General features: G+C 39.4%; 1 protein-coding gene across 15 annotated transcripts; it reads left to right on the forward strand.

The window, feature by feature from the left end:
- The first annotated feature begins 7,156 nt into the window (after positions 1–7,156).
- LOC18432740 (phosphoesterase) lies at positions 7,157–54,062 on the forward strand. Of its 15 annotated transcripts, none has more exons than XR_016045886.1 (12): positions 7,157–7,491; positions 7,867–7,893; positions 8,838–8,912; positions 9,023–9,106; positions 26,457–26,510; positions 26,632–26,688; positions 34,313–34,389; positions 34,710–34,791; positions 35,038–35,110; positions 35,450–35,565; positions 51,954–52,023; positions 53,389–54,062. XR_016045886.1 is itself a non-coding variant. In XM_088853793.1 (12 exons), the coding sequence occupies exons 1-12, from the start codon at positions 7,252–7,254 to the stop codon at positions 53,443–53,445; spliced, it is 1,056 nt and encodes a 351-aa protein (XP_088709919.1). In that variant the 5' UTR covers positions 7,157–7,251; the 3' UTR covers positions 53,446–54,062. The 15 variants fall into 15 exon arrangements, 8 of the variants coding, with proteins under 8 accessions (XP_088709919.1, XP_088709940.1, XP_011622823.1 ...); XR_016045893.1 differs by having other exon boundaries at positions 7,157–7,464; positions 7,867–7,987; XR_016045889.1 differs by having other exon boundaries at positions 7,157–7,464.
- Positions 54,063–72,089: the final 18,027 nt, after the last annotated feature.

A 72,089-nucleotide genomic window follows, 5' to 3' on the forward strand; every position in this document is an offset into this window, starting at 1 on the left:
CTATGTGGCTTTACAAGATCAACATCTCCAGCAGGCTTGTTCATTTCACTAACATTAGACGATATTTGAAAGGAATTATTCCTCTATTCGACCACATTTTTCTTGTAAATAAGTTGTGTTCTACCTTTAACAACTCGTCAACCTTCTTTTCCTAAGGGAAAAATTATTGCAGCAGTAATATTCTTAACATTGCTAGGCTGAGCCCTTTTAACATTTGATGATAAGCTACATAATTCTAAGGTGTTGCCCCCATTCTTTTGCAATTTAGACACATAGTTGGAATAAATTCATATAAAATACCCTATTTGTATTCTCATCCTTCGATTTTAAACCATATCTCCTACAAACATGACTAATCTAGTTCCATTACAACACAAATTTTGAGTTCAGAATGTGTTCTCAATTTTGTCGATTTGTCCATGAAAATTGGCTTTTGCACACTAGACACATTGTGAAATAGTAACTCTGGCTCCCAAAAGACCATGGGAAGGTTTGGTAATTTGATCCAAACTAATACTATATGTCTCAATTCTTTTGATGGTAGCGTAGTGGGGTCCTTATCCGAAAGAACTAAACAATTTTTATTAACAAACCAATGACCGCGAGTTCTAGCCACCTCCATTTCTTCATTTGTTTGAAATAATAATAAAAAAACAAAAAACCATCCTATAAGGAAAAATTTCAAACTCTTGTTCTAGTTGCCACATTCTCTATAAAATAACCATCCTATAAGGAAAAATTTCAAACGCCTGTTTTGGTTGCCACATTCTCTGTAAAATAGTTTTCATCTAATTCCACTTAGGTCTACGTCCTAGGAAATACCTCGGTAGGCAGTTCTCCAATCTTCCCATGCATTTTTTAGCTAGTTCTTCTTCAATCGAAACAAAATATTTTCTATCAATCACCTTAGTAGGAAGAACATCTAGATCATCAAAATAAAACTCCATTTTGAATGCCTTTCTCACCAAATAACAAAATCGATGTTCTACCTACATTCCAACAACTTTCGAAGGGCATATTATTTTGATCTTTATTTTGAATCTCTAGTTTCAATGGTGGAAATTGCTCCATACCGAGCACACTTATATTCACATATTTAGTTGCATGCCCAATTGTGCACACATGGTAGAGGAACACCGCCTGCTACATCATTGACAACATGCTTTTGCCTGATATTCGAAGAGGCACCAACATCTGTTGTAACAAGTTATTAGGAACCGGAACATCAGAACTTTGTTAGGCCTTCGAAGAGAAAACTCTATCATCGCCATTGCATGAAGTAATCACATCAGCAGTCGCAACATGTGAGATCTCAATATCATCGCGCACATCATTGACACACTCTCTTCCAATATCAGATTTCATATCAAAACACTTGCCAAATTTTAGATCCCACATCCTATTAATATGAACACCATCCCCTCTAGATCCTTCACAGATAGGACATCCAACAGTACGCGACCATCAACACGAACATCAAGAACTTTAACATCACGAACGTCAACACTCTCATTGTCAGAAACATAAGCTACATCATGAAAAAAAATAGGTCATGAACACCTCCCACATTAGGAACAATAACACCAAAAAGATCATGAGCGTCAATAGCCTTACGATCATGACCATCAGCAATCAGAACATCAGCAACATTAACACAAGATGCAAAGAGAACTCAAGCATCAGCAACATTAACATCACACAAATCTTCATTAGATCCTGGAGATCTAAGATCTTTCGGATCTAGCAACATCATCACAATTTTCCATAGCAGTTAGGTCATGGACAACATTGTAACAATTTTCTATAACAAATCCAGCAATATCATTCACTATGAAAACAGATTTGAGATCCTTGTAAGGACCCACCGTGCGTGACGAAGGAAGCCGCCATGTGTGATGAAGGAAGCCGCCATGCTTGAAGAGGATGCTACCGTGCGCGTCACCGACGTGCGTGATGTCGCTGTGCGCATCACCGCCATGTATGTTGCCGCCATGCGCGTTACTGTCGTGAGCGTTGCTGCCAAGGAGGAAGCCGTTGCGCATGTTGCCGCCATGTGCGTTGTTGCCGTGAGAATTGCTTCCAAGGAGGAAGTTGTCGTACGTGTTGCCACCATGCGCATTACTGTCGTGAGCGTTGCTGCCGATGAGGAAGCCGCTGTGTGCGTTGCCGCCGAGCACGATGCCACCGTGAGCATTGCTGGCGATAGTGAATGTATAGGGCGATAGTGAATGTATAGGGCCGTTCAGAAACTTCTATGAGTGTCATGTGGCACATGTATGCCACTGAATACGACTTGTATGCCACTATATGACACTTGTGTGCCCCTTGTATGCCACGTGCCTGTTGCCTCCCCCTCTTGGCTTATAAGTACCTCCCTTCACACCCCTCTCAAGAGTTTTGCTCTCTCTCTCTCTCTCTCTCCCATGACCTCCCTTTCAAAATACTTAGAACCTCAAGCTTGAAACCATTTTGGAAGCTTAGCCTGTGTGGGGAAAAACTTGGAATCTTTGGTGCATGTAAGTGGATTTAAGATCCCATGTTTTATGCCTTGTTTGATGCATGTTAAACTTAATTGTTAAAGCATGAAAATTGAGTAAGGATATGGATGTGATTGTGGAAAGATGCTTCTAAATTTTGTTAAGTATGCACTCTGTTTTTCCAGGATTGTGACTCTCCTTTGAGTAATTGTTTAAGCACTAAAATTGCCTTTATTGATTATTAAATTTTGTGGGGAAGTACCCTTTGACTCTATTTTAAAAGGGAAAAGACCCCACATCAATATCTTTTTTTATTGGAAAGTAATAAGTCATTTGCCAGAACATGTCAGAATTGTGAAAGAAATTCCAGAAACTCTTCATGTTTTTGTATTAAATTTTTTATTAACCAAAACATATCAGAATGAACTCAAACTACTTTTGAATGAAATATGATGAGTCTACTTTAAACATGGTCTTGGAATCAAAACGAAATTCCCCGTGGTTTATAAATTATACCCCTGTCTCTACAAAGATATCGTTGTAGTGATAACAAGAAATTTTCCAGAAACTTTACATGTTTTTGTATTGAACGGTTTATTGACCAAATTATGTCATAATGAGTTAAAACTACTTCTAAAAGAAATATGTATGAATCTATTTTGAAAATGGTATTGGAAGCATGATCAAATTCTTTGTGATTTGAAAATTATGTGCGTTTTTCTACAAGGATACCACACTGGAATTTCATCTATGTTTTCCATAACTATCACATGTTTTGTGTAGCATTGTTTACTAACCAAAATGTCTTAGAATGAGACCAAACCACTTCTAAAGGAAAGATGAATGAGTCTATTTTCAAAATAGTTTTGGAACCATGATGAAATTTCCTATAGATTGGAAGTCATGCCCATTTTTTGGTAAGACTGTCACACTAGAATTTTTGCTCTGCTATGAAATAGTGAATGCCTATGAATTATTGAATATGTATGGTTAAAATAAGACATGCTTTGAAATATTGAATATGCATGGTTGTAATAAGATATGACCATGAATTATTGAATGTGCATGGTTGTAATAAGACATGCTTTGAAATATTGAAAGTGCATGGTTGTAATAAGACTTGCATATGAATTATTGAATGTGCATGGTTGTAATGAAACATGCTTTAAAATGTTGAATGCGCATGGTTGTAATGAGACATGCTTTGAAATATTGAATGTGCATGGTTGTAATAAGACATGCTTTGAAATATTGAATGTGCATGATTATAATAAGACATGCCTATGAATTATTGAATGTGCATGATTGTAATAAGACATGTCACAAATGTAATATGAGGCACTATGCAACGGGTCATTCGTTGATAGTATAATGTGATATGATATGATACGAAAGTTATGCCGGCAGTTGAAATATTTGTTTGACTCTCGATGAAATAAAGGGAGTTAGGGTGCGAGTCATATGGGTGGATCGTGCCCCCCAATATATGTATAAGTGGCACTACACAATGGGTCATCCATTAATGGTGTAACACCTTGCAGTTAGAGAGTAAATGATGGTCGTGTCTTGCAAGGCCACCACATATCAAAAGCCTCAAAGCGCGTTGGGAATTGTGTGTGTGTGTGAAGGTATTACGAAACAAGTCATCCATATGTCATTGTCTTCCCTCCTGAGTAATGGTAGAAGTTCTAAACAATGGGATTGTCTTGACCAGATTGATAAGGCTTCTACTTCGGGAATAGGTGATATTAGGATTGCCTGCAGTTATTATATGTTTCCTTGAATTATTGATCTATTATTTCAATATAACGGTTTGATAGACTGTTAGCTCATGTGATATCTGATTTGTGCTTGCTCCATCATGAAAGAAATTACTCACGATACATTGCTAATAAAAAGAATTGTGATGCATGACCCCCATGTTGTAAAACCTGCATAAATCTTGGGGACGGTTATGAATAACTGTGTATAGGCAGGAATGCATGACACTTTGATCTACTTACTGAGCTTCATAGCTCATTCCTTTGACTTTCTCTATTGTAGAGTGATAACTCGCGATTTGAGGATGGATGGGTGGGTGATCGCGGTGATAGTTGGAGCTCCGAACTTGACAAGGAAGCTTCTGTTTGATTGTAGGTTTTAGATGGCAATTTGGCCATATAGTTGTTTTGTTTTAGTGTTATGTAATTTTGTTGGGCGTCTAGTGTCTTAAACATATTTGTAATAATTTGGAGCTCTTGTATATATTTTGATTTTAGTTTGGCCAGCTTTTGATGGTTGTGTTTGGAGTTTTGTTTTCTTTCATGGTTTGCTTTGATTCATTGTTTTCAAAAGCATTGAGCACACTCCCACCTGAGTGGCATTCGCTACCTTTGGTTGCGGTCTCGCACCCTGTTCCCTCCGACATGTACGTCAAGGGGGCAGGAACCGAGGCTGTGACAATTTATGGTATCAGAGCAGTCAGGATATGATTCTTGGTCTAGAGAATCTTAGAAGTATCCTTAGGGTGGTTTTGGATATGCTAGTAATTGGGTGTTCCTGTTATAGGTTGAGATGACGATGACTCATGTCAATAACTTGACCTCGAGTAATGGGAACACAGAGGCCTTTGAGGCATTCTTCGAGACGCTTGGGGCTAGGACTCAAATGATGGACAATATGCCGGGCCCAGCTGCTTCTTCCCCACACCAGTCAAATAGTGGTTTAATTGAGAGGTTTATAAGACTTGCACCTCCAGCATTCTTGGGATACGGAGGAGTGGAAAAGGCTGAAAAATGGAGGAGGCAAGTAGAAAAGACTTTCGAAGTGTTGCATTGTTATGATGAGCAGAAAGTGAGACTGGGGACCTTTATGTTAGAAGGGGATGCTGAGCATTGGTGGAGTTCGGTGAGGCAATCCTGGGAGGAGACAAGAACTACGACAACTTGGAAAAGTTTTCTAGTGCCCTTCGGAACTGTGGCACCTTTGGGCTTACCATCTTTTGACTAAAAGATGTGTTGGATACTTAACCTATGTGGTAGAGAATCGGGATGTCCAATCCAAGTTAGAAGAGATACCAGTGGTAAGAGAATACCAAGAGGTCTTTCCCGAGGAATTGTCTCCTTGCCTCTAGTAAGAGATATAGAGTTTGAGATCGATGTGGTTCTTGACATGTCTCCCATCTCTAAAGCCCCTTATAGGATGACTCCAGCATAATTCAAGGAGCTGAAGGAGCAATTGCAGGAATTGTTGAGAAAGGGATTCATCCGACCCAGTGTGCACCTTGGGGTGCACCGATTCTGTTTGTGAAGAAGAAGGATGGATCCATGAGGCTTTGCATAGACTATAGACAGTTGAATCAAGTAATAATGAAGAACAAATACCCCCTGCCTAAGATTAATGACCTATTTGACCAGCTTCTATTCTCTAAAATTGATCTCCGATTGGGTTATCATCAACTGTGGGTCAAGGAGGGGAATATTCCCAAGACCTCATTTAGAACCCGATATGGCCACTATGAGTTTTTAGTAATGCCGTTCGGATTAACTAATGCCCCAACTGTTTTCATGGATCTGATGAATAGAATTTTCAGACCCTTTTTAGATGATTTTGTTGTGGTCTTTATTGATGATATTCTGGTGTATTTGAAAAGCTTTGAAGAGCATGACCAGCACCTGAGAGTGATCTTTCAGGCTTTAAGATTAGAAATGTTATATACCAAGTTGAGCAAGAGTGAGTTCGGGCTTCCTAGTGTGGCATTCCTTGGGCACGTTATTTCTAAAGATGGGGTCGCGATTGACCTTTTTATGATTGAAGCCGTGCTCAAGTGGGGAAGACCAACAAATGTGTCAGAGGTTCATAGTTTTCTGGGGTTAGCAGGTTATTATAGACGCTTTGTAGAAGGATTTTAGAAAAATAATGCTCCCTCTTACTCGTCTAACCCAGAAGAATGTGCTTTTTGTATGGTCAAATGACCGATAGAAAAGTTTTCAAGAGCTAAAGAAGAGACTGACTACGGCTCCGATGCTGACCTTACCAAAAGGAAATGGGGACTTTGCATTTTACACTGATGCCTCTTATAAAGGGTTCGGATGTGTGCTTATACAGCGAGGGAAGGTCATTGCATATGCCTCCAGACAATTAAAGCCGTAGAACAGAATTACCTAACCCATGATTTAGAGCTTGTGGCTATTGTATTTGCCCTGAAAATCTGGAGACACTAGTATTTGACCTGAAAATCTGGAGACACTATCTCTATGGAGTCCAATTTAAGGTATTTACAGACCATAAAAACCTTAAGTACCTGTTTTCCTAAAAGGAGTTGAAAAACCATCCCTTAAACAGTTAAAGGAGGACGCACCTCCAAATTTTATTATAAAATATTTGGTGTCAAAATTTATTAGGATGTTGGATAATCTTTTCTATTTCTAATTATAAAAATTTAAACTCTAAATATAGTTCAAGTAAATTTATAAACAGATATACAAATCTTGAAAATAAACAACCCAAATAATACGAATACACTAGTTTTGGGACTTCGAAATCTTGATTTTCTATATCCATACATCGATGTTGAGATAATCAATTAAGGCTGCAGTTTTATGCAAACATCCTTCTAAGATGGTTTTGCAAGTTATTTCTCCTTGGAAGGAGCGGGAAAATAATTGGCGCACGGAATATAATAGTTCAGTCTCATTTCAAGGATTTGGGAATAGAACTGGCTTTCTTAATCGCTCCATGCGTTCACCTCAAATTAGGGTGCCCTTCTTGGACTGGTGCTTTGAATTTGACATCCATGGCTTCGAAGATAGTTGCAGAGTATGCAAAGTCCGCAAGGTCTTCCTGCAAAAAGTGTGGAGCTACCATATCTAAGGATTGCTTGAGGCTCGGAATCGTAAGTAAAGGACCTGGTAATTTCGATGTCACGAAATGGCATCATATCGACTGTTTCCCTTCTGAATCGCACGAGGTTATTGGAGAGAAGATTAGTGGTTTCTCTTTACTGAAGGTAGCGTCAATTAGCCCGGCGTTTCTTGTATGTTATACTTCTTATCAAACTATTTTGAATGCTTTCTTTGGTTATGAATACGAAGCTCAATCATCCTTTTTTTCTCTTATTTCCAACTCCTTGTATCTCTCCTGAAATTTTGTATTCCAGTTTTATTTATTTATTTTTAATGTTTTCTTGGAGATTTTTGTTACTTGCCAGAAATTTCTTGGCCAAGTTCCTACACTTGAATTTTTAGCATTTGGGCGAGTATGGAAGTGCTTGGAGAAATATTGCTTGTCTTTTCATTTTCTATTCTCAATTTATTTGGTTATTCGATCCTTTCATCACGATGTTGTGGCGAAAATTTGTTACCAATGCCCTCTGTTTGTTTATTTATTTTTGTTCTTTTTGTTGTTTCAGCACATTGATCAGGAAGCATTGCGAAAGGTACATGCTGCATTCGGGCATTCAAGACTGTCGGTGAACAAACCATAATGATGGAAGGATCATAAGCAATAATACAATGATTATTTTCCCACTGGTCTGCAATAGATGCGTATTTTTCACTCATAAAGTAGGGACCTATACTTTATTTAAGTGCATAATGTGGTACTCTATGTTAAGACTAAAAGCATGCAATACCCCATTAATGATGTATTTTAAGGCAATAGGATTAAGAAATAGAGCACAATACAATGGAACTTGACTCTTCTATTTCAATACAAAGCTGAATACAACTGTTTTTGATAAGAAGGGAAGAAATAAGGAGGTAATTCACTCAACCTCATGTGGGAATCACTCACCACTTAGAGAGAAGTCACTCACTCTCAAAGGAGGCTCAAGACATCTCTCAATTTTAAGTTGCTGGAATGGATGGGTATTTATAGGCGAGCCATTGATTTTGGAAGATATTTTTAAAAAATTTATAAAGAAATTTTTATAGAAGGTTCCTAGATACTTCATTAAAAAATAGTTTATTGCTAGATATTTCTGGAGAAGTTTCTTAGAAATTTCTTAGGATAATTTAATTTTGTTATAGGTTTCTTTAGAACCTTCAAGAATCCTTCTTCTAGATTTAGGGATGCATCAATTAACAATTTCATAGAAGAAGAGGATAATTAGTTTTTTTAAAAAAGAGGGTACTAAAACCATGCGAAAGTAAAAGAGGGTTTCACTGGAATGCGAATGGACATAATAGTGAACATTTTACAGTTGTCTCACATATAACTAATGTAATATTACGTCTATATCCAAACACGAACTTTTGAAGGGACCACTAATGCATATTTGTATGGGTTGTTTAAGTGTTAAATAGATGAATGAAATGCTTGAATATTCACAAGATGGAGGCATTCACCTCATAGTTACTGCAGTCTCTTGAATATGCTCAGGTTGCTCATAATCGTAAAGCATTTAACTCTTTAGATGCTGAGGAAAAGGATAAGGGAAGTTCAAAGAAATTGAAGGTGAGACTGTCTTCTAGGCAATTATGTATGAATTATGGCTTTAACCATTTTTCACAATTTCCATTTATTAGAGTCATGTTTGTGACCTTGCTTGTATTTAATTTTGCTAGACATATGGAATATATAAAGAAGTGGCAGGATCTAGTGTTGACAAAATGCAAGGTGAAGGTGATGGTAATGTGGAGGAAAATAAGGTGCGTTTTGTGCCGTAATAGTTTGTTAGGGCCCTTGAAAAGGCTCCTGTGGAAGTAAATGATCATGCCTTTGATTATCAGTAAAATAAATTATCATGCCTTTGATGGTTCCAACTGTTGGTGGGACATATTTTTTGTGTTGTGGTTTTCAGTAGGAGTTTTATGTTGGTGAGTGTGTTCTGCCCTGTCATCAAGGGCCAAATTTGGTCCGTATTGTGAAATATTATATATTATACATGCACAAATTCATGTATTCACTGGATATTATTTAGAATATGAACCATATGCTGTGAAGTAATATATATTCTATTCATATATGCATGTCATTCTCAAATATAGATGGGGGATGCAACTCTATAAGTTGGTCCACAGTTGCCATTTCCTAGCAATAAGCTATAATTCTGTTTTGTGGATATCACTGGATGATATACCCATTTTTGATATGGGGGCCATGCATTTATTTGTTTATGTTACGATGACATGGAGCATCGGTTGGGTTCCCTACACAATGTGAGTATTGGACACCACAACATCAAGAATTTCTTTTTAGACATGGGACATCTGGGAACTTATCCATAAAGTATGGATGTGTACAATAAACATATTTGTGAACCTTTTCAAATGAAAATAGAATTGAAGTGTGTTAAACAAGAGAGAGAGAGAGAGAGAGAGAGAGAGAGAGAGAGAGAGAGAGAGAGAGAGAGAGAAGAAAACAGGGAAAGAAGAGCTGATGTAATAGTTTTTTTTGTCTCATGCACCTCTCATGTCTCTTTTATATTGATGAGATTTAAAAAAGACAATATTTCCCATACAAACTGGAAATAAGACATTAGGTCCTAATAACTTAAATGAAAGAGAAATAAAGATAAAAGGGGATTTTTAACACCCTCCCTTAACCTAGAAAATGAATATCACCCATGCCTAGATGGAGAACCTGCCCAATTAGCATCTGAGTAACTCTCAATGGTCAAATGATTATTTGATTGGTAAACCAGACCTCTACCTGGAGCTCCCTTTAGATACCTCAAAATTCTACAAATAGCATCCGAGGGAGGAATATTGGGAGAATGCATAAAGTGACTCACTACACTTACTACAAAAGCAATATCATACCAAGTGATGGGCAGACAAATCAGCTTGCTTACTAGTGATTTGTACCTTCTTGAAACCTCAGACAACTCCTCCTTATCTGCTAACAGTTTTGTATTTGAATCCATTGGAGTATTGACGTATTGATTGGTTTAGTGCCTAACATTGCAATATCTGTCAACAAATCTGTCATATATTTTCTTTGAGACAAGCTAATGCCATGCTTTGATCTGCACAAAGAAGTTGGACTAGCTAAGGTATTTTCTAGGAATCAAAGTAATAAACGCCAAAGGTTTGGGTGTATCCTTTGGCAACCAATCTGGCTTTTAATCTCTTGATGATGCCATCAGGCTGATATTTTATTGCATAAACCTAGTGGCAACCCTTTTCTAGATGGTAACTCAATGAGCTCCCACATATCATTTAGGTTAAGTGCATCCATTTCCTCTTCTATGGTTTTCTTCTTCCCAATATGAGAAAGTGCTTCCTAATAAGACTTAAGGATAGAAAGAGATGAAATAGCTAAAGCAAAACTTTGATAGGATGGAGACAAATTAGCGAAGTAACCAAATGAGCAATGCGATGTTGAGTACGATACCTTTTACGGATGGCGATAGGATCATCACTAGACATGGAACATGAGTTAGAAACATGAAATGGATCTGTAGGTGAAGATGATGATTGGGTAGTCCGGTGAGTCAGTGTGTCCTATCCATCCTACACTTTCCTTCTCGTGTAGACGTTTATGGGCTGCTCCAAGGGGACATCATGATGTGTAGAAGTAATAGGTTCAGCAAGTTCGGGTAACTGAGGTGAAGAAGTATCAGTAGGGATAGGAAGAGGAACTATAGAAGATAGGGCCTGTGAGGCTTCTTCCACAGCTGGATAAAAGAAATTTTCATCAAGCATACAACCCTCTTCTGAAAAATAAGAAGTATTTTTTTAAAAAGGTAATATTAGCACAAACAAATCTCTTTCGTAAACCAAGATGATAACAAGGATACCCTTTTTGGAAGCGTGGATACCGTAGAAAAACACATTTGAAAGCTAGAGGATCTAACTTATCATTACCATTACCTAACACATGAACAAAGCAAACACCCGAACACTTGAGGAACAACAAACAATGGAGTATTCAGAGAGAGAATAGAGTGGTGCTTTTTCTTTCAAAACTGAAGAGGGCATATGAGTAATTACATAACATGAGCTGAGCAAGGAATCACCCCAATAAACTTTCGGATCATGCATATTAATTAGTAGTGTGGGTTACTTCAAAGTAAACGTTGATTTTTCCTTCTAACAACCCTATTCTGCTAAGGAATATGCACACAAGAAATTTGATATATAATTTCATTTTGAGCAAAATAATTTTGAAGTCTGGAAAGATACTCTTTAGCATTATCAAAATGTAAAAACACACATTATTATTGAATTGAATTTGGTTCTCCTTGTGAAACAATTTAAAAATGAAGATCGCAGATCTATCTTATTAAATATCATCATGTCAGTCATGAATAATCATCCATGAAAGTTACAAAATATCTAATTGCCAAACAAACTTTGTAATCTAGCAGGAGCTTAGATTTAGAAAGAACAATTGTAAATAGAGCAGGTTTCCATTTATCAATTATAGGATGAAATAACACCCTATGATACTTGCCGAGCTGACAAGCCTCACGATATAAAAGTAGACACGGGCTTTAAAGAAGGGACTAACAGCTTCAAGTTATTGAGCAAAGGATGGCCTAGCTCACAATGCTATAAGAAGGGAGACACGGCAGAGTGAAGGGCAATATCAAATCAGGTTATGGTCCAAATAGTATGGGCCACCTAACTCTTACTTGCCACCAATTGTCCTCCTCGTCCTTAGATCCTGATAGACACAAAAAGAAGGATAAATTTACGGTGCAGTGAAGAGATTTGGTTGGTTTACTTGCAGACAACGAACTAAAATGAAACTTTGGAACATAATTGTAGAGGACAGAAAAAAGGAAGAAGTAGGTATAAGCCGCATAACTGTATCTTGTCTAGACACACTAAATTGTTATCCATCTGCCAAAGTAATAAAGGAATTAGTTAATATACTTATCTACAAAAACAGAGGACACACCAATCATGTGGTCAGAAGCTCTTGATTCAATAATCAAAGGAGTAGGTTTTTGAGATGCAAGAACAACACAAGTGCCTAAGTTAGCAAGGGTGGCAGTGGAAGTGGAATGGTGCACAGTAGGCTGCTATAGTTGTTTAACAACTTATTATATTCTTCGCTCGAAAGAATACAGAGTCACCAACAAAATTTGACTATTGTTGATGATCACTAGGTCTAGATAAACATCATCACCCTCAGATGTGTAATAATCTGATTTGCCCAAGCAGGATTACCATCTTATCTCAACACTTATCGACCATATTTGTATGCCCACACGGCGCACACTTTTGAGTTCCATGACCCCTGCCTCCATCAACATCTACCACAGCCTCTTCCCAAGTCATGACCAAGTTCGAAACCTCTGCCTCCTTCACCTCTCCCCATAAATGTATTCAATGTTGATCCATCACTAACACTAGAGTTAGAAGAAGCTGAGGAGACACAAATATATTGACAAATTGAATTCGCGCATGCACATTATTAAGGGGTGTAGCTCACTGCTTGCGAAAATATTTCCACAAATAGAATGGTACTCAGGATTAAGATTCCACATAGTTCGAAAATTTGGCCATGGTGGCTGGGGTGGGCCACCTGGGTGCCATGCGTCTAGGCACCTTGTGAAGGACACCAAGGAAGGAAAACTACCCTCGATTGAGGGAATTTTTGAGATTTTTTCTGCCCTGAAATGGGGGGAAAGGGGTTTGCGGGGACATTCTAGTCCCCCAAAACCCCTCTTGTGCATGGTAGAGAGAAATTCTCAAAAATTTGGGATTTGAGATTTTATGCAAGATCGAAATGTTTTGAACTTTTTCACTTTCTTCCGAAAACAAAAGGAATACTTCGAGATAGTTTTTGGAGCTTGGAGTGGTCTCATATGAGGACTTTTGGCGGCCACATATCGCTGGTTTGTGCCAATATGAGTTTCATTTTGAAAAGTCTAGTGCATTACAATATTTTAGTTGAGTTTTATATTTTCGAGTATAATGTATTATGATGTGAATAATTTGATATTCTTTTTCTTTTTTTTGTCTTTTATGATATTTTTGCATGTTTGTAGTTGAAAGCTTGAAATGTTTTATGAATATTTTGCGGTTTGGACCTATATCAAATTTGTCTTGAAGAGCTTAGTGCAATACAAAAATTGAATTAGGATTTGACCTTTTTCTTTTTTTGTATAATGGATGATGTTTTGTTGTTTTTTGCTTTTCTTTTTTGATATTTTTTCATTTTGTCCACCCCCCGCACAAGAGAGTCCTTATTCCTAGGCAGCCCGGCCCGCAAACCGCCCTGGCCACCACATCCGACTTTGTGAATATCTGACCCCATAAAAAATTGGCAACATTGCAATCTTCATGCTGCTTCCTCTGTAATTCCAGATCATCGGATATAAGCTGATATAGATTTTCTCTAAGGGCACTATAATATTTGCTCACACTCTTATTACCATGTTGTAATCGAAACATTTTCTCAAACAGTTCATATACTCAATAGATGTTCTTATTTGATGAAATATGTTGCTTTCAGTGTGTCTCAAATTTCTTTAGCAAAGTCAAGAGGCATCACATTTGCAAATTACTTGAAGTTCCATACTGCTCTATAATCAAGTCATGATTCTGTAATTATTTCTCATTTACTCTTCATACCTACTATCATATGCATTAGCTTGTCCACAGTCAAGTATTTCAATTTTCCGTTGGCACTAAGGGATACTTTAATAGATGGAAACAACCCTAGGGTTTTTGAGAGAAAATTTTGACGAATAGTCAATGGTTGCCCACAAGCCTCATAACTGGTCCATGATTCCTCTATTAATATCGATCTTTAAAGAGGAGCCACACGAACATCACCACACCAAACGCAGAACCAATAAGGTTTATGTACACCAAAGCTTGGGAAACAACCCTGGGATTTAGATTGAACAGCACTATGAAGGAACCCTAGTTTGTTTTCCTTAATTTAATCATACCCCCCAAGAATCGATCTTAGTGGTTTGGTAAGAACGACACAGGCAATTAAGATGAAAACTTTTAGGGTCGAGGAGAAGAGCAAGATGGAAGAAATGATGAAGAGCAAGAGCAAAGAAAGGATCAATGCTCTAATAACATGTCAAAGAAGAGAGAGAGAGAGAGAGAGATTAGCTCTCACGCACCTCTCAAATCTCCTTTATGTTAAGGAAATTACAAAAAAGCAATATTGCCCATGCAAACTGGAAATAGGACATATAGATCCTTGTAACTTAAATGAACGAGAAATAGAGATAACAAAGGACTTTTAAACAAACTGTTTATATAGAACGTCAACAAGAATGTTTGACATGAGTTTGTGTGGGACACTCTGAAAGGCATCGAGTTGCTGTAGATCTCTTTGCCTCTAATATAGATGGTTTACACTATCTTCTTTATACATTGGAAAATAAATTTCACGTGATACAAAATGAAAATTAATTATGAGTGACACATATATGTTTTTATTGTATCTACATCTCATGAAGAAGGAATTGGAAAACCTGAAAGTTCCCAAGCTGTTCTGCTGAAGATGGTTTCTGCCCATAATAAAAAAGTTTGTGGATTTTGCAGTAGTCCATGGGAAGAAATTTCATATTTAAGTTATGCAGGTCAATTGTGTACATATTTAACATCTACATCATGTGATGGATTGGTAAACTTTTAGGAAATCCCTAGGCATTGTGTTGAATTTGTTGATTAGCTGTTGAGTGCTATTCTCAATTTGCAATTGGAACCTTAGACCACATGGAAATGAATTCTTGAGAAATGAAGAAAATGTAGAAGTCATATATATGGTGAGACAGGCATTGATGGCTGTTCTTTTATGATGCCTTCAGTTATAATTGAGTTTTTAAATACTGGTGGATAAATAATCCTGTCACGTTTGTAGCATGAGTCAAGAAAACTCACTTATGGTCGTTTGACCATAAGTAAGAAATTTCATGTTGGTAAAGGTAGTCCTTGTGGATGAGGATGGTAGAATCCTTAGTCTTCACGCATTTCTTATGTGCAAGCAGGAAAGATAGACACGACATGGAATGGCCATATAAGGGTAGAAAAATCAATTCAAGGTAGGAAAATATGGAAAATGAGATGCCCCAAGAACTTGGAAAAGAGGTAGAATTTGGAGGTTTCTAATTTATATCTCATGGTTAACTCAGGAACATGGTGTGGTATGTTCTAGGAGGGTAAGCATGAGTTTGCAGTGCGAATTTGTGGTGTTGAGTATACAACTAGACATTTCAATGACACAACCAGGGTGAGTGGAAGAGGGGCCCAAGATTTTGTGATTACTTTTGTTGATGTTAGAAGTTGTGATGCCATAAATATTAGAGGAAATTGTATAATTGCTCCACTCATTGTTTGGTTATGTTGTCCCATCTAAGTTAGAATTCAATCGCCAACATGGTGGGTTTAAGAGGTGGTTGGTCTTACATGTTATTTCATTGGAAAGAGACTAAAATCAAAAGGCAGCTAGTTGTAGCGAGTTCAAGTGCAGAAGCTGAGTATAGATCCATGGTTCATGTTGCGCGTGCATAACTTTGGCTAAATATCCTTTTACGAAAACTTGGGTTTTATTTGAAGGGTCAATGTCCTTGTATTGTGATAACGAAGCAGCAATCAGTATAGCTCATTCTTCAGTTCAGTATAATGGAATTAAGCATATAGAAGTAGATCGACATTTTATTCAAGAAAGGGTTGCTGCCAAGGAAATTTGTCTTCCGTATGGCAGACATTCTTACCAAGGATGTTGGGAAACATAGACAATAAGTGATCTCAAACAAGCTGACCATGATTGATATCTATACCCCAACTTGAGGGGGAGTGTTGACAATAACTGAGTTTATATTTAAATCCCTTACTTAAGAACAGTTTTGTACTTTAGACTTTTTATTATTAATATAAAAGAACATAAGGGGGGTGTGGGGGTCAGTAGGACTAAACCGTGACCCTTCGGTCTTCTTCTTCACATGACTTTCTCCCTCTCTTACATATCTCCCTCTCTAACTTCCTCCTTCTAGATCTTAATATCTCTTATACTTTTTCATCTATTACATATTAGTTAGCTGTATTTTAACTTAGGGTGCAGTGGTACACCACAACATATCGATCATATATTGGTGTGGGCAGGACCTAAACCATTAATATCAGCTGATATAACCTTGAACCCTTCTAAAGGAGCCTATTTAATGTTAGATTTCCTTAGGAAGTTTTTAGCATAACCAGGCAGTTTACAGGCTTCAAGAATGGGAGATTGTCATCAATTTTATTGAGATTCCTAGAAGGTATATTTGAACATCAAGTTATGGATGCTCCCTCAGTTCGATACAAAGGAAATAAGTCTATGTCAAGAGGCTGTTTGTTTTATATCCTATATGTGTCAACCTGAACCATTGGTTGCCAAAGTTGATATTATCTTACATTGAACCAATTTTGGCCTGTGATGCGATCGGTGTTGAAAAACATGGATTAGGCGTTTAGTTTCCTAGGCAGCCCAAACAGAGAGTAGGGTGGCTTAGGTCGTCAAGGATGTTGTTGGGAGCTTGGTTGGATACCAAACCCCTATAATTGAACTTACTATTTCAAAGATACAATTCATATATACCATGAGATTGAAACTTGAAATATCTATTAAAACTTTAGAAGATTGAAACTTGCATGAAATTCATAAGAAAATATGCATGGATCACTTAATAGTTACATAAACAATCTGTCATTACATGCCAATCTGCCAGTCAGTCCATAGTACACAATCCACATCAACCCATGTTGGCTTAAAAATATTGTTTCAAAACAACCTTATTATTTCATAAGTTGTTTGTTACATTTTGCTAAAGCAAGGATAATGTGTGTTAAATGGAGCTTCTAGTCCCACATTGGAGAGTGAGAAGGAGAATCATGTTTAAATAGAGAAATGCTCTCTTACTTTGTCTCCATGGAGCAAAGGGGAGAGAAGGCCTGTGTGGAGCATGCAAAAGTAATGCACTTGCGCATGTGAGTGTGAGTGAGGGCATTCGTGCAAAGGCACTTTGCACTAGCTCAAATGTGCCCGTAGCACATGTGGGTGACGTTTGTGCTTCAATTTATTTTTGAACTCTGCTCTACCTGGCTAATTTTGAATTTGACTGTGATCCTATGGGCTCAGTGAGGCATGCACTGTGGTTTGTTTGGACTACATTGCGGTTTCTCAGGACCATGATGTGGACCCCGCAACAAGAGTACAAACTATTTTCGAGTTCACTGCAGTCTGATGAATCTAAACTGGTGTGTGACAGAACAAGATCACAATCTGGCCGTTTCTCTTTGGAATTTGATCACCTCTCTCTCTCTCTCTCCACACATCCTTTCTTGATGATCACAACTGTCCTTGTTCTGATGATTGGGCTAAAGTGATTTCAGTTGTGTCAACTCCACAAGCCACAGTGACATTTCCTCTGCTGGCATATGTTTACTACCTGGCATTTTGAAGTTTATCGCAGTCCTCCCTTGGTCTCCTATAAATGCCTCTTTAAAAAGTTCAACTGGAGCAAATTTTTCGTTTTTTTCTGTTATATTCCCTCTATGATTCCAGACCTTGGCCTGGCAGTTTTTCCATTCTTTCTACTGAAAACAAGCCATAAATTGGGGTTTTCTTAGCTTTTTTTGATGGGATTTGTTCCAAATCCAAGCTTATTCGAAACCGTACTGATCTAAAGCAAATTACAAGATTTGAGGAGTCCCTAAAGTGTGGAACTTAGGAACTTGATGATGCTTCACCAAGCTAGATATGACCTGGGAGAATGCTCGCTTGAACCCAGTCCAGTTGTGTGTTGGTTTTCTCACCGAGGCAGAGTTGTTCAATACTTAAAGAAATTGAATTTATCTTGTGCCTCCAAGTCCAAGCTGTAAGTTGAGCTCTGGTCTTCTCGTAAGTTAAATTCTGGTCTTCTTATAAGTTGAGCTTCGGTCTTCTTATAAGTTGAGGTCTAGTCTTCTTGCAAGTTGAGCTCTGGGCTTCTTATAAGTTGAGCTCCAGTCCTCTTACTTGAATGAGAGCTTGGTTTGGTTGAGACTCTCCTGGTTTTGTTTCAAGAGGATTCTGAAATCTGTTAAACTATCGTCATCATTTACTCAAAGCTCAAAACTCAAAAGAGGATTCTGAAAGCTGTTACAGAAGTCAAAACTCAAAAGACTAAAAAAGCGACAAAACTTGGATAAGAAAGCAAATCTCATTTACTCAAGTTTTGAATTAATTTTCGTACTCATCGTCATCGCCACACCACCAGCAATAGGAACACCACCATCTCCATCTCTAGGATCACCATCAGTTGCATCTGAATTTGATGATGATGATGATGACATCATTATCAGAGTTATCCCCGTCCTCAACTTATCACTCTTCTCTGAGTCAGCCTCCTCATCCTTCTCCCATAATCGTCCTCTTGCTTCTAGATTGAGATCTAGTTGTGGTCATAGGGCTCAATGAGGTTCTAGGAGCATCACGAACGTGGCTTCAACTCAAGCTTTCTTGGGGAATACTGCATGATCTCCAACATTGGCCAACTGGCATATGAAATTGTCCATATGTCTCACATAAATGCAGTCGATTTGATTACTCTCGTTGACTTCTGATTTTATCGAATGGAAACGAGATCATTAAGCCTCTTTTGCTCGAGCTTGCTTCTCTTCTTTATATGTTTCTGTTGGGTAATGCATGAATGCATGATTAGAACTTAGAAAAATATAATACAAGTTAGGGGTAATAGGAGACTAGAACAAATATACAATGAGTCAGACTAGTTAAGAAATTTCATATCAAATGTGCTAAACAAGGTTTTAAAAATGCCGATCTGTATGAAAATCGCCCGATCCGGATCGAGAACTGGTGGAACTGTGCCGATTCCCTAAAAATATAAGGAGAACTAGCCGGTTCCCTAAAAATATCAGGAGAACTAGCCGGTTCCATCAATGAACTGGGGTTCCCACCTCTTTAAATGTTTTAATTCTTTTTAATAAAACAATTTTGAAATTTTTTTATTAAAAAGATGAGTGATAAATAGTGCAATCCTCTCATTTAAATTTTGTTTTTCATTGCTTTTTTTCTTTGTACCTTTATAATTAAAAACTTCATCTAAGGAAGAGAGGGCTCACTGCCGCCCCATCCATTAGAGGCGTTGGCGGCCATCTCAGCCATCTACCTTCATGGCCCTTTTTATAGAGCCTTATCTCCTATTATCTTTACTTTTTCCCCGATGTTAGACTTTCTTTCCTTTTTTCCCTTATGTGAGCAAAGAAAGTCCCACCTCATACTATTAAAAAATTTCCTGTAGCAAGAGAAAGGGAGAGAGCTGTTTCCTTTGAGTGTGCAAGAGTACTTTTTTTTAGAGATAGAGTCAATGATGCTTGAGAGAGAGAGAGAGAGAGAGAGAGAGAGAGAGAGAGAGAGAGAGACGCGTTAGTTTATGGGCTTGCTGGTGGAGGAGAGTATGAAATTTTTTGAGGTGTTTGGGTGAAAACAGTGACAACACAATGCCTCAGGGGCATGGCAACAGCAAAAATTCAAAACTTATTAGGATTTTCTTAGCTACCACACCAACCCCTTAATATTCTTTAAGAATAATTTTTCTCTCTCTAACCCTGCACACGTGCAATATCTTTTATTTATTGAGGCCTTCTTGCAATATGTTCCTATCCCAATATCTCTTCAAATTGACACTTTTATTGTTATCCCCACATACGTATATTAATATTAGCAGAATATATATTTAAGTTAACTTGGGTTTTTCTTAGTAACTCTTTAAAAAATAAAGAACAATCCCATCCAAAATCTCTTCACAGTGACATACGTTCGGGGCTACTTTTTTTTTTCTTCCTTCGTTATTGTTTGGTAAGAATTCTATGCTATACCCACTCAATAACCCGAAAACCAAGCCCAAAAAACCCAAAGGAATTGAATACTGAGGAACCACACCAACCCTAGATAGTAGATGCCGTGAAGAAAGAATATCAAATACCCACTATTTATCTCTTTTTAATTTTAAAATATTCTAGGGAAGATTAAACAAAAAACCCTCCCTTTGGCATTATTTGTTTTTAAATAGAAACGAGGACGTGTTTTTACTTGAAGACAAAAAATTAGAAATAAAAAAAAAAAATTCTATGAAACCTTATGAGCACTCTATAAGGATATTTAATAAAATAAATTTGTAATTGGAAAAATTCGAACCTCTTATTTTATAGTAGCCTAAATATTTTAATTATGAATTTCATAATTAAAAATGTTAAGAAAGTGTCTCATTCAAATCCAATTTTTTAATTCAATAGGAATTTTAGAGTTTGAAAACCCTAAGTATCCAATGGTCAGCTTACATCAAATAGGAAAAAATATCGTAGTATTCATGTATTTTTGCAAGATAGTGAAATTCATAATGTACTACCCCTATCTTTTCAAAACCCAAAAGACATTATTTATAACAATTTTTTAGCAATTTTTAAAATTTGTTTTTAAGACCAAACGATCCCGGTCGATTCACCGATCCGGACTGGTTTCCAAATGGACGATGCGGGTCATCGTTCCGTTTTTTTAAATATTGTTGCTAAAGTTGCCCTCGGAACCCTTGGCATGACAGTCAAGTTCAAAATGCTTATAGCCATGTCTGCAATTGATTGGCGCTTCGCCCTTGCGTGGCCCACTATTATGCTACATTACATAAGAAATAAATAGGGTATATAAGTATATTTGGAGCTCAAGTTAAAACTAAGTACTCAAGCCACAAATTCTCATTGAAAGTAAGTTTTGTACTTACCTGGATTGATTTTGGTCCTTTGTCTGTGCACTATATCCATGCCAATTGATGCCTTTGAATATTTATATTTTTTTATCTTGCACTACACTTGGTCTTTGGACTTTTGTACTAGAGTTGAGTCTCAAGCTGCACAAGTTGATTGCATTTGTGAAACAACACTTACTATTTATCTCATGGTCATTATAGAAATAAGTAGGTTTGATAAAATACTTGCTAGCTACAGGGGCCTCTGTAGCTGTGTATCCAACTTGTCTTCTACAATTTTATGAAAGGGGAGGAAAATTCTTTTGCAATATAGTGAGAGTTCCTCATTATATCTTCCTTGCCGACCTGTATTGCCCTGTAAATGTGACGACCCATTGGTATTTCCTTCTCACTGTCCACTAGGCACAATATTTTCACCAACAGGTCAAAAGCTTGGAGGGAGTGGGCAACCCCATTCCAAATATGAGGTTGATAAACAATGTTAATCACAATTTTTCCCTTTTCATACCTGGGTCACTTGCTTTTTGTCCATTCTTCAAATACAAACATGGCCCTGAGCTTGTCTTTCTTCTCCTATATAGGCTGCAAAGATATATGAAATAGCAAATCTAGTTCACCTTAAAGCTTACCGAATCCCTCTTTTCTGTGAATCTCCTCATCATTGCCATGACTTGTGTGGTGTTGTATATAAAAATTGTGATGACTATTGCTTGCTTTAGTGCTATGTGCACCTCTTTCAACTTGCTTGTTGCCTCAAGCATGAGGTCAATGCAATGCGCTCAGGTTGACGAAAAATGTGTGGCCTCTTTGTCAACAGCAGATTAGCAACCACCCTATTGGCTGTAACTATGTTAGTAATGACTTGAATCACATGCTTCTGTCAAACCTCGTTTACAAATTGATCTACTAAATAAAAAATGAACTTTGCATGTTGAATCTTATCAGATATGTCAGACGTTCAAAAGAGTCTCTCCATTGGACAACTACTTCTTGCCTCCTATTGATTCATGTGTCATTCTTGAGACATCATACTTCCCCCACATAAGGGTCTTCAATTATTTATTTGTGAGCTCCACCTCCTCTTCTTGAATATGGTCTCCTTGAGGTCGTAAGTTGTGGGGGCCTTCAACCCTGGCCTAAAGTACTTCACTGCTTCCAACATGCTTTGGAAGATCTTTAAGCTAGAGACACTAAATGATATGCCTGCTTAGTACATCGATTAGGCTATGTAGTAACATACCCGACTCCTTATGTTCTTTCTTAAAATGATTATTTGTAGAATTTATAGGCCCCTTTACTTTTAGCCTCTTTTGCCCAAACCCCCTATGCTCAAAACTAAAGCTCACATGCTCCTCTACCTCATATATAGCTTCTTCTTCATTCACTCCATTAAAATATATTGATCTTAGGATATCTTCAGACTTTTTCTTCTTATCTTGTTTCTTCTTTTGGGTTGCCCCCAAATGGGCCACCATCTCTCTCCTAACTTCAAGAGGTATCCCTTGGCACGGGGCTGCATCCCTCTATTGCCGGCTAAATGTTTCTTCAGTGGATTTAAACAAGTATTGCAAATCCCATTACAAAATCTGCTTTGCACCTTATTCTTATCATTTTGATTAGGCAACCTTGTGTATTTCCAACCTGGATCAATCATGATCTACTCAACAAACAACCCCTAAAACCTGGAAAATGCATAAAATTGCTAAAACCCGTTCTTGACTACATTTACTTAAAGTCTAGAATGCAACAAATCAAACTCTAGTATTGAACAAAGTAACCAAATCTCAAAAATGTGGCTAAGAAAACGAACGTGAGGTATTGAATATAGTAGCCCAAGTACCCAACCTAGAAAATATTAGCAATGTACAAAATGAATACTAGATAAAATCATAAGACAAAAAACCCAATTACTCAAACATTGAAAAAAGCCACCGAACCCAAACCAAATATTAAGAAATAATATTTGTTAAATTTAAAACTACTGAATGGAGCATCTCAATTATTAGTAATTCTCGAAACTCAAGTATTTAGAGTAGAATGCTATTGATACAACTCCATTATTGAATGCAGTGCCTAACCTAGAAAAAATTTAGTAGTTTATAAGATCAGAACTAGAAAACACAAAAAATTTAAAAAGTCACTGAGGCCACACCAATATTAAATTACTAATCTTAGAAAAGTAGAAACAAGTCTTAGGATGCCTGAGTTTATTGTCATCTCATTAAGATTGGGTAACCCTATTTTATTAAAATGTTAATAAATTCAAAGCTATAGTTGCTTACGAATAAGGGCCAAAATTGTGAAACAACTTGAAGAAGAAGCACAACAACAAAAATCAATATTCAGAAAAAAAAAATCAAAACCCAATATAAAAGAAATATCACCAAACCCTAAACCAAAAATTTGAAATACATCAACCTTTGGATACATGATCATTGTTGGCTTGAATCGATCTGCTTTGGTTGCTGAAATACCTCATTTGCCTCCTCTTCAAGTCTCACAAACAATTGGATTGTACAGTTTTTTGATTCTGCAAGGTATTGTTAGGTTTGAATTTTTGTTCAATTTCACTAAATCGTGTAAAATTTGATTTTGATTTGGGTCCTCTCTCGAAAACCAAGCAAAGAGAATTTTTTTTGGTGGGGGGGGGGGGTTAGAATGCCCTCCAAAACCCTTGTCCCCCCTTTTTAGGGGTAAAAAATGGCTAAAAATGCCCCCTCCGAGGGCCATTTTCCGCCCTCGGCCATGGGGCATTGAGAGCCATCTTGGTTTCTAGTTGCTTGCCGTGGCCCAAAAAGCGGGCACCTCTTTGGTAGAACTTCTTAGGCTGCCGCCTATCCATAACTCGATTCCCTAGGCAGCGAGGTACCCAAAAGTTTTTTACACTGATTCTGATGAAGGGCATAAAAAAACTGTTTGTCAACGAAAGTGGGTTGACATCCAGTCTGTATTCCACATATTTCATTTAGTTGAGCTTATTTCAAGTCACAAAAACATATGGTTTTTTATTTTTATTTATTTTATTTTTTATTTATATTTATTTATTTTAGCAGAACTGATTGAAACTGGTTTTCCTAACTATTTTTATATGTCTACAGTTGACTACAAGTGGGTTGTATCTGCTTTATGCAGTTAGACTGCAACTTAAATTCCAACTTAATGTTAATAAACCCTTAAAAGTTTCTCTAATTGCCTAATGGAAATTGTAATTTCTTTGAGTTCAGATATTTTGTGTGGTTATAAGGTGGCGTTTATTTGATATGGGAAGGCTCGATACTTGGTGGGGAAGGGAAGAAAAGAGTCACAGTTTTCATGACACGATTTCTGAGCATGCTTTGGTGGAGATGGCGGCAACTTTGTGTGGCATTACTGTTTCACATGGGAGAGAGTCACTGCTTGAAGAGTTGCGTTTAGGTCCCTTATAAATATGCCCTTGGGTCCTCTAGGGTAATATGTAGGGAACGGCATGACTATGATTATCAGTTTAACAGGACTCTCACAAACTTGTTTGTTATCTAGGGTTATTACATTGCGAGTTTGCTTACGCAGTTTGGAGTCTACTAATTCAGCTTTTCAGGCTCGCGTGGGTGCTTCCACCTTCAATCCAGTCCCTGGTTGTCCAATGAGGAAATCGGGGAAAATTCTTTGGAAAGCCTCACTAGCTGCTACCCTCTGGCATATTTCGAGGGAAAGAAACTCTAGGATCTTTCAAGGGGATAAGAACACTATCCAGACCCTGTTCCAAAAAATAACATCCTCTGTTATTTTCTGGGTCTCCTCCTTTATTCGAGATTGGGATAACCTTCTTTATCTTAGTCATCACAGGAGCATAAATACCCCTCGATGGATTCCTCCCTCATAGGGCCATATAAAGCTTAACTTTGATGGATGCTCCTTTGGAAATCCTGGTCCGGCAGGCATCGGGGGAGTGTATAAAAATCATGGAGGAGGAGTCCTTCTCACCTTCTCAGAATACATAGGAACTAAAGGCTTGCAAACAGCAGAAGCCTTGGCCTTGCTAACTGGAATCAAGCTCTTTAACCATTCTTGGGGTAGAATCTTACAGATTGAAGGAGATGCCAAAAACATCATAAGGTGGGGTTCTGGTAAAAGAGGCCCACCTTGGTACTTGGGCCATTTATTTGATGAGATCGATCACTTATGCAGGGACTTGGAAGTCACTTGGAGGCACACTCGAAGAACCGCAAATGCCACCGTAGACGCACTCGCTAAACATATCTAACAGGATGTTTATCTGTAGATAATCAGTGTAAAAGGGCATCATTATAAGCCCTAACCTTTTTCTGTTGTCCTCTTTTCTCTACTTTTGTTATAGTGCGCGAATAGGGCCAAAACTCTAAACTATCCTTTTGTCCGCTTTTGTACTTGGGCATATATATAAGTCCCCCCCCCTCTGTTGTAAGCCCCCTCTGCTGTTGTGTAAGTCTTTGTAGTGTAAGTCTTTGCAGGTCAGGTCCTCCTCTCAGGGACACCGATGCTGTTGAGGACATGCCTGGTGGCCTCACAGTATCGACAAAACTCATTTATATTATTTTATTTAATGTTAAGTTAATTTCTATAAAAAAAAAAAACAAGACTCTGACAAACTCATCAATTTTTATTGACACAAAAACATCTGAATATATTTTTAGTAATGTTTATGAAAAAATAGATAATCCAAATAATTAGTGAAATACAAAAAAATATTAATTGGAAAGTGAAACTAGTAATTGGCATGTGAACAATGTTGGAACCCACGCAAGTGATGGTGGAATCCTCTCAGATTCTTCAGGGAATTGCCAAAGATTCCATTATATTTTTTATCCAGGATTATTGAGAAAACATTAAGGTAGAATAAAAGAGCTAGCTATTTCTGTCCTTTCTCTTAGAATGCAAGTGCTCTCTTTCTCTCAGCCAGTTATCCCATATCTGAGCAATGGCCTCTTCCTTGGTTGAAATTTGCAACAGAAGGGTTGCATACTACCTGTATATTAACATGTACATGTGGGGTTGCATATATGGGACATGGCCTCAGATTCACTTGAGATCAACACATGCTCCACTTGTCTCAATTTGCTTACTTTGCAATGCACTCTATGAAACTCCTTTTATAGGTGTTTCTCTTGCTTCTCAGATGTTTGTTCTTTTTGGACATAGTTGCCTATTGGCCTCTTAATGTGGATAGATGAATTATTGTATCAGTCTTGCTATACCTGCATGTAGTCAGTGATTGTTCTATCTGCTCATATTTATGCTCTGTAGGTTTTTATCAGCACAACCATTGACTGCTCACTAATAGTTTGGCACAAAATCTTTGGCTGTCTGAGATTTTCCAGGATTCAGAGTTGGAAATAAAGTTTTCTGTTAATGAGATCAAGGAGAAGTACAAGGTGCACTTTTTATTTGAGATATTTATCAGTAATGTAGTTCTGTTACTTATGTGGAAAGAATTGAATTTAATTTCTTTGTGATGTTTCTTCTAAAGCATTTAATCATATGTGCTTGTCTCAGGATGCTAACCTTATTCCAAACTGGAAGGCATTTCAGACAGTCATTTTTCTGGAACAGGTGATACGTTGGTTTATATTTCAATAATTCAAATGCATTGAGGCCTTTTCTATTAAGGTCATGATCTGGGTATGATGATATGATGGTAATTCAAATGCATTCAGCTTTTGCACAAGGATGAGTCCACAATCAATGTGGGACATTCATCACTCTTGAGAGACATTGTGCAGCTCTTCTTCTAAAGAAGAGATTTATATTGGAGATTCATGGTGAATTTTGAGAAATGTTTTTACTTTTGCATAATTTTTCTTGCCGTTTTGAGTCTTCGACAAGGATTTAGTCTTCTACAATTGTGTACTTATTCCGAATAAGAATCTGCTTTTGCTGTATTTCTTACTCCTATCTGATTTTCATTCCCAAAGCATATGTAACCGGTCCATTTTTTCCATTAATGAAAATTTGACATTTTGGGGCTGAATTAGATAGTTAGAAGTGTGTATGTCATTTCAAGTTGCTGATTTTCTAAATTCTTCACATAGACCTCTATCTATAATAAAAGACCTCCTTTAGATCCCAAGAAATCCTAATTGTAATTGAAATAGGGCCCTAATTAAAACAAAATTCGTTGTGACATTTCTACACCTGATACCACAAGTAGTTCCTTAAAACTCCTAAATCCTAAAAATATAAAAAAACCTTAGAATATGTAAAAAAAATTAAATCCCTAAAAATAAACCCTAAAATTTAAAATTAAAATATACATCATTTGTATTAAACAAAAATTAAAAATCAAAATAATTTTGTCCTGCATCCGGTTTACTTTTCCAAATACTGGTCTGTCATATGAGTACTAGTTGCTCTTCCCTTATGCAGAGTAGCGATATGCATTGGAATATCAATAACTTCAACTTCTCCTGCAAAGCTGAAAAGCATGCCCCATGCTGTGAGTATATGCATTGAAGCTAACCTGAATTACAAACTTCTGGGGACAATAATACCTTGAACAAGTTATAAATGAGTAACTCCTGAAGTATTGCATGACTTGCTAGAGACTGGGTCATTCTTCGGATGCCTATCGACTGTAGTGTTGACTAGATGTAGGAACCTATTGCCAGCCTATGGTGAAGCAAATATGGGTTATGAAAGTGACATCCCCCGTAGTTTGGCAACCCTTCTATTGCTAGTGGTAAGGTAAAATCGTGAGTAAGAGCAGTCAACAGTTGCTGGTAACTTATATGATGTGTTCCGATGAATAAAGGAAGACAATGAGCAGATGGAGAAGTGACAACATGCAGCAAAATTTAGTTGCCTAAGACCGAATGCAAGTGCATTAGGCAGGATCCAACTTCAGTGTTACTTTGAACGAAGGTCTGGGTTTCACTGTTTTGTAATTTTGCTATCTACGGCAACTGGTTTTAGTCTGTTGACTTAACTTTGCTATGGGTGGCAACTCGTTTTAGACTGTTGACTTAGGTGAATAGCATATGTGATTTGGCCAAAAGGGATTCCCTCACTTTGATTTGACTATGACCCATACCATAACCTAATCTTCTCTGGATAACCAAGCATCATTTTACCCAGTGGGGAATGACCAAATTTGCAAGCTTGAATGCAATTCTCAGTCATGATACTAACACATATTGGAGTATTTCTGGTAAACCATTACTGTTGATTCGATTGCACAGGTAACAACACAGCAGGCAAATCGGGGACCAGTTTAGATGAGCAATGTGTGTCATCTTCTTTAAGCAAAGCTGTCACTATGGTCAGAGGCCTATTGATGAACATACAGGCTGTTTTGAGTCTGTGTTCTGATTCACCATAGGCAAAGATAACAGCTCAAAACAACAAATGCACCACACCATTTGGAAACCATTACGAAGACCTTTAGTTTAGGTAGCTGATAGAGGGACTGCTCTCTCATTAACCTAAGGTCCTTAGAACCATACACAATCAAGTATAATGTGCATCAGTCTTGTTGTTGGAATTTGGAGGAAGGATATGTAATCATCCCACGGTCTACATCAAGGGTCAGCGTTGAGCCCATACCTCTTTGGCCTAGTTATGAACGATTTAACTAGGCACCTACAAGATGAGGTATCGTGATGTATGTTGTTCATGGACGGCATAGTTTTGATTGATAGGACCCGAAGCGGCGTCAACACAAAGTTAGAACTTTAGAGGGATACTCTAGAATCTAAAGGTTTTAAAATTAGCTGGACTAAGACAGAGCATATGGAATGCAAATTTAGTAATAATTGGAGTAGAGACGAGGAACTAGTTAAGATTGATAGCCAAGAAATAAAAAAAAGAGCACGTTTTTGATATTTTGGGTCGATAATCAAGGAAAATAGAGAAATTGAAGCAGATGTCGAACATAGAATTAGAGCTGGATAGGTGAGGTGGAGATGTACAACCAAAATCTTATGTGATCGCCGCATACCAATGAAGTTGAAGGGGAAGTTCTACAGGACAGCTGTGAGACGAGCTTTACATGAAATGTTGGGTGGTCAAGGAACATTATATCTATTGAATAAATGTAGTTGAGATGAGGATGTTGAGACGGATGAGTGGCAAGACAAGAAGTGATAGAATTCGAAATGAATAAATCCGGGAGAGCTTAGGTGTGGCTCTAATAGGTGATAAGATGATAGAAAATAGATTCAGGTGGGTTAGCCATGTGCAGTGCAGACCCGGTACAACACTGTTTGGAGGTGCGAGTTGGTTCAAGTGGAAGGCTCAAAAAGGGCAAGGGGTAGGCCCAAAAGGAAATTATTAGAAGTAGTGAGAAAGATATGACGACTTATAGCCTCTCTAAGGGTATGACCCTTGATGGAGCAGAATGACGGACCAAGATTATGATGATGATGATGATAGGTAATCATCCCACCTCGAGAAGGTTTAAAATATACGGATGCAGAACTAAATCGAAACTTGTTTGTTTTGGAACCACAATAAAGGTTAGTAAAATAACCAACAACAATATCTTGAGGAGATTGACGTATAGTTTTTGTATTACAGCTAGAATATCGGGTAGCTGCATCTCAATGAAAAACTTAAATATGTTTGTTCTGGTTTTCACATAAGTTTTTTGGGTATTCTTTTCTCTTTTGATAACTGAATACAGTGCACTTATGTAACATGTAAAATGATTATGCATAGAAGTGTTAAAACTTCAATATCTAGGACATTAAAACTCAAGATTTATGCGCTTGATTTACGAAGTGTTATACGTGAAACCTGAAACAAACATTTTCGTGCAGCATTAAATTTAAATAAGCTTTGGAATGGAGAGACTAAATAAGATATGAGGTTGGTTCTATCCCCATGTGAATGCATACACATATTTGAAAGAAGCGGCTAGGTGGAATTCCAAATAGTAAAATAAAAATCTTTTTTTTTTCTTAATATATATGGATTTTACTTACAAGTGCGACTATGCAATGCTGTAACTAAGAAAAACAAAAAGCCCTTGATACAACCTGTGATCTTCTTTTCACCGCCAAGCAAAAATAACTAATCTAGGACTAATAACAAGCTTTAACTTTAAATTTTAATACAAATAATGTTCCTAAAAAATGAAATAAATGAGCAATATTGGGAAGACTTACTTGACTTTGCCTAAGGTCACCTGCTTAGGACTTGGTACCTCCACACTTGATTACTCGATCGATGACACACTGTAATCTTCTGGCTTTGCTGAATATTTTGAGTTGGGAAGCTCATTAGGCAATTCTTTTTTTAGGTTCAGGGTTTGAGACATAGTTACCGGAATCTCTCCATTGATCTCGTGTTTTCGGTTCCGAAACCTGATTCCTCATTTTCATTAAGGAATCTCCATGGAAACCTTTTTGCGGAACCAAAGAAGCTCAATTCCTTAACTTCAGAATATCGATCCGACACATCTTTAGAACCTTTTTTCAGAACCAAGGAAACTCGATTCCTTAATTTCGGAATCTCAATTCAACACATCTTTAGAAACTATTTATCGGAACTAAGGAAACTCGATTCACTTAATCCCTACCGGCGTACCGGATAGGTCTATTCATACCTCACCGGCGTACCAGATGAGCCACTTAATCCCTTTCAGCGTACCGGATAGGTCCACTTATACCTCACCGGCGTACCGAATGAGTCCACTTAATCCCTACCAACATAAACGTACCAGATAGGTCTACTTATACCTCACCGGTGTACCAAATGAGTCCACTTATTCCTTACCGACGTACCGGATAGGTCCACTTGTATACTTAAAATATCTCTGAAACTCTTTATCATTAATTATCAAAAAACAAAAATATCACATATTCAATATATCCTTGAAATCATTACCATGAATTCACATGAAGTAATTTTATAGCAATCACTTTCATTGACATTTTCATAAATAACCAGTCAAATATTTTTGGCTTATAGTTTCAGAAAGATAGCAGTTCTGAGAGACATTATTGAAATTTAACATGATAAGCAATCTATTGACAATAGAAGAACTCTTATGGAAATCCATAGTTAAATACTGAATTTTTAACTATCTAAAATCCTAAACAATAGACGGAAATATCACAATTTTATTAAATACGGAAATACAAATTGCTTTCAAATAATCATGTTACAGGAACACGTAAACTTATAGCGTTTAAAATTCACAGATGGAAATATTGTAATTTAATTAAAAGGTTTTACAGGAAAATATGACCACTTGTACATAACACTTAAGTATCTAAAATTCATACTGATAGACGGAAATATTACACTTAAATACAAAAATACCAGTGTTTATATAACTATTTTACAGGAAAATGAGATCACTTACATTTATATGTCACGAGATGGGTATGTTGTTGCTGTCGCTAGAGTAAGACTGAGATCAATGGCGTTCATCTAAATGTATGAGAAGAGAGACCAAATGAGTTTATATGGGGAGAGGGAGCATGGATATTTTACAAGAAAGAAGGATGAAAGAAAAGAGTATGTGAGAGAGAAACATTATTATGAGAATAATATTGTCTTCATGAGAATATTATGAGCAAGAGAAAAATGCTATTTTTATGAGAACATTATCATTATGAGAATAATGATACAATCATTATGAGAATAATACTATCATTATGAAAATAATATTATCTTCATGGGAATATTATGAGCAAGTGAAAAATACTATTTTTATAAAAACATTATCATTATGAGAATAATGATACTATCATCATGAGAATAATACTATCTTCATGAGAATATTATGAGAGAGGAATAATGCATGAGATCTTATGAGAAAGAATATTATATGAGAGGGAGGAATAATTCTTATCATAATGAAACCATTGTGAGCGAGAGAGGAATATTACATGAGATCTTATAAGAGAGAATATTATATCAGAGAGAGGAATAATTCATGAGATCTTATGAGAGAGAATATTATAAGAGAGAGGACTTACGTATGGAAGAGAGATGGAAAAACTTGATGAACATAATGATTATTAGTTCATGAGGGGAGAAGGATATTTAAAAATGAGGGAGGACACTCCTCCACTTGACGCATGTCAAATTATGTGTCTTTTTTTTGTTAACTTCTCACTTTTATGTGCCACCTCGTGACACATCACCTCATATTATTGTCTTATAATGTCACATCACCTCATATTATTATTTTATAATGCCACCTTATACCCTATCATCTTAATTAAGTATTCTTCTTAAAAAAATCGTGGAAATGAGAAGTTTTGTAAAAGAATGATCCGATGGTGTATTCTTATCACAATGAACTATCACTCAAAACTATTCTTTTATATTGGTATTTTATGTCATTATTATTATTATTATTATTATTATTATTATTGTTTTGCAGTTCCAAAAATTTAGGGTCATCGCATTGTGGCTCGACATTTTACCTTAGGCATTTTATCATCTAGGTAAATGGACTCATTAGGAATATAACTCAACTCTCCCTTCATTGCAGTGTAAAGCATCACACTGCTATGGATGTGGTAAAATTCATTTTTGGTGCAACGAGAGAGAGAGAGAGAGAGAGAGAGAGAGAGAGAGAGAGAGAGAGAGAGAGGACAATGGACGGCCCAGGGGTTTCTTTTAAATGTGTCCCACATCTTGTTAAGCTCAGATTTTTTTTGGAGCTCATGTGAAAAGTGTGGTGAAGAAATAGATTTTTTTAGGGGAGGAGCATGGATAGACATTTTTTTATTTGAGCTTCAAAATAGAGAAAACTATTTCTTCTAGAAACTAATTTCTATTCCAAATTTTGTATTCAAATAACAGATATGAACAGTTTCTTTGGAAGACTATTTCTGGAAATATTTTCTAGAGATCTAAACGATGAAAATTGGACTAGGGATCACCTTATCCAATATGTGGGTTTCCCTTTACTTTGTGGTATAATTCTTGAGTGATATCTCTAGTTGTTTTCCAGACTTGGTCTCTTGTAAGGCCTTTCCTTAGTGAGTCCACTTTGGTTTTTTGTTAGCATTTTCTCTAGATAGTGGCTTTGATTCGCACGATGTGAATTTCTCTATATAGTGGCTCTGGTTTGCTTGTAGTGATCAAATCTTTTGTGCACTTTCTCTATATAGTGGCTCTAGTTTGCTAGTGGCGAACTTCATTTCACTAGTGCTTGACCTAAAAAATGATCTCGTTTTTATTACTATGTTGATTCCAAACATGGTTAATAGGGATTAGATAGTTTCGTGATTCCAAACAAAAAATAATAAAAAATGCAAATTACGAATGCGACTTGGCACATTCATGAGCTAAGGGTATCTCTGTGCCGATGTGAGTGTGCGAAGTTGAAGTGCGCTCAAGCGCCTTGTGCCCTTACCCTTGCTCTTGCCCACCCCCATGCATACATTCACCCTTGTGCGATTCGCATGCTTCACGTGTTCTACATAAGCTTTCTCTCTTGGTTCTATGTACTCAAATGGAGAAAGTATACTTCCTTCTCTACTTGAGAATCACTTGGTCAATGTGGGACTAAAATTTTTGACTCTAACACTTTGCTCACTGTAAAAAGTTTCCAAAACAAACTATCAAAGGCCATTATTGTTTTGAAACACACACACACCCGTGCGCCAGCCTCAATTGCATGTCTATGCACCTTAAGCTTTCCCTTGGCCTTCGCTCTTGCTTTTAAGCTGCCCTTGCCGAGTGAAATGCACTTGGGGAAGGATAACTGAACTTTGTTATGTTCCCAATATTAGCTCCAGGGAGTTCGCAAGAACATGTATCTTCCATAAGAAGCTTTATTTATAAAATGAAGAGTGCATCTACGCAATACATGCTTGAATGATGGAATTTTGTGTGGTTTCCCTTTCTAATTTTGCACAATGCAGGACTGTGGAATGTTAGTTCTGACTGAGTGAACTAGGTACAAAGGTCATATTAAAAACATTTTAAATTTTGAGAAGCATCTGTTGTCCCATGCTTTGCTATACATGCATAAACCTTAGTGTCAGTGAATGGTGGATGACGGAAATATGTTCTCATATGCTATTCCTTGGGCAACCTAGAGGTCAAGAATGCATTTTAGTTTTACAAAAATTTAAATGCCCATAGCCTCATTTAGATATTTACTTGTGAACTTTGAAAGATCCTGTAGATTTTCTCTTGGCTATAAAGCAGTCTAATGTTCACTATGTACAGGCCTCTTTCCGTGTACTTATTATTTCCATTGCTTACATAGGAAGATGGATTTCACACATCAAGTAAGATTGCTGCATTTGATTTTGATGGCTGCCTTGTGAAAACATCTGTGAAAAGGTATCCTGATTTTTCTGGTGTTTGAGGATTTTCTTCTTGAACTAGACCTATCTTTTTTGGATTTTTTTTCATTGTATTGGAAGTCTTGGACCTTGAACAATAAAAAACTGTTAAAAAGAAAATCATGTGGAAGCGTTCCAGTTCTTATGCATCTAATTTGTTATTTTTATAGAATTTAGGCTTTGGAATCGTTTGTTTCTGCAGATTACATTTTGGTTGAGGGAGAATTAGACATGCATCAACTTTATCTGTTCTTGTGCTTAGTGTCAGTTGGTGAAAGCTTTGGATTTACATCTTTATGTACTTCTTTTTTGCTACAGAGTTGGTCCTGATGCTTGGTCCCTTCTCTATCCTTCAATACCAGCAAAACTGCAAAGTTTGTACAACAATGGGTATAAACTGGTGTGTAGTTTTTTTGTTTTGTTTTTGTTGTTTTCTGTGCTTTTCTTCATAGCCTTACAGATATCATACACACTTTCTGAAGATAACCGACAATGTAGAATGTAACATTACTGCCATTCAGTTACATAATTACATCTGAGTTTCTCTCATGTTGCTTAATCCTATATTATTTTACAAGATCTTGATCATTTTCAATTATCAGGTGATTTTCACTAATGAATCTAACATTGATCGGTGGAAGAACAGCAGGCAGAAAGCCGTTGATTCTAAGATTGGACGCCTTATCAACTTCATCAAGCTTGTGAAGATTCCTATCCAGGTGGCTATTGTTTTACATTTTATTTTAATAAATACTTTGTCGTGTATAATTTGGAGGAGGCTGTAGGGGTCCGCTTTCATTTTCTTTACTTGGAGCATTCGTAATGTAAAAAGGTATTTTACTATAGATTCCAGTTGTTTAGCTGTTAATGAATGAATTGTAGATTTCTACTTTTATTAAGCATTGAATTGCAAATATCAAGTAGGATTCCCAATCAGTTTCCCTACTTTGGTGCTACTGTTTAACCATATATGTAGTACAAAGTTTGTGAAGTAGTTAAATATCCTGGATTGTGGAATTCATGCCTGCATCTAATCCATAGAATTTCATGAGGTGCAGGTTTTCATATCTTGCGGAATGGAGGGCACTGGTGATCCTTTTCGAAAACCTAGAACTGGAATGTGGAGATTGCTGCAGAAAAATTTCAATTCCGGCCTTGAGATTGATATGGATCAGTAATGTTCAAAACAGTCATACTTGTGCTTTTAGCTAACAATATTCATAACATTTTTCCATGAGAGAGAATTAGTGTAACATGCCTGCTGAAATTTTTACTTGTCTGAAAATTTAACAAACTGCAAACTACAGTCCATTTTGATTTGATCGTTGTTAAGATTATATGAGATTGTAGTACCAGCAGAAAGTTGATAAAAGAAAATCCTTGACTGCTTTCAGGAGGTACTTAATCTGAATTTATTCAAATTTTGGGCACTTAAATATGTGCCTTATCTAATACTTGTGCAGGTGCCTTTACTTCAACTTAAGCTAGTTTCCTTCTAGTTAATGAAGACATGTTTCGTCCACATTCGGCATTTTTGACTCTTAACAGATGATTTGACACTCATGTTGATGTTCAGACATACGTGTCAACACTTTTGGGACGTGTCAGCAAGAATGGTATCTCGGCCATCAGCACACCTGTTTGGACATACGTGTCTAGAACTTGGACATACACATCAAAACTTCAGGTGTCTTCCGTGTCTAAAATTTGGACGAGTGTTTCCCCAACTTTGAATTCCGTTGTCTAAATGTTTTATTCAATTTATGTAATACTTTTTATACATTATCTAGGAATCCTGTCTTTAGGCAAATCGACATCTCAAAATTATATGGACCTTATTGAAGGAGCCCACTACTAGTCCTGTCTCTGCTCTATTAGCATATTTCCATGCTTTGGGACCTCAACCTTGCAGAAGCCCTTGTTCCTTGAAGTTGAAACCATTGTCCCTCCAAGCTGGCACCATAGTTTGACAAATCAGGAACCAGTTTCCCAGTTAATAGGAAAACATTTGCCACCGGTTGGGGAACACGTATCGATGCTAATAAGTTGAATAGGTAACCTATTCAATGATGTATAGCTTCTCCCTTGGTAACCTCTTGAGGTCGCATCAATTACTCTCACTTCTGGGTTCACTCACTTCACTCATTGTTTCCAAGTTATTCATGACCTCTAGCACAACAGGTACTTACAATAGCTCAAGGCAAAGTACATCCAATGTAATGTAACCAATGAATATTAAATTGTTGCATTTCAAATATTTCCAATTATAATATCCACCTTATAAACATTTAATAAATTTATTTTATGGGTATTTACTATGATGTTTGTAACTTATTGTATGGCCGTTTACTAGGCATTCCCAATCATAAAGCTTCTAAGAATGGGCACTCCTATGCTTCATTTCCGGTATTATACTTGCATATGCTCTCCACCTCATTTAGATATGGATAGGGTGTGTCGACTTTTGGGGAACCATGTGAGACATACATGTCTGTATCAAACACCAAAAAGGGTGTCATTTTATTTGTAACATAGGTTCTCTCCTGTTGGCATTACTAAAGAAACATTTTTACTAAATCATGTTTCTGGGAGCTGAGAACAAAAGGGGGACTTGGCTAGTGGTTAGCAAGGCGGGGGTCATTTAGTGTTGCTCTAAATATCTCCAGCTCACTTCTTGGATGGGCCTTTAGGTCCCCTGCTGCAACTTCTGTAGTGGTGAAGATTCTCGAGTGGGGGACTCAAACTTCCTGTTGTGACTTTGGCTTCTGCAACTGCCAAGTGCCAACGTTTTCTTAAAAATTAAGAAGCAGATGAGTCTTACTTACGTTTTTAATATTTTCTCAGAATACAATATTTTATAGTTATAAGCTTGCTGAACCATGACCACCTGTTAAGTTCTGATTGTTTTAGAAATTAGAAATATGCTGTGGTATTCCTGTGCCATGAGTTCTGCTTGGAAATAATACTTCACTTGGATTCCACTTGGCCACCTGTGGCAAGATGCCCTTTTTACTGTTAGTTTGTGAACTGCGCATAAATGACTCAGGACTTGGCAAATAGACTTGTGTTGGGACTTGGGACCTAGCAAATTGCAAATCAAGTTTGATCTTTTCGTCCTTGTTCATGATGCATGATGCCTGTAGTAGAAACATGTCATTCAAGTCACTATTTTTCAATCCTATTATTTTTCATATTTGATTTAGATGGATGGCCCACCTTAGGATTAGGTCTCATTGGGAAGCCTTTCTCCTATCCATGTCATTAAAGGTAGCTGTTATATTTGTCACAAATGAAAACTTGGGCTTCTCTTCATAAGAATTTGTACATGTCCAGTTTTATCCTGTTCATCATTTGATAGTTGTGCTCAGAAGCCCTAACAATTGGGTTAAATAGTCGATCTCTGATTGGGCCTGTTGAAGTACTTTTATCTGTGCACAATAGGGTCGTTCAGTAGGTTTTAACTAGTTGATTTAAAAGATTTTACTATTTTCTTTTTTATGCAATATGAGAGTAAAATTGAAATTGTTTTGTTCGATTCACTTGTTTGTAAGTCAGGTGTTATTTGTTGTTGATTACTAGGTTGCGCTAGCCTTGACTTGCTTTCTTCCGAGTTTGGAACCATCTCAATTTTGAGTTCTATTGAATTTTTTAGGATTTGAAGTCACTCTAGAGTGATTCAAAATAATTGAAACATCTGTAATTCCCAATATTTCTAGCTTGTAGTTCTGGATTTTGTTTCAGAGCTGTTTATTCTCATATTGTAGAACTTTTTTAGTAATCTTTCTTAAGTTACTTATGACAATTGTCAGAACCAAAAAATTGTCAGCTTTACTAATATCTGTAAAGCTGAATGTAAACATAATCATCTATTCTGTCCTCATGAAAAATTTCATCTATAGAAGATCTTGGAGATATGCACATATTTGGTGGTGTGTATTACTGGGGTATTGAAAGAGAGAATTTGATTTAGAAGCATATGTATGAAGTCTGAAAGACAGGTCCTCTTATATCGTGTACTATGTCACGATATTAAGTTTTGAGCATGGGAAAATGTGTGCTAACCATTATTAATTCGATCTAACTCGATGTATATAAGCCCATATATTGCTTGAACTTGTGCAACTCAAGTAATGTGCAATTGTGCATACACTGTGATTGTAAAGTTGAAATATTATTTTAACTAATTTGAAACAAGTGGGTGGTTGTCAGGTAATATTGATGTTTCTTTTCTTCTAAGAATTTGCTATCCTCTTATTTTTCTTCCTCATTCCATATCTTGTGTCTTCCCTCTCTTCCATGTGGTATTCTCTTTTTGTCTTATCTTCCATTCTATCATTTCTTTGCAGAGGAAGTTTTGTAATTACTGGGCTACACCGGTAGTATATTCTAGAACTATATTTGATAAGAAAGCTGGTTGGGGTAAGGCTCGGATGATGATGATGATGATGATTTGATAAGAAGATTATGTGTAAAACGTATATACCTAACCAGCTGTCCGCCACACAATTACGTGGGCCCTAGAAAGGGGCATTGGGGCAACTTGTTTCACTGGGGACTTAACTAGTGGAAGAAGTAGAGAAAACCTGCTGGCTTTGTTTCTTTCTCGTAACTTTGTGCATCCCTACTCTTCTTCTAGTTTAATGAAGAATCTTCTCTGTCTCATGAGTGAGCTGGGAGTATGGTTTGTAGAGTTAGAAGAATATCAAAACTAAGGGGCATCAAAATTTGTTTATGTTCTGAGTAAAAAAAATGCACAAAAGAAATGGAAAATTTTAAAAGTTAGGATTTAGATAGATGAGAGAAAAGGTGGTGCCATCTTTAGAGAGAGAAGGGGGGGGGGGGGGGAACCGGAGTATGCATGATAAGGAAAAGGGAAGGGATTGGGATTGACAATTGATAAAGTAAAATAAGGGACATGCAGGGATCAGAGGTGTTCTAGGACATAGATTGTGTAGAGAGTGGGTATATTTTGTATATGTAGCTCTAAGGACCCATGTGAGTTTTTTTCTTTCTTTACCGCTGTTTTTGTCATTCTTTAGGATTAATTGACTTTTGTAAAGTTTGTAGGACAAAGTTGCCCTTTGTAACTTATTGTGTCTATAAATACATAAAACACAAACCGCAGTTACTCGAATCTCTCACTGAAGGTCGTGATTTCAATCCAGAACCCCAATTCGGCGATTCCGGCTAGGAATCTTCATGGAATTTCCTTGATGTCTGGAATCTCGATTTCTTATTTTAGGAATCTCGACTCTAACATTTATATAATCTTGTTTCCAATATTTTATTGATTCTCGATTCCGCAACTGGTAAATCTCGATTCTATCCTTGTTGAAACTTTCCACATTTATCGGAATTCTACAACTTCTCCCTCTCTTCCTTTTTTGTTTGCTTGTTTATGAGAAGTGATGTTTAGAAGTTTTCAAGGCATCTGGGCACAAAATCCCAAGCTACAACGTGTAGTCATCTTTTTTGGCATGTAATGACCTATAGAAGCTAAAGTGTTGGTCCACGTTCTCTGCTTAAGTTTCTAAGTATTAATTGTATTGATCCAATGGAGAGATTGCAACTCCAAGATGTTGGACATAATGTAATATAAATGATGTAAACATGAATGTATGACCTATCGGTCAATGAATGGCATTGAGACATGTATTGTTTCTCTCTCAGTTCCCTTTTGATTCCAAAGATGTCGGAATCTCAATTCATAAATGAACGAGTCTCGATTCCATATTGGTGAATTCCAACTAGGTCGGAAACTCGATTCCAAAGAGTCAGGAATCTTGAATCCATCTATATAGGGATCTCAATTCTATTTTTGGTCCAATCTCGATTCTTGGAAATAGGATTCTGTTCCCCACGATTCCTCTTGTATGAATGTCACTCCCGAAAACAAGAATCTTCCAGCCAGTGGAGATTCTACACTTCTGATTCCTAAATGGTTTCGGTTTTCGAATCTCTTCGGGTAGCTATGACACAAACCTTTGGCAAATCTGTTGGACTCCAACATACCTCCTTCACTTCTCTCGGCTTACTCTGTTTCTCCCCTTTCCAATACCTATTAGTTGGACCCATATTTTTCAGATTTTCTGATTTTTAGAGATTATACAAGCCTGCATTATTATCTTTGGATAATCTTTCTTTATCATATTTTTACTAGGAAGATATCTTGCCACTAAAAGGCAGATCAAATGAATCCATTCCTTAGCTGATCTAATGACCATGTGATGTAGGGAAAGAACGACAAAAACAACAAGTTCTTTCGGCCAAACGCATACAAAACTTGAAGAAAGCTAGGCTTTCCTTCTCACCTTAAGTGAGGGTTCCAAAATACTAACTTTTGGAACCCTGGCTTTTGTCCTACATCCCCACGCAACATGCCACTATCAAATTACATACAAATTATTAGCAACTATTTTGCATGACCCAAGTCAATAATATTGGTACTTAAGGGAATGAACTATTTTGCATGACCCAAGTCAATAGCATTGATACTTAAGGGAATGTTGAGACATGTAGATGGAACATCCAAGTGCCTTAATCTTGTTTAAGTATCTAATCAAAGTAACTTATTATGGCATGGTCCTCAGTTCTATAGATGAAACCATTAGGGATGGATTATTTGTCCTTGATGTGGCAAAAGAAATCTAGGACATCATAGAAATGTAATTTTCTCAAAAAGATAATACCGCTTGAGTCTACCAGCTTTATATAGACATATCCTTATGATCTCAAGGAGAGCAATCCGGTTAGAAAATTATGGAGCACTCAAGGGCATGCGATTTTGTGAAGGCTAGTCTAGCCTCGAATCAAGTGAGGACCTTGGCTAGACGTCGCACTGGGTGGCGTTTGAGGCTTTGCAAAAGCTTCAGCAGAAGGGCTCAATGCGCGAATAGGTCAATAAATTCACGTCTCTGATGCTCAACATATAGTCGATGTTTGAGGAGGACCGACTATTCAATTTCGTGTCTGGGTTGTAGGGTTGGGCCCAAGCCGAGTTGAGGAGGCAAGGCGTGCGGGACTTGCCCACGGCCATGGCAGCAACTGAGGGCAGGGTTGATCTAGGCCTTCGTGGGGCGGTGAATTTGCCTTTGCCATATCAATGCAGCCATAGCTGGACCCATGCATGAAGGCGACTTGCCCTCCATGCACCCTAGGTTGGCCACCTGGCCGCCTAGCGCTTGGGTCAGTTACATAGTAACTGCCCACGCCCCACACGCTGTGCCAGCATGTGCACTAAGCACGTCTCGTGTCCCACACGCCAGCCGTGCACTTTGCACGTTCCGTGTCTCACGCTCGTCAGGTCGCGCCCTGCACACCCCGCATCTCAAGTGCCAGGTTGCCACTGCACGTCCCGCGTCTCTTGTGCGCCAGGTCACGCCCTGCACACCCTGTGTCTCTCATGCCAGGTCGCCACCGCACGTCCCGTGTCTCTCGCTCCAGGTTGTGCTCACACCCCTCGTCTCACGCGTAAGGTTGCTACTGCACGTTCCGCGTCTCTCGCGTGCCAGGTCAGGCCTTGCAGACCCCGCGCCTCACGCACGAGGTTGCCATTGCACATCCTGCGTCTCTTGCGTCAGGTCGTGCCCTGCAACCTGCGTGTCATGCACCAGGTTGCCACTGCATGCCCCACGTCTCTCGCGTGCGAGGTCACCCACCCAGCCGGGCGTTACAACAGGTCTTCCTAGTCCTTAGGCGTCCTTGGGCACCCTTGTCGCCCACCAAGGCAGCCTGGTCGCTTAGCCCCTCATTGGGCTATCATACCAGCTGTGACACATTCACCTGCCCAGCCACAGGTGGACGACTTGTCTTGTACATGGTCCACCTGACCAAGTCACATCACGTCGAGCCCTCTAGTCACTGTGTTGTGCATATAGTTGTTGGAAACGCCTGTGATTCAGAATCATCTCAAGAATTGAAATCGTGGAATCGCGTGTATCAGATGTTTCCTAAACTTGGAAACGTTGTTCGTACGATTCAGAATCATGAATCGTGATTCGCACTATATCGGAATCGCGATCCAATAAAATAGGAATCGTGTTTCCTATTTGTGAGAATCGATATCCCTTCATGTTGAAATCGAGTTTCATACCTATATGGAATCACATCATTTGGAATCACACCTGACCCCACATAGTTCAGTGGATTATAGAATCACGATCCTGATGAGATTGGAATCATGACTCCTAAAAATATAGAATTGTGATTCCTAAAATTTTGGAATCGTTGTCCCCATCAACTTGGAATCAGGTTTCTCACCATTCAGGAATCTAGATTCTTCCCATACTGGAATTGCGCATCAATCCCCTCCAGTGTATGAGAGAAGTATTCAAAAAATATTTAAATTTTATCAACTATTACAAGATTGAATTTTGGTCTGTATATATATAATCCAATTACCAATGTCAACCTTTATGATATATTTGTCAACAATCCCATACAATGGACTAGGTCTACCAACAACCCTTCGCCTACAAGGCCGGGAGCGGGTCTATGACATACAACTAGTGAGAACAAGGGCGAGCTCCTTGTATCTCATTTCCTTGAATTATAAAATAAGTAGATGACATATAAATTCTTCTTTGCTAGTTTTTACTTTTGAAAATTGAGTTATTCAATCTTAAGTCAATTTCTGATATTTAATGATTATTTTAACCTAAAACACCATAGGGCACTTCGCTCATATTCTTATCCTCTTATTCTACTTGAAGAAAAGCAGTGGTAGCATATCTTGGTACCCATCATGTCATCAGCATCATCATTTTAGCCTTTTCCCAATTATTTGGGTTGGCTACATGAATCCTGGTTATTAAGGGCCATATCCTCAGTGAGGCCATAAGTTCCCATATCTTTTCAGACCACTTCCAACCATGTCCGTTTAGACCTACCCCTTACTATTTTCAATCCTTCCACTTAAACTAACTCACACCTCTTAACAAGTGTTGTACTTGGTCAGCGCCACACATGGCCAGCCTACCTAAGTCTACTCTCTCATTTTATCGCGTATTGGTGCCACACCTAAATTCACTCGAATATATTCATTTCGAATTCTATCCCTTCTTGTCTTGCCACTCATCCATCTCAACATCCTCATCTCCGCTACACATTTTATGGGTATATTTTCTTTTGTCCGTAGAGCAAAGCTAGTCTCATTGCTGTCCTATAGAACATGCCCTTCAACCTCATTGATATGTGGCGATCACATAAAATTCCAGTTGCACATCTCCACTTTGCCCACCCAGCTCTAATTCTGTGTGAAACATCTTCCTCGATCTCTTCATTTTCCTGTAGATGCCTATTAAGTCGTCCATAACTAAGACAAAGATGTACGGGTTCAATGCTGACCTTTGATGTAGACCTATTATCAAGGAAAACTCACTCGTCTTTCCACTAGTTGTTCGTACACTAGTTAGTGCTCCATTATGCATGTCTCTTACCAAGTCGATGTAGTGTCTAGAGACGCCTTTCTTTTCTAATACCTGCTAAATCAAATCTCGAGGTACTCTATCATAAGCTTTCTCAACATCAATAAATACCATCATTTACCATATTTATATAAAGACCATCATTTATATCCTTGGTACCCATCATATATTAAACAATATTACATTAGTACCCACATCATTTACTAAAAATTATTAAATTTGAAGTAACAAATTTTTTTTAGTAATATTTATACTTCGTAAGAAAAGTAATATGGAATTCAAATACAAGGATAGAAACTAGAAAACAAGAAAATAAAGAATTTCATATATTCTCCATATTTAAAACTTCGATTTTAATGCCGTGTGCAACAACTTCAGATTCGCAATTCCTAAAAATTTGGAATCAATGTTTTGCACAAGCAGAATCGCATTGTTGTGTAGCTAAGAATCACAAAGTCTGTGATATGGAATCTTGATTCCAGGCTTTCAAGAATCGAGATTTGACTCCACCGCCCCATGAAGGCTCAAATCAGCCAGGCCCTCAACTTCATCCATGGCCGTGGGCAAGTCCCGCACGTCTTGCCTCCTCAACTCGGCCTAGGCCTAGCTCTGCAGCCCATACACAATTGAAAAGTCGATCCTCCTCGGACATCGACTGTATGTCGAGCATCATCGACGCGAATTTATTGACATATTCACGCATTGAGTCCGTCTACTGAAGCTTTCGCAAAGCCTTGCGTGCCAACCAAGCAGCATTGCCTGGCAAGAACTGTTCCTTCAGTTTTCTCTTCAAGTCCTCCTAAGAGCTCACCTTGGGCCTTGAAGCATCAGCCCCCCGCATCCTCCACTAAAGCTTCGCATCTCTAGGGAGGTACATAGCGCAGATCGCCACGCGATCTTTCTCTTGGGCATGAGCAGCTTCGAAATATTGCTCCATGTCCCATAGAAAATTCTCCACCACCTTGGAGTCGCGTTGACCCTTGAACACTCGTGGCTTCGACACTCTCACAACACAAGAGTCCGACCCACCACTAGGGTTCCCTAGGGCTCTTTTGATCAACACCCTATCCTCCTGTAGGGACTCGAGCCTCGCCGTTAAAGACTCACTAAAGGCCTTCATGTCATTCATGAGACGTCCCATACGGGCATCATAAACTCCGCAACGCTCCTCCACGGCACCGATCCGGGCCTCCAAGATGGCAGGGTTTACACCCACCCTCCATCATGGACTCCTTGGGCAAGCTCCTCCAACTGCATCTTTAAGTGGCCAACTCGATCTTGCAGGTCAGCCATCCGACCAGCCATGCGCAAACCAAGTGCTCTGATACCAATTGTGACGGGGTCAACTTTTTTATTCGTGCTAACACGTGTGGCGTCTAGCTTAGGTCCTCACCTGATCTGAGGCTAGACCAGTCGTCACTACCTCAAAGCACTCTAGAGATGGGGTTTAAAGAAAATCAAGCCATAAAGAAAACACAAACAAGGATAGTCAAGGGGCCTCAGCCCAATGTATGCACTACACAATTGCAGTGCGTACAACCACGATCCTCTTCTCTAAGGCCGGGCAAGGGGTACTTGTAGCCCCTAAGAATACATTTCAAAACTCTCATGGCACTTGCCATATCAGTCCAGTCATAGCTGGACCCGTGCATGGAGGCCACCTGCCCACCATACACCCCACACTACCGTGCATGGAGGCCACCTGCCCTCCATGCACCTTGGGTCGACCACTTGGTTGCCGAACGCGTGGGTCAGTTTTATAGTAACTGCCCACGCCCCACACACTGTGCCAACTTGTGCAGCTCAACACGTCCCGTGTCCCACGTGCCAGCTGCACACTCTGCGCGTCCTGCATCTCACGCTTGCTAGGTTGCGCCCTGCACACCTTGCGTCTCACATGCCAGGTTGCCACTGCACGTCCTGCATTTCTCATGCTCTAGGTGCCCTGCGCACCCCGTGTCTTACGTGCCAGGCTACCATTGCACGTCTTGCGTCTCTTGCGCCAGGTCATGCGTCTCATGCACTAGGTTGCCATTGCACTTCTCGCGTCTCTTGCACACCAGGTCGAGCCCTGCAGACTTCTCGCGACTCTCGCGCCAAGTCACGCCTTGAACCCTGTGTCTCATGCGCCAGGTTGCCATTGCACGTCCCGCGTCTCTCACGTGCCAGGTCACCCACCTGGTCGGGCATTACACCAGGTCCTCCTGGTCCTTGAGCGCGCTTGTCGCTTGCCAAGGCAGGCTGGTTGTTTAACCCCTCACTTGGCTATCACACCAGCTTTGATACACTCACCTGCCCAACCACAGGTGCACGACTCATCTTGTACATGGTCCATCTGACCAAGTCACATCACGTCGAGCCCTCTAGTCACTCTGTTGTGCGCACCATATGACACACACACCTGTTCAGCCACAGGTGCACTGCTCACCTTAGCACATGGTCACTTGACCGAGTCCTATTAGGTCGAGCCAATACTGAGTCAGTGTTAGATACTTTGTCCCACACTCCCTTTCTCAAACTGACCCAGTAGTTCTCATGAGCCACAGTCTGTCACAGGGGTTCATGATTGGACTACCAAAGCCATGCAATAGGTGAGGAGAACACAATCCCAGTCTATGGACTATGGGCCCCAATAAGGACAAGCGTAGGTCACAAAGACCTGTGCACACTCATTGCAATTGGTACATAGGGGCTCTCTCTTGCACATGTTCATGCAACACCCTTAATGGTGTCTATTTCCCAATACAACTATCATATTGTACATGCCAAATGATGGTCACGATGAGGATTTAGCCCTTGTCTCTTCATGCCTACTAATCACTCACAAGGGTCACAAAGTCTCTTGGCCAACTACCCTGGGCATCTCTCTGACCTCATCAAGGGGTAACCCTACAACTCTTCTCGGTTGTGCTATATGCCTTGGTATCATAGGGTTTTAGAAGTCAATTCTGCTTAACTCATCAAGCCTAGTTTGAGTCTTGGCAATAATATTGCCAATTTTGGCCCCTCTGGACCATATACTCCTGCTAGAGTTCATTATTCCGCTATCATAAAGTTCATTACATGCTCTCATAAGGCCTTTAAATGGCCACAAAAACCCGTCATATTTTTTGTACACAATTTCCTCGATGGACTACGTGTGTTTATTAATTGTCCTTGCTTTTGATATTGTGTTTGAGGATCAATAGTCAATAACTCAACACATTGACTTAATATCTACAGAACCCTTCTTCAGGTCTTAGAGACCTCTGATCTTGATTGCTTGATGAGGTTCTAATGTGTTAGATGTCATTGATTTAGGTATCTTGATTATAAAGGGGTTGAAAGTCAACCCCATAGAGCTACAAATCTCTATTGCCATGTGGATCGAAACTCAATTTCAAACTGCTATGAATCTTGATTTCAAATACATAAAACACTCGTTTCCAAAGATGTAGGAATCACAATTCCATACATGAAGAAATCTTGTTTCCATTGGAGTCGATTCCAAATAGGTTGGAAACTCGACCCCAAAGTGGTCGGAATCTCGATTCCATGTATGTAGGGATATCGATTACATTTGGGTAGAAACGCGATTCCTATAATGTAGGAATCCCGTTTCCCGTGATTCCGCTCATACATCCGTCCATTCTTAAAACACAAATCTCTTAGCAAGCTACGAATCCGCGATTCTGATTCCTAAAGTTATTGAGAACCTCCGGCATTTCCAATAACTATGGAAAAGATCAATCAACTTGTTGCGCTCCTTTATAGATGAGAATCCACTTAACCTCTAGCAGTAGAACTGTATCTCTCAAGATAGGTAACCATCAGTCCCTCCTTGCTGTATCTTCAAATTGAGTAATTGACTCTAGAGCAATGAAGCATATGGCTTGTAAGCTCCCTTTACTTGCCCTTAGTCAAGATGATCCTATTGATTCTAAGATAGTTACCCGTGCTGATCATCCACTTGGACCTGTTGAGGGTGTAGGATCCGTTAACCCTCACTCCTACTTTTAAATCTTTCATGAGCGCTCCATGTTCCTTCCTTCCCATGTAATTTACTATCTGAACAACATTACTAAACAAATTGTATTTTAGTGTAAAAATTTCTCCCTCTTGTTGTGGCTTTCAGAGGTTGAGGACTTGGAAGATGATTGAGGGGTATGAGGACAATGGTCTCTACATCTTCGGCAAGGCACAACTGCTTTAGTATCAATTAATAAAGAGGGAGATCTTTGGAATGTCGTTTAGGGCATCCCTCAAGTCAAGTCCTTGGGAATCTCTTGCCTTCTGTTTCGTTTTTAGACATATGGCGTCCTTATGTGAAGCCTGTCAACTTTCATAACATTGTTGTTTTGTCTTTATTAATAATAAAGTGCGGCCATAGTAGTATTAATGCACTGGACCATAAGAACTCCGAAGTTCAGCGTGCTAGGCAATAGTAGTACTAGGATGAATGAACTCCTAGGAAGTCCTTGTGTTGCACCCCTTTATAGGTAGGGGCCTATCATCCCCACTGGTCCCCCATACACCCCACAAAAAACAAAGAACAAAAAAAAAATGAAAAAAAAGAAAAGAGGATGCCTTGTTTAGAATTGTTTTCTTTTATTACCTCTGATGTGTGGGGTCCTGCACATCTTAAATCTATAACTATTGCGCAATAGTTTGTTGCCTTCATTAGTGATTGTTCTCGTACTTGGGTCTATCGCAAGAAAAATATTTCAGGTTTTCTATAAAATGATCATTACACAATTTCAATGCCAACATCAAAATATTTAGAAACAGTAATGGAATAGACTATGCAAACAGAACATGACACAATATTTGCACGAAAATGGGATAATGGATCAGACCGCATGCCTTGCAACACCACAACAAAACAGCATTTCAAAGATAAAAAATAGACATATCGTTGAAACTACGAGAAGTTTGACGATGCAAGCATGTTGCTAAGACTTTTTGGTGTTTTGCTCTTGCCGTGTCAGTTTATGTTATAAAGAGAGATTGCCCACATCAATTCTTTACCACTGTTGTCCCTTCAAAAGATTAACGGGGACAATACCCATTTTCTCTCATATGCATGTCTTTCGATGTACTTGTTTTATTCACCTTGATGAAACAACTAGAGACAAGTAGGATACATGGAAGTGTGTTTTCCTGGGATTGTTTGCTTACTCAAAAAGGGTAAGTGCTATGACCCAATGAGCAAGAAACACTATATGTCAAGGCATGTGACCTTTCTGGAAAACATCAGCTGCTTTCAAGAGAATCCCAAACCGTTGGTTGATTGTTAGGGGAGCATCACAGACCTGGATTTACCTACCTTAGAAGAACTAGAGACAATGCCCTCTTCCACACCCCGGTAAAATGAACATGAGATTACAAAAGGCCCATATTGACCTATTCAAGTAGACCAAGGCACTCCTTAGTTGAGGATGTCATAGCCATTGATGATTCCGCGATTACCTGACCTCATGAGTCCACTGAGACGGAACCTTCCTTTCGAGGTACCTCTAATCCATCTCACTTGGATCTTCCAATTGCCATACAGAAAAAGAAAAAAGTGTCACCCTATTGTTTCTTGTATCGCTCTGTCACCCTATTGTTTCTTGTATCACTCCTTCCTCATATCGCTGTTCTGTCTTGGAGCCCACAACTTTGAGAAAGCCTTAAAGGAACCAAATTGGACAAGGGCAATGGAGGAAGAAATCCAAGGTTTGGAAGAAAATGGTACTCGGGAATTAGTGTATCTCCCCTCTAGTAAGGAGGCAATAGGAAGTTGATGGCTTGTCAAGCTAAAGTTTAAGGCTGATGGAAGTATTGCACGATAAAAGGCTCGAGTTATAGCCAAATGTTTGACCACAAAGTGTGGAGTTGATTATCACGCACCCGTTACTAAGATAGAAATAGTTGAGGTTCTTCTTTCGGTTGTTGCCTGTAGAGGTGGTCTCTCTTTCAACCAGATGTCAAAAATGCTTTTCTTCTTGGATACTTTGAAGAGGAAGTATATATGAGATGCCTGCCTTTGCTATGCTCTCTTGAGGCCTCTCAGAAGGTCTTTCAGCTAAAAACGCTCTTTATGGCCTTAAGCAATCCTCGCTATTGTATTTTGATCGATTCAGAATGGCCATGGTTGTTATTGGGTTTCACATGAGCAATACCAACTGTCCCTCTTTGTAAAGAGGAAAACTCAAGGTAAGAATTTTCTTGTTGTTTTTGTTGATGATATTGTGGTAACAAAGGATGATATGGATAGTATATCCTCTCTCAAGACACATCTTCACCAGGAATTTTACATCATGGATTCGGGGCCTCTTAAGAAATTGCAAATCCCAAGCAAGGGATATCATTTCACAATGCAAGTATACTCTTGATCTAATATAGGAAACTGGTAAAGCAGCAGTCAAACCTCTTAGTTACCCATGTGATCCTAATATGAAGTTGGATGCAACTTCAGGAGAAGTCTTGAGTGGTATGGGAATGTACTAGAGGCTGGTTAATGTCCTCATTTATCTGACCATTACACCATTTTATGCATGCTGCACGATCTTCACATTTAGAGGCAGTAACACATCCTAAAATACCTCTAAAGTAATTCTAGTAATGGATTTTGTTCAACCATAATTTTATATTGATTTATGCAGCTATAAATATGCTAACTCAGCCGTTTGCCTAGTGGATCGTCGATAACAACTGGCTATTGTACCATTAGAAGGAAATTTGGTTATTTGGAGAAGCAAAAATCAGAGAGTCGGCGTTTCTCATAATCATATATTAGGTGCATGGAGTTTCTACTTTTGCAGGAGAGTTGCTTTCTTTGTTCTTTTGTCCAACATTATGCAGGATGTAAAGTTTGAATAATTTGCATGATTTTAATTCTGGCCAAGCTTAAATCAATGTTTTGGGTAAATTCCAAACTTGAAATAGATTCAGATATGCTGACTTTTCTCCTATTCATAGACCTTAAGTTATTATGAAATGGACTTTTCAGATTCTGATTAGTATCTAATTAGTGAAGCCTTTACTGTACATATGTACTTCCTCAAATTCAATAATTTTTTTTCATCAACGAAAATTCAAATGTGTCAGTCTCTTGGTTATCTCTTCTAAGAATGTGCACAAAGGTCACACATCCTTAGCATCATAGACATTGAAAATCTCACCAAATATCATAGCTACTCTCCAAGCACAGAGGACACTTTAATGGCCCATCTTATAGCGTTCAAATGATGCCCATCTGCTACCAATCAATCCTTTAAATGGAAAGGGAGACCCGTAAGCAATGCGTAAGCTTCCTGGTAATGTAAAATTATATATACCTACTGGGACCGAATGGCTTTCGCCCTTCCTGCCCTCTTCATCCCTAAGAATCCCTCCCATACTATTGGGTCCATGTTACCCATGAACATCCGTCAAAAGTTTGCTTAATAGTGCCCTACATTGGTGCAACCCGAACCGTTTCCTTGGCTGAAACAATCATGGACCCGATAATGCCAAAAGCTTCCATACATGTGTTTGAAACTTTGGCTACATGTGTTTGAAACTTTGGCTTATACTTGTAGCCTTCTTGCAGTTATATCTGTATCCTCCCATGATGAAACTATTCATGGAATCAGTGTTTTAAAAATTGCTGATCCGGATCTTGAATTGACGATCCTAATCGGGAATCTGTGGAGACAAACAAGGGACTTGAAATTGGTCCAATTTTGATAGACTCGCCCACTTCTGATGGTTCTGTGAGAGTCCTAGGCGAATCTATTAGGGAACCGGGCAATCGGGATTGCTGAATCCCTTGGTCCCACCTATTTCATTGGTTTATTATTCTTTTTTAATTTTTATATTTTTAAAATTGAAAATTATTATTTAAATTTTTGTTTGGACTAATTCTCATACCAGAGAATCGATCTAAGCTGGTCTGGATTGGCAATCTGCATCAATCTAGCAGGTGACCAATCGGGCTTCACAATCTGGGTTTCAAACACTGCTTGGAACCATATTTTCTTGTTTCATGCAACCTATACATTTAGTTGGCCCTTAGATGTCACTTATTGCAGTCGTGTATCTTGTGGTGATGAAACTGTATTCACTTGTGCATTTTGTCTTATGTTGGGGTTTCCCTTAATCTGGAAAGGATGAACTATCTTGCCTTTTGTAGATCCTTTTATGTTGGCGATGCAGCAGGGAGAAAAGGTGATCATAGTGATGCTGATATCAGATTTGCCAAGGTTGTATTTGTTATGTGAAATCTTCTATGTTTTTCCATTGATTTTTTAAAAATGTTATTTGCTCTCTCATTCCTGATCCTTATGTTAAAGGTACAAAAGTCTGGTGAAATCCCTTCAATTTTTGTTTAATACATACTCTTTGCCATGTTCTTAATTTAGATGATCTTGGGTTGAACTGGCTTCAGATTGCTTCTCATTTGTTCGCTCCTTTCTATGACCGTACAAGTTTTCTTTATACTGTTGAATTTTTATATTTCTCCCTATAATAAAAATTGTGTCAACGTAACTAGATCGATTTTCATCATTTAACTTAAATTGTTTTATATTTGAAAAATTGAGTAAGAAAGTTCCAAAAGAATAATATAAAATAATATACCTAAGGTCGCTTCAATCTGGCATTCATGGCTATTCTTTTGCCCCTAGAAGGATGATCTTTGGTTGAACTGGCTTCAGATTGTTTCACATTTGTTTGGTCCTTTCTATGACCGTGGAAGTTTTTCTTATTACTACGAGATACTTTATATTTCTTCCTATAATAAAAATTGTCAACCTAACAAGATCGATTTTCGTCATTATCTTAAAATTGCTTCATATTTGAAAAATTTTTAGTAAGAAAACTCCAAAAGAATGATATGAAATAATACACCTAAGGTCGCTTCAATCTGGCATTCATGGGTATGATTTTGCACCTAGAATGATGATCTTTGGTTGAACCTGCTTCAGATTACTCCACATTTGTTTGGTATGACCATGCAAGTTTTCTTTTTTGAATATGAATAAAAAGTTCTTTTTGAATATGTCCATGCAAATTTTCTTATTACTGTGGGATATTTTCTTTTTTAAAAATGATGTCAACATAACAAGATCAATTTTCGTCGGCTTTAAATTGCCTTTATTATTTTTTTTGAGCTTCCTTTAGTTTTTAGTAAGGAAACTCCAAAAGAACAATATGAAATAACATACCTAAGATTGCTTGAATTTGGCATTCATGGGTATTCTTTTGCCCCTTGAAGGATTTCAGTAAACCATAATCATGACTTAAATTTCTTCCAGTTAGACCTACAAGAAAATATGGCTGGGATTAAGCGAGTCGTTATTCACATGGGACTCATGACTCCCTTGAGCAAGTTTTAGAAAGTAGGACACCTTCAGTGTGTTACAGGACTAATGCACTACACCTTGCTCAGATGATCTTGAAAATACAGAAGTTGCTTTGACTTTTCCCTTGATAAGTTGGCTGCTCTGATGTTTCAGTTTAACTTGAAGTTGCTGGTAGGCGTGATTGTTATCCATCAGATCTGTGACGAGCTGTGCTTGTGTAAAACATCAATGTCTGATCATTCTGGTCTTTTGGTTATGTTTCAGGCTGTCGGCTTAAAATTTTATGTGCCAGAAGAATTTTTTCTCTCAGAGGCTTCTTGACTTGTGATGGATACGCGTCAAAGTCATATTATCTGATATTTGTATGTCATGGATGAGTCCGTTGGATGAGGGATTTTTGGTGGCAAAATCAATTGGAATGTCCAACTCCTCGTTCATTAGGGTAGTTGCAGAAGTTGAACTAGTTGAATGGTTGACAAAAAGGTTTCTGGTAAATCTGCTTTGCATGTCAAGGGTAAGTGGGCCCAAAAAGCCAATTAGACTCATCCATAATTTAGATTTCCGCTGGGTCCTCATGTCGCATGTCAAGAGGTAGGATTCTCTTTCTTCTCGTGTAATGTATCTTCTATTTAGTTTGAGATTGAAATGTTAGAATTTGATTGCATTTCTTAGGAACTCACAACCAAGCATATAGCTGAGCTGCTATATTTCGGAGTTCAAAACTTGTTATCGATTGGCTTGTATCCATCTCTCTTCCCCTACTGGCATTGTAGATATGTACTGCAGGATTCCTTTCACTTGTAGGGGTATTTGATGGTTTTATTTTGCTTGTAAAATATTAACATGATTCATCCCATGCTCCATAAAATTGGAGTACTTGGGTCTGGATTTGCAGAAATGGTTACTTTAATAAGAAAATTAATAATTCGGAGTGTGAAGTGCGTGGATAAGTACGAGGATGGCTGGCATATTTTGGCTTACGGTCCCATTCAGGATCTCAAACATATCCATAATCACTTTAGATGCATTATTCTGTTTTATCTATGACTTTTCATCTTAATAAATAGCGCAGACCTAACTGTCTGGAAGGATATAAAATGAAGGGATCAAAAATAAATTTTAAAATAATCTTTCGGGTTTAAATGCATTTTTTCTCAAATTCGTGTAGATGAGATGCCTCTAAGATTGATTTTTTAAGGCATATTCAATTTGAATAGGTGTATTGGTTGATGCACAAGAACTCCTTGGTTGCGTGAACGAGCTAATTAAAACCATGACGCTTTTATTTTATTTATGTGTTTTTTATTCAGTAATTCAGTGGGGATAATGAGCTCCTACCTGATTTTTTGAACTAGTTTTATTTAGTATGTTATATGAGAATGAAAGCTTAGATCTTAGTTGGAGTATCTTAACTCCATTCGCAATGCTTTTATTTTTTTTCACTTTTTAGTTTTTACGTAAGAATTGGCTTGTCTTTCTTGTATGTTTGCGCACCGAAAAGCTGTAAAAAGTAGCTCCGAGAAAAGTCACTGTAGGAGATATGCACATGGTCACTGTAGGAGATATGCACATGCGCACTAACACCTGAAGATCGAGTAGTTATTGGAATTCATGTACATAGGATGTTAAGGATTACTTTTATGCAGGTGTGTACAAAAGAATAAACGACCTCAATAAAAATCCTTTGTAAATGAACTGAATCTGTGACTCGAACTTTTCCTTTATGAAAAAAGGGGTCTGCTTCTTCAACTCCTTGAGCAAACCGCTTTCATGCTATTGCTAGGCTAAGCAGAGGCATCATACAAGAACAATCCTAACAAACAGCAAAAATCTCAGATTTCTCCAAAAGGGGTTATCGCTTATGCAAGCAATTCCCAACTGCTCCACTGTAATAGCAACCACTATGAAAATGCCATTTGCCTGAGTTAAAAATCCCAAAGAAATGAGAGAGAATAAATTTTGAAGGAACCAGGATAAAGAGATCGTGGCATTATCAGTCAAGACTCGGCAGTTTGCCCATTGTCTTAAGCCAGGTGAGATGGGGTACTATTTACGCAAATAAAAATGAAAAAGTGAGATGAGTCTACGAATTTAATTTAAATTGGACACGGTTTCGATGAGTCACCTCTTAAAAATCTATTTTTGAAATGGATTTTTGGACTTGATTTTTTAAGGAAATGTAATCTCTAACATGAAGATCAATAATAATTCTATTAAGAAAACATTTGGACAATTAGTTTGGATTGTTTTTAGATGGATCATTTATTTGCATACATCTTTAAAATGGATGCTTTATACTTTAGAACCACATTGTAGTAATGTGGTCCAGCCCGCATGAAACAATTTTCCATTTAAATTTCATAAAAGTCATTCTCCCTTTTAAAAACTTAATCATTTCAATTGTTGGAAATTGTGGCCTTTCAGACTTTTTTATTCAAGATATCCAATTATTATAAGTGCAAACATATTTAGTTAATAATATCATGGTATTGACATAGAAAGATGCACACATATATAAATATTAGGTCTTTAGCGACCTAATTAATATTAATGGGAGTTTTAACAGCTATGTGACATCTTGTCAAAACTCCCAATGCATTTGAAGGTGAATAAAGATAGGAGTTACATGGTATCTATTTATGACACGGATACGAGTGTTAGAAACATGAATCTTAAAAAATGACATCTTGTAAGGCCCACAAATTTTTCTAGTCATAAGACGCGCACAACAATAGTGTAGTAGAAGGGGCCTAGCGTCGTGTGTGTAGAAGAGGCCTAATGCCGTGTGTGTAGAAGAGAGAGGAGATGAGTAACACTGTGTGTGTAAAGAGGTATCGCCGCGCGTGTACGGAGTATAGCTGCGCGAGAATGAGGGGTAAAACCGTGTGTGAAATGCAGTAACGTTGTGTGTGAAATGGAGTAATGCTGCGTGTGTAAAGGACTAACACCGTGCGTGAAGGCCAGAAAGAGATAACGCCACGCGAGAAGAGAAGGCAGCGCCGTGCGTGTGTAGCGTCGTGAGTGAAAAGGGAAGATGTGACTGCTACCAGAGCCGCACTTGTCAGTACCGTACGTGTCAGCACCGCACCTGTCAGTGCCGTACATGTCAGCTATAGTGACCTTCACCTACCCAGTCAGCAACAGTGGATCCCACTTACTGTAGGTACTTAAGCCCTCTCCCCTTCCCTTTCAATGCCGTTTCCCTCACTTGCCTCATATTCTCTCTCTCTCTAAGAAGCAAAGTGAGAGTGAACTGCTGCCCTTGGAGAAGCCTTTGCTTGGATTGGGGAGGCCCACGAGTGGGAGGTTCGAAGACATCGTGAGCATCAGATAAGTAGGTTTAGCATCTATGCATCAACGAATTTTGTAGAAATCAATTTTTAAGTATTGAGTGTGGATAATATGATGGGATGAAAATTATGAGTGTGAATGGGTTAAAATGAGATTCAAATCCCAGATTTGTGCCTCCAAATACTATGATTGATTGAGCAATAGAAATGGTATTTTTAGTCGTGAAAAATTATGAAATAGTTCATTTGTGAGACTAGTTTAATATGGACAAGGCTTTACATCAAGAGTTATCTTGATTTGTGAAATGTTAAGTGCTCTTTAAAGCATGTTAAACTTGAGAGTGAGAATTTCCAGAACTGTGACTGTTTGTTTAACGAGTTTTCCAATGGCCAAATGGTGTCCAAATGGGCCTAAACTGGTTTTGAATGAAAAATATGCTCATCTATTTCAATTTTTCCTTTCACACTATATTAACATTTCATATAGGTTAAGTGATATGCCTTAAAATATAAGGATATGTCACTGTCCACAGTTGCTGAGATTTTCAGCAACTGTCACTTATTTTGCGCCGAGCTTTTGGCCTATCAAAAGATGTCCAAACGCCTTCAAACCACTACCATTTGAAATATCTATGAATGAGCATAAAGTTGTACGTTGAACTCATTTGGAAATTCCCCGTAGATTGAGAGTTATGTCCCAAAATGTGAAGGTATATCACTGTTCACAGTTGCAGGAAATTCCAGCAATTATCACTTACTTTTTGCCGAGCTTTTGATCTATCAAAAGTCATCTAAACACCTTCAAACCATCGCCATTTTAAAGATCCATGTATAAGTCTAAAATTGTATGTTGGAACTATTGTGAAATTCTTCCTAGATTGGGAGTTACGTATCCGAGAAGAGGGGTACGTCACCATTACTCGTCGAAGAAGATTTAGTTATGTGTTCGTCTTGTGTTATCTTTTACTGGACTACTGTGTTATCTTTTACTGGACTACTCACTGGTCAACTTAAATGGCAAAGTGTTATCATTGATAATTGATAAGCGTGAGTGCTATGTGAATATTTTCATGTGATGAATAATGAATGCCATAGTGTTATGTGAACGATGCTATGCAACTATGCGATATGTGAAAATTGATAAGTGCAATGCTATGTGATAGTTTCATAACAAATGTTACATGACAAGTGCTATGTGATAGCTCTAAGTATAAGTGAATTTAATGCTTGAGCATGTTAAGATGCTGTGATAATAACCACTATGCAATGGTACACCCATTGGTAGTGGGTATTATTCTGTTATGATATTGTGATATTGACCACTGCACGATAAGACACCCATCGGTAGTAGATACTGTTATATTGATACTGCCCACTATGCGATGGGATACCCATCGATAGTGGGTACTGTTACACTGAGAAAAGTGATGCCGACAATGTTTCTTAACTCGCTAAATGATAGGATGGAGTTAGGTAAAAGTGGAAATGGAGGGTCGCACCCCCCCGAAATTCATATGATGAGAATAGTGAGTAATGCTTTGCAAGGCAAGTGCCTATCGAAGACCTTAAAGCGTGCTGGGAACTGTGTGCGTGAGTATGAGGGCATTACGAAGTGGATTTCCCCACTTGTCATTGCCCTCCCTCTTGAGGAATGGTAGAGGTCCTAAACAATAAGATTGACTTGGCCTGATGAATAGGGTGTCTACTTCGGGAGTAGGTGAACTAAGGAGTGAGTGAGTAATGATTGAGTAGTAAATACAAATGATAATGACTTCCCACTTCTAACTCCCAACTTCGAAACCTCCCACTTCCAATTCCCAACTTCCAAACCTCCCACTTCCAACTTCCAACTCCCTTGAACCTCAAACTTCCTACTACTTAGAACCTCAAACTTCCTACTCTTTACACCACACACCTCACCTTAGATCACCATACATCCTATCTTATACACTACCCTAAGCCACTTAGGTTCATTCATCTTAAACCTAGACCCCAACCTTAACCTCAAAAGTCAAGGCATCTTTCTAAGGAGCACTCAAAAGGAATCCTCTAAGGTGCGCATAAATCCAAGCTGGCTTAGGTCCACTCTCTCTCTTCTTTCTCTTTCTTCTCTCACTTCTTGCTCAATCTAAATATCTCCCTCTCTGTAACTCATATACTCCTTTCATTATATTTTTATTTCATTATTTCTTTATTTTCTTTCTTTCTTTAGGAGAGGTTACTGGTTAGATGCCTTGATCTCACCTTCAGGTCGAGATGAACTAGTGGCGTGGCTCCAGGTATGAGACGGACCTGGGACCTGAGACCGCTCTCTTGTGAACCATGTCAGGAAGACACGGGGCAGGAATACTAACTGGTAAGAGAGGAATTAAGGTGTGAGGTGGGACTTACCTTACTTGGGTCCGTGACGCACTCAAGCTAACTTGTGTGGGAGCCCTCTTAGATCACGTTGGAATGCCCTCCGGACTTATAACCAGTTCGAAATCGCCTCCTTTGACCTATTTATTCCTTTCCTAAGTCACACACACACATTAGAGTACAAGACAAGTGGGTCTGAAGACCCCACCTTGTCATAGGGTGAGCGCACACGTGCATGTATACTCAAAAGAGAATGAAAGAATTAACATAATAAAGTCCGTGTCAATTCGGCAGCCTCACGACATCTCCTTGAGAAGGGACTCATAGTACATATGTTACAATGCAGGGAAAGAGAAGAGTGGTTAACTAGAGAAAGAATGTCAGAGATAAGGGAATTTTTAGAGAGAAAATAAAAAAAGAGGAGGGGAAGGAGAGAAAAAGAGACGAAGTGGAAGAGAGAAGAGGAGTGAATAAGTTTGATAGGGTGGCTAGGCTAGCACAATGGCAAGACTAGCACAACGGCTGGTTTGACGCCGCAGCTAGATAGACACTGTGACTCAGACCAGCACGACAACTAAACTGCTCAACGACAAGACTGGCACGATAGCTGATCTAGCACAATGGCTAGTCTGACACGGCAGCTAGAAACTTAGACCGACACGACAGCTAAACTGCTCTACGGCAAGGCTGGCACTTATCACAAGGATCGACCTTCCCTCTGAGCAAGCAAATAAATTAGAAAGAGAGAAGAGAGGAGGAGGAGATCATGCTTGGCGGTATGCACTGCCGTGCAAGACAAAGAGGAAGCAGAAAGAAATAAGTGTCACTCTCGGTAGTGTGTGCTACCATGCATGATAAGTGGGCGAAGAGAAGAAGTGGTCATGCGCGGCAGTACTCACTACCGTGCGAGACAGAGGGAAGAGAAAAGAGAGAATGGGTCGCACTCAGCAACGTCCACTGCCGTGCAAGATGGAAGAAAGGAAGGAAAGAGTGAAGGTCACGCTCGGCGATGTTCACTACTGCGCATGACAGACGAGAGGAAGAAGAGAAAGAATGTCGTGCTCGGCAATGCTCATTGCCGTGCACAACATAAAAAAAAAAAGAGAAGGTCGCGCTCGACAGTGCTCATTGTCATGCACAACAAAAGAGAAAAAGGAAGGAGAGAGAAAAAACAAAAGAGAGAGACGAAAGATGGAGAGGAAGAAAAGAAAGAAGAGGAGAGAGAAAAGAAAGAAGAAGAAAGAGAATAGGAAAGGAGAGAGAAGAATGAAAGAAGAAGAAAAAGAAAGGAAAGAAGAGAGATGAGAGAGAAGGTCACACTCGACAGTGTGCACTATCGTGCGAGACAAAAAAAAGAGATGGAAAAAAGAGAGAAAGAAGAGAGAGAAAGAAGAAAGAGAGAGAAAGAATAAGATCATGCTCGATAGTGTACACTGCAGTGCGAGACAGAGAAGAGAGTGAAATAGGAGAGAGAAAGAAGAGAGAGAGAATAAGAACGTGCTAGATAGTGTATACTGTCGTGTAAGATAGAGAAGAGATAGAAGAGAGAGAAAGAAGAGAGAAAAAAAAGAGAGAAAAAAAGAGAGACAAAAGAAAGAGAGAATATAGGGGAGCTAATAGAGAAGCAACAAGAAAGAGAGAAAAAGAAAGAAGAAGAAATAGAAAGAAGAGAGAGAAAGAATAGAGAGATAGAAGAGAGAGAGAAGAGGATGAGAAGAAAGAGAAAGAGAAAGAGAAAGAGGAAAGACGAAGATCGTGCTCGGCAGTTCACACTGTCGTGCAAGACAGAGAAGAGAAAGAAGAAAGTGAGAGAAAGAAGAGAGAGAAAGAAGTGAGAGAAAAAATAAGATCGTGCTCGACAGTGTACACTATCGTAGGAGACAGAGAGGAAAAGAAGAGAGAGAAAAAGATAAGAAAGAAAGAGGAAAAAGAAAGAGGAAAGATGAAGATCGTGCTCGGTAGTGCACACTACTATGCGAGACAGAGAAGAGAAAGAAGAAAGAGAGGGAAAGAAGAAAGAGAAAGAAAAGATAAAGAATAAGATTGTGCTCAACAGTGTACACTGTCGTGCGAGACAGAGAAGAGAAAGAAGAGAGAGCGAAAGAACAGAGAGAAAGAATAGAGAAAGAAAAAAGAAAGAGAGAGAAGAAGAGAAAAGGAACAGAAGAGAGAGAAAAAAATAAGAGAGAGGAGAGAGAAGGTCGTGTTTGGCAGTGTGCACTATCGTGTGAGACAAAAAGAAGAGAGGGAAGAAGATCGTGCTCGGTAGTATGCAGTGTCGTGCGTGACAAAGAAGGGAAAGGAGAGAGGGAGAAAGAAGAGAGAGAAAAATAGAGAAACAGAAGAGAGAGAAGAGAGGAGAGAGAAGGATAGAGAAAGAGAGAGGAGAGAGAAGGATAAAGAGAAAGAAGAGAGAGAAAGAGAGAAGAGAGAAAGAAGGAAGACAGAGAAGAGAGAGAAAGAGATGAGAGGAGAGAGAGTCACCTTAAACCCAAGCATACCAATCAAAAATCTTCTCTCTCCTCTCTCTCTTTCTCTCAAATGAAACCCAACAGTGAACAAAAGATGGAATTTTTATTAAGCCAAAGTGAGGTCCTTTACAATGAGATACGCGCTTGTTTATATAGAGGTGTGGCCCAAACATGGGTGTACAATCAATTTTTAACCTAATTATTGAAAATTACGCATAAAAAGAATAAAGAAAATCTAAGAAAATAAGGAAAAATTATGATTTTGCCCCTACACCAATAATCTGGGTAATTTCAAATCACTCCTTGTAATGGTCGTTCAATCGTGCGAACTTTTTATGGCTGATACGGGGCTTTTCTGATCACCATCTGTCGAAAAGATTACTGTTTTCTTGATGAGCTCGAGAAGACGATCATTTTGGTACCAATAGGCCATGAATATGAGTTTTGAATCATGATCATGACGTGACAAAAACATGAAAAAATGTGCAATCTTAATTTTAAGATTCAATGTGTTTCTCAATGTTTTTCGTTGATTTCTTGATTGTAACGTGATGAACAAGTTGTCACGATCGTTCTGCAAAAAGAATGGCTCGATTTGATGCTCTGATGATCGTTTTCCAAATTGGGAAGCTTTGGCCGGAGTTTGGAGTTTGGATTTTGATGGCTGAAATTGCAGCAACTTCGGACTCATCGTGCATTGAATTTGACCGTTCATCACATGCGAGGTTCGGCTCAGATGAAGCCTCCAACCTTGTGCTCGTAATAGGTCTGGTTTGAGGCGTTTGATTGAGGAGAGGTATTGTTGGAAATTTCTTGCTATTTTGGGAAGTTTTTTGGCAAAATTCTCTCGGCTTGGACCATGTTATCATGCGTGCCATATATCAAATCGACCGGGTCATCGAGACGAACATGCTTCCAAAATTTGAACTTGATCCGACTTGGGATGAGGAAGATACGGCCATGTGAAATTTTCCCCAAAAATTGTGAGGCATAATTTCCATTAATGGAAACTGGTTTACCGAGGGTGCACCATAATAGTGTACGACCTACCCATTTTGGGTAAGTTGGTCATAACTTGCTCCAAAAGCATCCAAATGCGTCAAAAATTGGTACCCGGGGTATTTCGATCGTTCTGAATCCTTTGGAGATGGTCTAAAGACCATTTGATGCTCCAATAATGGTGTTGTAGTTCAAAACCCATTTTCAGCATGATAGAGGCAAAATTTCCCAAAATGGTTTTGACATTTGCACCGCCTAAAACTTGTCGGATTGTGACGAAACTTGGCAGGTGTTCTTATGAGACTCTTAGGAATGACCTTGAATCTTATCGGGCCATTCTGAGACTGTTGCAATTTTTACTTTTAGTTCAGGGCTTATTATGGCTTTTGTAGTCCACAGACATTTTGATACCTACAAAACTAAGTTGCGAACTACTCTCTCCTTATTCATACCGGGGATATAAGTAATGAAAAATGACCTCAAACAACTTGTCCCACCGAATGCTGTTCTTCGAGAGAAGCGAGAAGTACAACATTCGGAAACAAAATTGGTCATTTGACAATAATTTTCTTCATGACCACCGAATCACATGAACGTCAAAGGGATACTCATGCAAAGCTGCTTCCCGAAGGGGTGACCAAGGCCCTTGTGGTTCAAGCCGTGGAGACTTTTGGGGGATGATTTTAGAGGCTATACCCTATTGGACATACAAGATGCTTTTAAGGTCTTCACCCTCATCGGACTTGTTTGAGGCGTTATTTGCTGCTACACCAGTTTGCTTTGACAAGCAGGGTACCTCTGTGGGCCCCATCCTACCGAGCCTATTCGGGGGTTTTTGTCGGCTTGTCCCAAATGTCTAGTATGGCTGGGGAGGGATTTTGGCGAGGCGGCCTCAGTTGGCTTCACCCTAGTTGTTGTGGGCAGGTATTGGCCTGATTTGACAGTTTCTTACCTGTGTAGGATCTGGAGGGATGATTTTAACGTCTACACCTCGTTGAATGTGTGGATGACATTATTTGCAGCCTCACCAGGTTTGTTTGGCCTGGATTTGCAGTTTCTTTCTTGCGAATGATCTTTTTTTTAGGGCTTTATAACAAAATATCCTGCTACCGAGAAATTTTTTTTTTTTTGAAATGTTGGCTAAAGAGGCTTATGGTGGCAGACACTGCATCAACCTGCTTATTGATCTGAGCACCCTTTCTGGTTTTTGCTTGGACTGAAAAGACAGTTTTCACTAACTTCCCCTTTATTAGACTCTTTTGCCCATGACTTGACGTCCATGTCTGCCCTTTTCTAATTTTACTCACGGTGCCCTTTCGACGTTTCACCATGCCCAATTTTTATTTACGGAACACTCTTACTCATGATTTCGTGGCCATGCCTGTCTGTCATTTTTACTCATAGCATTCCCCTTTCGAGTTTAAACCATGCCTGTTTTTTTTTTTTTTTTCTTTTTGGTAGGGGCATGCTTAAGGTCATACCTTCGGGACCTGGGCAAAGCAGTTTTTCATCATGCAGTCAGGACATGCACTATAGTTTAAGGTCATACAGCTGGACCGTTATGGAGATGGATAATGGTCTGTGGAGGCCATAAGGTGAGTCTGATGGTGGTTTAACTCACTTGAGGGAGATGGCATGAGACTATCTGTGAATGATGGATTGTGTTTATATGGAAGGTGGATAAGGGGTGATCCACTAGCTGACGGTGAGTATGGATGATGGAATGGCTCACCGTGGTTTCGTGAGCATGGGATCGACTCACTGGGGAATGTGGTTAGTTCATAAAAGGATAATGGAGATAGACTCGTTGGGGAGGGAATGAAGGTGGTAAAGATATGTATGAGGGCGTGTTTAAGGTCATGCCACAAAGCAGTTTAACGTCATACGGCCAGGATGTGTGCTACAGTTTAGGGTCATGTAACTGGATCGTTGCGAGAAGCAGTTTAACATCATGCGACTAGAACGTGTGCTACATTTTAGGGTTATATAACTGGACCGTTGCACGAAGCAGTTTAACGTCATGCGGTCAGGATGTGAATTATAGTTTAGGGTCATACAGCTGAACCGTTGTGCAAAGCAGTTTAATATCATGCAGTCAGGACGTGCACTATAGTTTAGGGTCATATAGCTGGACCATTGTGCAAAACAGTTTAATGTCATATGGCCAAGACACGCATTATAGTTTAGGGTCATACAGTTGGACAGTGATGAGTTGCCATGTAAGCGGGTCGCTAAATGAGGGGTGGACTCACTGGGATAAATGAAGTGGATCAAGCTCCATGGGATATGAGCATGTGGATGGTGGTCTGGCTTACTCGGGATGAAGTGGCTGAGACTATTTATGGGCATGGGTTCAGACAGTGAAGGTGGTTCAATGAGGGATGGTAGGCGAAAGTGGACTCACTAGGGATTAAGAAGTGGGTATGACTCCTTGGGGATAAAAGATTAGGGCATGAATATTGAGGATGGCCAGGTGTTGAGGACTGAACCTTGTCTATACATTCACGAATGGGAAGGCATGCGCGAAGGCGCATGTAAAAGGTATTGGCACAAAAGCAGAAAGGGGTGCTCTCAGCAGTGGAAAGTACGTGTGGCAACAACTCATGGCGGTCAGGTCCACTTGGCAGCAAAGCACATACAACATTGATGTGTGTACAGCAGTGAGCACCCGGGTGTGCACGACAATAGAACAAGCACGACTGTATTCACAAAGGGAATGCGCTCGACAACACTTGATAAAGGGATATGCTCAGCAGCACATGTGGCGAGAGAGCGTGCTTGACGGCAACATTCGACAAGGAAATGCGCTCGACGGCAACATTTGCAAGGAAAACATGCTAGGCTGCAATCATTTGCACTCGGCAGCAACATTCGACGAGGGGAGTGCTCGGCAGTAGCATTTTCGGGTTTTGAGCTTAAACCCGACCCGGCCCGGCCTGTTGCCGTTGGACCTTCTGAACTTAAGTGGGATTTTCATTTTGGGCGGTGTAGTTTTGGGAAGCCCCGTGTATAAAACGGTTAAAACCCCATTTACCATTTTACCTTAAGGTAAAACGCTAAGGGCTTCTAACAGTGGGAGAGAGCTTCTGGCGAATCAGTGAGATTTTCTGGTGATTGTGCACAAGCGCTCTCCGCGAAGGGAAGGCACGACCAAGGGTTCCGGCTAATCACAACGCTTTTTCCGGTGAAGGGAATAGAAAACTGTGAGCGATAAGGAGTTTTACGAAAGCCTTCCGGCGAGGAGCATGCTTGTGGGCAACTTCTGTGAGGGAAGAGGCTTCGGTGAGAAGTCTTGCGAAGACTTTTCAGCGAACTGTAGGTGGTTTTCTGGCGATAGGAAAGCACTAGGAAGAAGGAGGGAAGGCTTGGCAGTGAACTGGGAAATTTTTCGACAGTTGCATAAGGAGTTCCGATAAGGAAGTCGGATGGTTGCGTGCAGTGGAAGGGTTGTCATCAGCATGCGTGAGTAGGGACACACGTCTAGGCATGACAGGGCCATGTAATTCGATAGGCAGCGTGCATGGTATTCGAGGCACCATGCGCCACACATGTGATAGAGATAAGTGCGCGGCGTGACCTGCTTGGTAGGCTAACATGCTCGACGATTTGAGTGACACGCTCGGCAACGAGTTGTGCACAACAGAGTTTTGTGCACGGCAGAGTGTTGTGCTCATTAGTGCAGTATGCTCAGCTGTGAAGGGCGTGCACGACAGAGAGTTGTGTGTGGCGGAGTATTATGCATGGCAGAGTGCTGTGCTAGGCAGTGCGGTGAACTCGGCTGTGAAGGGCGCACGCGACAGAGATTTGTGCACTGCAAAGCATTGTGCTCAACAGTGAGGTGCGCTCGACTGTAAAGGACGTGCGCGACAGCGAGCATTCCCAAGGTTGAAACGTGTTGAGCTTTTAGATGACTGAGGTTTTGCCAATATTCTGGAAGTGAAAAACCTTCCAAGAGAGGGGGATCTAGGGACCAGTGATTTTACTGGTGAGAGTTTAGTCAGAGGGGACCCCATCTAGCTCACGGAGCCTTCTTGTAGACCGAAGTGGCCCTTGAGTGTCACGTTCATTAGTGGACCAGTACGCTTTGAAGCTTGGGAAAATAATGATGGCACAGTTTCGATTGAAGAGGGGTTTGCACTTCTTCTGCTTGCATAGGGAGATAGCTTCTGGCGAAAACCTGCTTACCCTCGGAAAGAGGATGGTCAGAACAAGGAGGTTGATATGGTCCCCTACTGGACTCTGAGTGCAAGGGGAGCACCAGTTTTTGAGAGGGTATTCTTCCTGGACCCTCAATGTGCTGCACTTGTATGCAGACAAACTTGAGCGCGCTTCCTTGTCAACGACAAATCAATGCTCAATAGGATTTTTCGACCGCTGCTCAAACACCATAAGGTACTGTTGGAAACATGGAGTCACATTAGCAATACGTGGCAATTTGGTCTTGGCGAGGCAGGGATCTCTCTGCTAGATCTTCACTTTATTGGTGGGCTATCATTGATGGGAGCAATGTATGACGAGTTCGTGCCTCAGAACTCAATCATCTTTGGTGGGGCACCTTTGGGGATTGAGATGCCTCCAGCTGGGCTTAAGGAGACTTTCGAGATCTATGAACTCCTCAGCTCCCAGTCTAGTTGCGGCCGTGTAACCTTCATTCAGTGGGTTTAAGGCTCTTTCTCTCTCGACCGCATCAGGGTGTTCTCCATAAAATCACTGGTCCCCTGATCCCCCTCTCTACAAGAAGGCTTCGTGAGCTAGATGGTCGTCGGAGGTGCCCCTAGGAGTTAGCGGTGGATGAGTCATCGATGTAGGTGCTCGCTTTAAAGGAGCGGATGAGAACACTTTTTGACAATCTTAGTTCCATTTTTTAATGGAAAGAAGGTCGTAAGGTTTCCAGTCATGAAGTGCATCCGATGCAAGATCTGAATGCCTTGATAGGAAGTGGTCCTCACAGTGCCCCTGCTGCTGGTTCTTATCATGGCGATGGTTAAGGGAAAACTGTCCCTTCTCAAGGAGGGAAGAAGAAGAGAAAACACCACGTTCACTCTGACATCTCGGTGTCCCGAACTACCGCTACACCTCTTTAAAGGCCTAAGAGTGCGAGGCTATCTGTTGTACCTGAGCCAAAAGTTAACTCCCCATCCCCTACTACTTCAAAGACTGAAGATGAAGATGTTAGGGTCTCAGAGCCCATCATCATTCCCTCAGATTGGGAGATGACCCTTAACCTTGAGGTGGCGTCAACGGCTCAAGAGGTGGGTGATGTCACGGTCGAGCCAATGCATGAGTCGAGTCCAGCTCCATCCTCCCTAAGGAGAATGAGTTCGGATTCAGATCCATGCCCCGAGGAGAGCACTGTTTGAAGAAATTTTTCAGCACCTCAGTCCCCGATGTGGAATAAAAAGAGAAGCCGATCAATAAGGCCCTAACATACAGTGGAATTCTCGACAGTCTCAGAATTGCCCAAAAATAAGTAGAAATCTTCCTAAAGCACTTCAAAAGGCCACCTGTCAGGTTTCGTCGCGATCTGACATGTCTAAGGCAGTGCAGACAAAGAAATAATTTTGGAAAATCAGCCTCTAACACCTTGAAACGGACATTGTAACTAGAACTATATTTTCGGTACGTCAAATTGATGTGGACCACCACCATTGGATCCGACACAGTCGAAAACCCTTATGAGTCAAATTTTGGCTTAATAGGGCCCTCCAGGACAAAGTTATGGGTAAAATACCAAAAAGGGGTAGGCCACACACTATTCCCGTGCGCCCTCCTTGCACCAAATCACCATTAAAGGTGACTGTTTTTACAGTCTCAAGCAGTGACTTTCGGGGTCCATATCTCATTTGTCCCAAGTCGGATCGTGCTCGAATTTTGTAAGCGTGTTCGTCTTGTTAAGATGAGTGTTTGAATATGTGGCAGGCCCCATCATGATGCCCAAGCAGGGAGAAAAGCTAGAGAGAATTTTCCGATCCGTGAAGAAACTTGCGAGAAAATCAACAGCGATGCGCCTCGTTCGAGTGGCCAAATCACAACGCTCGCATATCGGATTGACATGAGACCAGTTCCATCATGTGCTACGGTCTAGGGCTATCTCTGTTCCGAACCCCATACATGATGAACATTTGGATTTCACATGTGAAGCCGATAAAGTGACTGCAAATTTTGGCATCGAAATCCTAGATTCTGGCCAAAACTCTAAAAGTTGACAAAATCTTCGTTCGGGCACAAAATTGAGCTTTGTTTGTTGCAATACGAGCGTGACAACATGCTTAGTGTGATACAATGAAGAATCATCAAGGAACGAGCACACTATTGATCTAAATTTTTCAATATTCATCCAAATTTCAAGTCTCATGATCGTGGCTTAAAAACACGATTCATGGCACAAAGTTGGTATCAAATCGATCGCCATGCCGAGGCCTACAAGAAAATTATCATCTTTCGATCAAACAGGCACCCGAGCAACCTCAGATCATCTATGGAAGATCACGTATGCTCTAAAGCAGTAGCAGGGATTGTTTTTTAATTCCATGAATTGTTAGGCAGGGGCAAAACAATCATTTTGAACCCATTTTTAGAATTTATTTTAATTCAAAATAATTTTAATTATCATCAATTGAGATAGATTTTTGGCATCCACTCATGTTTGGACCCATTTCTATAAATACATGCTAAACCTAATAGTAAAAGGGCTTCCTTGGCTTTTCATAGCTCTTCCTTGATTCCCCCTTAGACTTTCAATTGATCATTAAAGTTTACATTTTTGCTTTGTGTTCGTTGGTGCATCTTGGAGAGAGAGAGAGGAGAGAGAAGAAAAGGGTCGATACCCTTTGATAAGGTAATTTTCTCTCTCCTCTTGTCTCTCTCTTTCTCTCGTCTCTATCTTCATCGCTCTTCTTTTCATTTATTTTCTCTCTCCTCCTTCCTCTCTCTTTTCTTTCTTCTTCTTTTCGCGGCTTTTCTCTCTTTCTTAGTGAACACGCACGGTTGTGGTAGAGTCATGCTTGTCATCTTCTTTCTTCTCTTTGTCTAACCCACTCAGTGATGGCAGCACTGTGTGTGTCCCATTCTCTCTTTTTCTTCTTCTTCTCTATCTTTCTCTTCGTCTCTCTCTGTCTGAACATGCACGACGATGGCCACATCGTGCACAAATCTTTCTTTTTATTTTCTTCTATCTCTTCTTCTCTATCTCACACACGATGATGGCAACACCATGTGCATTTTCTTCTCTCTTCTTCTTTATCTCTCACACACGGCGATGGCAATGTCGTGTGTGTTTTCTTCTCTCTTCTTCTTTATCTCACACACACGGCGATGACAACACCATGTGCATTTTTCTCCCTTCTTCTCTATCTCACAGACACAGTGATGACAACGCCGTGTGCATTTTCTCCTCTCTCTTCTTCTTCTTCTTCCTCTTCTCCTTTCTTCTCCCTTCTCTTTCTGCTTTGTCTTTACCACTGTCTTTCTCCGTCTGAACATGCACGGTGATGGCAACGCTGTGTACGAATCTCGCTTTCTATTTTCTCCTCTCTTTAACACACACGGCCGTGGCAATGCCGTACATGTTTCTTTCTCTCCCCTTTCCTTATTCTTCTTCTCTTTCCTATTCTCTTTCTCTCTCTTTCCTTCTTTCTCCTCCGGCTCTTTCCCAATTTCTCTCATCACTTTCCTTTTCTCCTTCTTCTTTCTTTCTTTTTCATCTCTCACTGTTCACCTTCCTTTTATCTCTACTTTCCTTTTCTTCTTTCTCTTTCCTAAACTCTCTCTCCCTTTATCTTTCTTTCCCTCACCTTGATATTCTTTTGCTCTCTCCTAGTCGTGCACGGTGACGCTCATCACCGCATATGACATTCATTTCTTATTCCTGTATCTCTCTCTCTATCATGGATGACAGAATTCTCTCTTCTTTCTCTATCATGTACAGTGGAAGTCCATCGCCATCCATGTTTTCTCTCTCATCTTCTCTCTATCATGGATGACGAAAGTCCATCGTCATCCATATTCTTTCTCTCTCCTCTTTCTCTTTCATGAACGACAGAAGTTCATCGCTATCTATGCTCTTTCTCTCTCATCTTTCTCTGTCATGGGTGGTGGAAGTCTATCACCGTCCATGTACTTTCTCTCTCCTCTCTCAGTCATGGATGGCAGAAGTCCATCGCTGTCCATGTTCTTTCCCTCTCCTCTTTCCTCTGTCATAAACGACGAGAGTCCATTGCCGTCCATGTTCATTCTCTTCTCTCTTCTTTTCTCTATTCTTTCTCTCTCTTATCATCTCTCTTTTTTCTCTCTTCTTTCTTCTTTCTCTCTCTTCTTCTTCTCCCTCTCTCGTTTGACTAAGGTACAAGTCTAGTAATGTCACGATAGTTTCGTCGTCAAGAAGTATTGACGCCGTGTCGGTCTAAGTTATCGTGCCCGTCTTGCTGCCACGTCGAACTAGCCGTTGCGCCAAGCTGGTCAGTGTTGGTGTTTTGTCATCAAGTAGTATTGCCGTCGTGACGGTCTTGTTACCGTGCCCATGTTTCTACCACATCAGGTCAATCATCATACCAATTTAGCCACGGTGCTAAGTTAGTCACCCGATCAAATGTCTCTTTCTTTTCTTCTTCTTCTCTCTTCTTCCTTCTCCCAACCCTCATCTCATCATTTAATTTCTTTTCTCAGTTGAATGTGCATGCCTTGTGTACATTCGCTCAAAGACAAGGTGGGGTCCTTCGGCCCACTTGTGTTGTAAAATTAAGTATGTGTGTGTGATTTCAGAAACAGGAGAATACAGGCCAAGGGAGGCGTATCCAAACCAGTTGTAGGATTGGGGGGCTTTCTTCGTGATCTAAAAGGATGCCCACACGAGCCAGCCTGAGCAAGTCTCGAATCCACCCTAAATTCCTCTCTCAGTGGTTGGTATACCTCCCCTCACTCTTGAGCGAGGTTCCTGAGAGAGCGATCTCAATGTCTCGGGTTCCCCCGAAACCCAAGACGCATGCCGCCAGATCATCCAGATCTGGAGGGCGAGATCGAGGCACCTCACCAGCTTGACGACTCCACTGGGGACTTACTACCCCTTTGTTTGATCGTCCTTGTTTGGCTAGTTTTTCCTTTGTTTTTCTGTTTTCACACACCACATATGGCTTTTGGTTTCTTTATCCCATTTATCCGAATTAGGGATTTTTTGATCTTCGCATTTGTGAACTTCCCCCAAGAACAAGTTCCTCGAACTTTGTTCCCAACCTTCCTTTTGAGCAAAGACCTAGTCTAGCTCCCAAGTCTTAACCTAGATAGGCGTGATGAGGGACTTAAAGGTCCCTAACTGCCATCTTTGCATCCTGATGGAACTTCCACTAAGGCGCCCTGCATTGGTAGCATATCTGCTGCCACTCACAGCATGCACTCTGTCACCAGCAGTAACTTGTTGGTCATATTTTTGAGGTACGCTGGAAGGCTGCCCAGTCCCTTTCTACAAAAGGTAAGAAAATTGCCATTGCTCCTATGAGTCGCCGTAAGGCCACCCCCCACATTCCTGCACCACCACGGGTCTCTATGACTAAAGACTCAACACATCGAGGGGGAGACCCTAGGGCCTCCACCTCACGTACACACACTAAGGCTCGTGGATCATCCACTTGAGTCACACCTTGGGGCAGCCCTTGTACTACCTTGAGTACGCATCCAGGATCAAGTCTCCTTGTATCGAAACCTGTGCGCATGCATATGCATCTCACTGCTCGAGGCAACGCCTTCGCGATGCCAACCCAAGCACAGTGGAGATGACTCCTTCGCCCTCCCACTAAGCACACACTTGCGCACCTTGTAAGGGGCAGGCTTCCACATGTTCCCTTATAGACACGTG

This window comes from Amborella trichopoda, chromosome 1 (assembly GCF_054954075.1).
Source record: "Amborella trichopoda isolate Santa Cruz 75 chromosome 1, AtrichopodaSantaCruz75HAP2 v2.0, whole genome shotgun sequence".
NCBI classification, from domain to species: domain Eukaryota; kingdom Viridiplantae; phylum Streptophyta; class Magnoliopsida; order Amborellales; family Amborellaceae; genus Amborella; species Amborella trichopoda.

What these genes read in the sequence shown, in the direction of transcription:
- LOC18432740 (XM_088853793.1), top strand. Translation starts at nt 7,252, where the DNA reads ATGGCTTCGAAGATAGTTGCAGAGTATGCAAAGTCCGCAAGGTCTTCC. An exon ending in AGATCAAGGAGAAGTACAAG is followed by an intron (nt 26,511 to 26,631) that starts GTGCACTTTTTA and finishes TGCTTGTCTCAG; the next exon opens with GATGCTAACCTTATTCCAAA. An exon ending in CTTGAGATTGATATGGATCA is followed by an intron (nt 35,566 to 51,953) that starts GTAATGTTCAAA and finishes TGCCTTTTGTAG; the next exon opens with ATCCTTTTATGTTGGCGATG.